This window comes from Botryllus schlosseri, chromosome 4, assembly GCF_051294905.1.
Source record: "Botryllus schlosseri isolate E-star chromosome 4, Bs_hap1, whole genome shotgun sequence".
Classification (NCBI taxonomy): Eukaryota; Metazoa; Chordata; class Ascidiacea; order Stolidobranchia; family Styelidae; genus Botryllus; species Botryllus schlosseri.
Window position 1 is genome coordinate 22659337 of NC_137239.1, and position 65210 is coordinate 22724546.

The following is a 65210-nucleotide window of genomic DNA, read 5'->3' on the forward strand; positions in this document are numbered from 1 at the left end:
GTAACCAGGGCCGAAGCCACATTTTCAGCCCCCTCCCGCCCAAATAAACACTGCACATCGCAGGGTAATCGAAGCAACTTTTGGGGCTTACTATATGCATCTGGTTTCTATATGAATCTGGTCGTTAAATGATTTGAATGAATGATGTCAAAAATGTTGGTTCTTCCATATATTACTGTATAATTTGATCCTCTCCCCGCCCACATGATCACAGTTAGCGGTAGAGCTGGGGGAGGATATTGACTTCGAAAATGCAATGAGCGTGGTTGTGCATCGTTAACTCATGTTCACACTACACCGATTAGAATATTTATAAGCCTAAAGCCGGTGCGCACTGCACCAGTCAGCTATATAAACACCGCATATCCGGCGGTTTCCAACCTTTTATGGCCGCGACTCCGTTTCCAATTTGAAAATGTTCCGTGGCCCAGCTCAAAATTTGATAAGCTTAAGTGACTAATTAAAGGTCGGCACATTTGCCTGGACTTACTCATGACCTATTTTGGAAGCTGATTATGTTCAACATCTTCGCGAACACCAGAATAAAGGCAAACTACTCAAGGTTTAGAACCACTATCTTTGAATATAGCATCCAAACGGCTGAACCGAGTCTACAAATATACCGTTATCTTGCGACTGGGATCAGAATTTGACTTATTTCTGTAAATTAATGTTTTTTTATCGCAGTTTTTGCGATGGTGGTCGTTCCCATATTAAAACCAACATATGGGATACTATATCGCGCGCTGCGCGAAGATAAATTTCATGTGGCATGAATCTGCCCAAAAATAATATTGTTTATGTTGATTTTGGAAAAAATTATGATCTTACTTCAAAATTCCGGACATTTCGGCATATTTTGGAAATTCCCCCCGGACGAAGTTTTAACATCGAAATTCCGGACATGTCCGGGAAATTCCGAACGTATGGCAACCCTACCCTAGTTACATTTGTCCCCGGTCTCCCCTACACTGATTTCCACATTTATTCGATTGAAAAATGCGCGTAAACCAAAGAGGGGGCCCCGCGCGACCGCCCACCTCGCCCACCCAAAAATCCATCACTGATATGGAGATATCCCTGGATCACCTAGGCCGCTTACACATCAAAACTCCATGAAGATATGCACATTGCTCATAGAACGCAGATATCGTACACATCAGCACGTGTACACATTGCACTTGACGTTATCCAGTTTGCATCACCTCACCATGCTTGTGGCTGTCACACGATAGCGTCCTATCCCCTAGTTCTAAATATTTTGCAGGGATCCTGTTTTCGTTGACGATTATTTGAATCGTGTTAACGCTTTGGATGTTGGTCAATTGGACTTTAGCTACTCAGCTAACGAACTCATTGAGCTGCGATAAAAGTCCGCGCCTGTGGCGGTGTTCTAACGTGGCATATTACCATGAATATGCGGTATTATATTTGTGCCCGCGGCACATTCTTACGTAGTCCCTTCGTATGATCCATATTCTAAAATGTAATCCTATTCTCGATATCAAGAGTAAATAGTCCGTATCACGAACACTGCAAGACTCGAATCCTCCTATCTAGCTATAGCCGCGCGCTTCACTGTGAAAGCAGCGCTCTTCCGTGTTTTATTGGGCAAATGCTTTCATCATTTCATAAAACGTACATTATACAATATACATGATTGCACTACTGTCGAATAAATAGAAAAAAGTCGAAACGACTTCAACAGTATCATTATACCGTTTTTCAGTTCAAGATATAATAATTGCAATACATCGACAAGGAAGGTGTTGAAAATGTCAAGTGAATCAAGCAAACTACCACCCCGACCATTACTATATACACGGTATACACAGTATACATACCATACTACTACTATTCAACACCACAAAAATGGAATGGAGAATTGAAGAACGCGTCATGCACACGCAGTTAGAAATGGCCCATGGAATTTACAAAAAAAAATTTATCAAGTCAATCAAGCAAACTTCTTATGCCATGATTGTGTAGATACTTTCCAAAAAACATACATGAACCTACGGACCATTACCAGTCGATTTAGCCGACGTATATCGATATGGGATGGTTGGAACCCCCAAAATAGTCGGTTCAACATTTATAGTACAGATATTTCGTCAAAGGAGTTAGATTTACCTATATTTTCAATTTTCAATTCATTATGAGCTAGATTTACCTATATTTTCAATTTTCAATTCATTATGACGTCACAATTGAATATTGGTGACGCTATGGCTTGGAAATAAAACAATATAAAACATGTTTTAAATTAGGGCCTTGTTTTAAACATGTTTGTTTTAAATGCAACCATAGTGCAGGTCAAGTATGAGTATCGTTAAACGATTCCGGAATCGCGATAAGCTCGCTAGTATTCATTCAGTGGAAACTGTTTGCATTTAGAATCGAAGGTGGACAATATTGGACGCTCTGATATCCTGAGAAATATCTGCAAACTCCGCGGCGTTGACGAGGATACGATGAAGCATATTATACAGATGAAATGCAATGCTTACAAAAGATTTGCTTATATCATCAGGGCCGACGTCGAAGACCTAGAAGGAATGGGCATCAACACTACCGTGGAACTAGAAGAAACCCACAACACCGAGGACGACCGTAGAAAATTACGACCCTAAAAGTGTGACAGTCAAAAATTGGACACGAAAATATGCGACGCGCGAACAAATCACTGATTAGTGATCACATTAAGCTGATCCTCAGAGATGTTGTTGCGAAAAGGCCGCAAGCAATGATGGGCTGACCGCGAAATGCCTAATAACCAAAACCTATTCCGATATGAATCAATTATATGAAAGTGTAAAATACCTGGCAAGGACCCATTTATCATCAGCACACGTCCTTTCACGCTTAAAAATCAGAGCCGGAAAGATTTACGTGCCAACCCTCGAAATTCACATAACTTCTTCACTAGACCCCCTCACACACAGCACCAAGATATGCTCCTAACTTAAGTAGATATTGTGTGCATGAACATGGTTTTCGTGCATTTGATCAGTGCACATATTTTGAAATAAAATCATCAAAGAAAATAAAATATCTTGGCTGATTGATTTGTGATTCTTCGCGCCTATTAGCGGTAATTGGACGGGGATGCACGTCAAGTGTAAGTAAAGCGGGGCAGAGACCACAATTGAGATGATCATGAACATGGTAATTGACAGCTTTCTCATGTCTGGACTGCTCAAGGCAACAAACTTTCGAGAATCGATTCGTCGGTCGCACCGGGGTCTTTGTAAGGCCTTAGCAATAGTACGAACACTCCAATGTTGCAGGATTTTTGCAGTGTTGATAGCAGAGGAGGTCATCTTTGGTACTCGAGTAGAAGGTAAACCAACGCCGTCAATTTCTACTCAAGCACAAGTAGCGACTTCCAAGTAAGTAAAAACTATGTATTCCAGGCCTCGTTTTGCCTAAAAACTGAAAATTGCACAGCAGTCGAAAATCATAACTGCTTGAGTAGGTAATGCAAGTAAGAGTAGAGTAGAGAGTAGCCTACTCTAAAACAGTAGGAGTATATCATTACTGACTACTAGGGTTGCGAACAATAATTTGAGTAATGGGAATACTGGAATTATATGTTCCTTGACAATGAGAGTTCACTCAAGTTGCTATACCATTTTACGCTGTGGAATGCTGTAAACTTAGATTGGTCGTATCTCAACACACAAAACGTGTAGAACAAGGCTAGACACGTTAGTGTAAATGACATATCTACGAAGTTGTGCCCAACCCACAGCCTTGTCACAAAGTGTTATGAAACAGATATGGTCTAAAAATACCAAATATTCTTCATTATGAAGAACTGGCATTATATACCTTGTGGTCGCATAAAAGGTACATATCTGAAGATTCCGTACCGTTACTGCATCATATTGGGCTATACTTAACTGGAAGCCTAATGCTCCATTCAAAATGTAACGACTTTGAGGTACTCGATTTTGTCAGTAGTAGTACAGTGTGACTAGTGGCTACCCAGCATGGGATAACATGTTGCAGCTAAACTTGGATAACTGAGATGCAAAGCATCATCAGAACAAATTCCGACAGTATAGTAATGCAGCATTAACATTACTAAGACATCACAAGATCACCAAAAGAACGGCTTGGAGACATCTCTGAGTTCGACCTCGTCCTCGAAAGCGATGTAGCCCAAACTCTGCATGATGTCGCCGCAGTCTCTCTGCACCCGCATTGCCATGTCGAGTGGAATGTCTCTGCGCCACTTGCGGAGTACTTCCTTCGAGTCCTTGGTGGTGCCATAATACTCGGATTGGTCGCGTTGAAGTTGGGCCTGCTGAGCGAAAAACATAATCAAGGATCGCACTTGATGATGCATTCGTGAACTCGGATTTAGTTTTAAACTTTGCTGAAGTACCATACGTACATTTGGGCAGTGTTGGGATCAGGTCGCTACCTTCGAGTAACAAGTCTTCTCGAGTCATTGCACATTTTGAATTCATTCAAGTCAAATCACTTTATTCTTGGAGGTGACTCGAGTCAAGTCAACTCAAGTCATAACTTTGTAAAATGTAAAATTTCGTAGTACGGGGTATGATTCAAGCCATTGCAAGTTGATTGAATTATAGATTGAGTCGCTATTAATTCACAATAGAGTAACAAATCTCGAGGTAATTATACCTAAAACGAGGCGTTATACGGTTCAAATTTACCTAGAACTGCTAAAGTACATCGGTAACTCTCAGTCAAATATGCAATAGAACATGAAACCTCAGAAAGTTCAAACGAATTGATATGACGCAATACAATGCACCTGCATACGATACCATTTTAGCCTGCACCAATTGTTGACGAGTAATATAAATGCATAAACTATATCAGTCCAATTAAAATCATACAAGAGGTTTGTCAAGTTGTACATGGAGCATAATATATAGTAAGAAACACGCTGCCATAGATTGATAGATACATGCTAGTCTACGACAACGTAACCTATAGTTACTTCGCTTGCGGTCAATGCATTTGGGACATGGTGTCGGAGGCTTTGCTTTGCTTGACTTTGCTCCGAGTCACGAGTCAATCCACATTTCTGTCACGCCAAGTCAAGTCAACTCATTTTGCAAAGTGACTCGAGCCAAGTCAAGTCAAGAAAATTAATATATGATAAATGCGAACTATTCGATATCACCAAACAGAGTTATAAAAAGCGAGTTTAGCAAGACTTCAACTGGAAACAGAGCATTCAACGCAATGACTTGGACTCGAGTCATAATACCGTGACTCGGACTCGACCCTCTGTTCGATGACTTGGACTCGGTGGTAAATTGAAGATGACTCGACTTGACTAGAGTCAAAACTATAAAAGTGAGATTGACTTATGACTTGGTTAATGGTTACAACTCTGGTCATACCAACACCGCATCTGGGGCTCTTGAACCTATTTACCGCGGACCACTAACTTGTTTTGCGTGGCTTCAAGTTTAAGGACCCCTATGGTATATTCAGGTTAATGGTGTATTTCTTCAGTAATATTCATTTGTGAAGTCAGCAAAGCATGCCACTCCTGGTATGCTCAATTACGACATATTTTATAAAAGCTCTCTTTCGAAGCAGAGTGTTTTAAGGCCCGAGCCAGTACTCAATTGAATGACTCTGTTACGGAACACCATTTGAAAGCAACTTTTTGTGCTCGGAAATTTTCGAACCTAGGACCAAAATCGAATATGTCAAACACATATCCTTATCCTGCCAAAGATGTGCATCATTGGCTAGAGCAAACGCTTGCAACCTGCAGAGAAAAATCGTGGAATGACGAGGCAATGCAAAATGGGTTACTAATTTAGCTAGTGATCTGGTACGTTGCAGCTTAGCTGACAAAACACTAAAATATTCATGTTGACTTTGAGCGGGAATATTTCCGACGTAATATTCAACAACCTTAATATATTTTTGCTCTTGTCGTTATTTACCTCCAGGCATTAATAATTATCATGTAGTACGATATAGAATTTCATTGCTTGAAATCTCTAAAATGTTACAGTAAGCAAGCAACCACACATGCACTTGAAATGACCTCGAGGGCACAAAGTGAATGCATACACAAGAACAGTTCTGGAACCGAATACATTGACATCTTCAGACCCGATTTTCAAACTATCCCTCACTGATTTGTGATTTGGATAGATCTATATGCCGATATGTCTTTTTGTGTTGGGGGATAATCCGATCCAAGCCCAAGCAATGAACAATTACCTTGAAGGCACAAAGTGCCACATGATCTATTCTGGGAACCAATACATTGACATTGATAAACCGCCTATCAAAGATTGATTTGTGATTTAGATAAATCAATGGATCTCTGTTTGAGTTTGGGGCTTATCAAAGCTCTGTCCTCTAAGCCAGTGGCTCTCAATCTGTTTGAGCTTGCGGACGAGCAAAATTTCAAAACCAGTTTTTGCGGACCGGCGAACCTTCCGAAATCGAAACTTAATCTAATGTTGACTGTTTGATATTAAAAGCGTTGTAGGAGATTCTAATTTTCCATTTCTCTTATTAATGGACATTTAAGGCTGTTCAAAATTTTTCTTTTTTTTTTTCGGATTCCATGATTAAATTGTGAGGTTGCCGAAAACACTCTGCACACCAAATTTTGCCCGATTCCAACTGGCAGATGTGAACGCACAGGAGTTTGAAAATTTTGAATTTATTATAGTAAATTTTTTTTAATTTGAAAACTCCATCATCAACCCAATGGAACTGTCCAGTTTTCTACAAATACGATGCAAAACAAATTTGACGCAATTCCAACCCATAGATATGATAATTTATTATTTTTGAACTACCCTAATGGACATGAATTTTGGAATTGGGATATAGAATTGTAATGTATTTGGGTTGTCGATTAGAAACTTTCACACAGACCAACACCGGAACGGCAGTTCAGAACTACTGTTCTATACAGCGATAGGAGTCGGTACAACAGAGTTCAGTAACCGATGTACGGTGTCATTTAATCTGTAACTAACGATGTACTGGACTAGCTTCATGTTATTGGCGGTATGTGAATGCAGACGAGGCAGACGGCGGCAGGCGGCATCTCACCTTTGATTTCTCGCCCTGTTTCAATTCCTCAATAATATCCTTGTCACGTTGCAGGGTCCCCCGAATTTTCTTCTCAACTTCTGTTGGCAAGTCGATGCCGATGAACCTGTTCAATTTTAATTGGTGAGAGAATTTTTTTTTCGATAGAGCAAATATTCTTCTGGAAGTATTATTATTGTTTTGGTCATCTGGGATTTTGTAATTCTCGCCTTTTCAAACCATTTAGTTTCCAGTACATGAGTTTAACATGTACCCCAGTCAGAGTTGTTAATGACTCGAGTCACGACTCTACTTGCGATTTTTGTTGACTCGAACGAAGTCATATGACTCGAGTCAAAACACCATGACTCGGACTCGACCCGCTACTAGCTGACTTGGACTCGGCGGTGAATTGAAAATGACTTGCCTTGACTCGAGTCAAAACTATAAAAGTGCAAAGTGCTTGCGACTTGGTCACACCCTGACCCCGGTAGGTGTTGACAAGGTGCCTGAAAACTTTGGTATCTTTCAAGAAATCTCATAACTGTTGATTGGCAAATTGTCAATTATGCGAGTGTGATCAGACTATAGTGGACCTCCGAGGCCGCATCGATCATTCCTATCACATACCGAGTGCATGCGTATTTTCTGTACCACCATTATTGCGGTTTATTAGGTATTTCGGTAGGATGAAAAATAAAGACTCTCTCTCCCATAACGTCTGTTTAGAAATGTTCATATTGCTCATCCTTTACTCAATTGGTGCTTACAAAGATGGGACATATATGAGAAAATCTGGAAGATGTAGTGTAGCCTACCTCCAGTCAGTGATGGGATGACAAATGTGGATTGACACATTTCGACAAAAAAGGCTGATCTTGCATTGCATATATTCGGATTGTTCGCGATACGCTGGTGTGACCTGTGAGAGTGACCAGTACATCACTCAATGATTTTGCGTCTGACTGGTAGCCTGCATGACAGTCATGACTGAACTCGAGTCAGACTCGAGTCACCTTTTTCGTATGAGAGAGAGAGAGAGAATTCTTTTATTCGTCAACCATGAAATATAGTAAAGGCAATGTCCACAAACAATTCACGTCCAATAGTATACATACTTGACTCGAGTCACTTTGCTAAAATGACTTGACTTGACTCAGCATATCAGTGATGTGGATTGACTCGTGACTCGAAATTAAATTCTTTGCTCGCGAAACGCTGGTATAACTAGTGAGAGCGACCAATCATTCAATGATCGTGTGCTTTACTGAGCCTCTATTGTTCTCTCACAAATAAATTGACCGCTAACGAAGTGATTGAAGCTTACAGCTTACGCTGTCGTGAACTGGTATAGTAAAGTAAAAGTAAAGTAAAAATGTCTATTACTGTTCTCTGTTATTACCTGAAGCAAACCTCTTGTTTTATTGAAATTGAATTCGGAGATGGTTTATATAGTCCTCAACCATTGGCGCAGGCTCGAAATGTATCCTATCAATTCGTTTCTCTATTCTCTATTTTGGCTGGTAACTATAAACTGAGGCTATGCAATTACTTACGTAATTTAGCATTTCTACGTATATGTAAGCAATACAGCGCCTTCTGGTGTGAATATTTAACTTCATATTCGTTCATCGGTTCAGAATCAATGACCACTCAATCTGTATTTCAGACAGCTAGCAAATTGCAATGACGTAGGCATGCCTCGTACTTCGAAAAGGCAACTTGACTTGAAATGTGACTTGACTCGTGGCTTGACTTTACTTGACTCGACTTGACTCGAGTCACCTCCAAAAATCGAGTGACTTGACTTGACTCGAGTCACCTTCGAAAATCGTTTCACTTGACTTGACTCGAGTCAAAATGTGCAATGACTCAAAATGACTCGCGACTCGAAGGTAGTGACTTCATCCCGACACTGCTGCATACATGTAGCATGTCATGAGTCTACGTGAAAAATCTGCATAGATACGCACCGAAAAAGCTTTTGTGCCCAACCTATTGCATCCATGGATAAATCTTCAAATCGAACTCGCATGTACTTTCCTTCCGATACCAGTTTGGGGGCTTTATCTGAGATACATGTTTACAATAGTTAATAATTTACAATAATAATAATTTCCATATAACACACTCCGAAGTATTGTAATTCATCGCCAATGCATTTATCAATGCTCCGTAGATCAACTACATTGTCACCTTATGTGAGGTGGGAGTCGAAAGAATGGGACCCCATATAATCAAACCGAAACCTCCAATATCAGTAAGCACCAAGATTACATTGCATGCTCTGGGAAAAAGCCCAGTAACCAATGTTCTAGATATTACTGTTCCATTACGCAAAAAAATTATCTCTCCCTACTCAACTCAAATCATTGCAAATAATATCAGTTTCGATTAAGACTCAGTGCCGCATTCGAATTCCCTTCAATTGCAATCCTTCTTCAATATGGTTTTTTCAATTTCGCCTACAAGCATTGCCATCCCCGTTACCATTCCCTAATGAAATGATTTGCTTTGCAATTAGGCTACATGAATACCTATGCGCAAGCAGAAGTTTCATCACAATATTTAGACATGTCAATCCGCAAGGGTGAGTCACCCCTAACTTAGCGAAACAACATTCAGATACATTTCATAATGAATGAAGAGAATCTTAGTATTGAAAAAATTATTTATAGGTCTATTCTCATTCCAACCTTCGATTTAACGTCTTTGAATCATTATCGTGATATTAGTCCAGAGGATGGTTTATTCCCCGAATTGAATCTTTAAGGAGCTTTACCATCTCATCCTTAATCATGCTATTTCTGCTCAGTTAAAGATACAGGCCTACCACTGTTTCGAACCCAAAATACGTGTGGAATAAATTAAATCTAATATCAGAACTACACTGCCACGGCCTAACCCTACAGGGTTGGTGTAATTGCATGCACAATAAGGTCAGTCACATGCTAAATAAGGTAAGTCGTGACATGCAAAAGAGGTCCGTCACTATGTTAGGGTTGGGGGTTAACGTATTTAGGGTAGGGTGTCAGGGTCCTTGGGATTGAGGTTAGGGTTATTAGGATTGAGGCTGGCGTATTTCGGGTGGAAGGGTTAGTCCGCGCCTGAAGCCAAATTTCAAATCAAACTTTTTTCTTATGGAATCAAATCAACGAAATCAAAATTAAAATATGTTTCCTATAGTAACTTTATGCCAAATTTTAGTTTTTCGTATGGAAATTTTAATTTCATATCCAACAAAAGATCTGGATCCTAAATCTGACGATGTTTTAACATAAGTAGTTCCAACGTGATATGTAATTCAAATCCAATTTTAAATCCAACCGTTTCTATTTTTTTCCTACAGTAGCCCACTTCAAAGTTTTCACTCTTCATATCAACATTGAAATTCCTTATCCAGATCCTAAATCTGAAGATGATTCAATATGAACACTGCAGAATAAGGACAGTCACTACATGCATAATAAGGAGAGTAGGTCTACATGAAAAATAAGGTTAATCGCTACATGCAGAATAAGGACAGTCACAACAATAATAGTGTTGGGGATGACGGTTCTTAGGGTTGGGGGTTTAGGGTAATTTGGGTTTGGTTTAGGGCAGGGGCGGGCAACATATGACCCGCAGCCGGATCCGGCCCGCGAAGGGATTTTGTCCGGCCCGCGGAAAGTTTTCCGTCTTACATGATAATGTGGCCCGTGGCCCCTGTCTGCCGATATTCCCCACTAATTGCTAACTAGGTCAAATTTTAATGACTGTATGTTATTAATTATTATATACGCATGTGCGCAGCGTGCAAGAGTAGAGCTTACGAGTAAGTTCGTCGAAGCGAGAAGACTTGCATTATCGGCATTTACGATGTACTCAACCTTAATGTCGTTTGTGGTAATCATGCTGTATGCAGACTACAATGGTCATTTACACCAAGCTGATATTTCTTATTTTTGATTCCGTAACCGCCGACTTGTAGCAGACTTGGACAACTAGATAATTCTAGTTGTATGATTTCACTAAATTAGAGAGAAATGCCAGTAACCTAATTCTAATTTAATTTGGAAAAGCTGAAATTTTTCTAGTTGTCCAAGTATATGCTTGTATAACTAGATAGTTCTAGTTGTCTAATTTCACTAAATTAGAGCGAAATGCCGGTAATCTAATTCTAATCTAATTTAGAAAAGCCTAAAATTTACTAGTTTTCCAAGTCTGACTTGTAGCACGGCACACTTCTAGGGTTTTGCAAGACACCGCTTCTGCCAGGGGTCGCCAACTTAAAACGGGTCGCGGGCCACTTTTCAAAATTCGTAGAGGACGCGGGTCGCATGAATTCAATATCGAATTTAATCAGGCCACACATTTGAACAACGATGCTATCTATCGTCACCTACTCAACCCTAATGAATTGATATCATGGTAAATTTAGGGCAACGGGCTTATCGAACGCCTTGAAATCTTAATTAGGGATTGCGCCGCGAGTTGATTGATCAGAGAGCAGACATGGCGGTGCCTGCATGGCAGTGGCCGGGAACCTTTTTGTCCGAAGAGCCATATTGGCCTTTTTTTCATTTTACCTCCCCAACACCCATACATGTCAATCAGATATCACGTCACAATTGAAATTTTCTGACGTCATGGTAGTATTAATTCGAACTCGTCTACTTATATCATGCTGGTTGCCTTACTTGAGCATGCGAAACTTGAGTTACGAGAACGTAGGTTCGCCGTGATGCTCCTTTTAAGTGCGAGAACCCATGATCAAATGCGTATGAGTTGGTGGAGTCAAACATGGTCACTACAGCAATCTATAAATAGGCCTACCCAATCTAAGCTGTTAACGAAGATTTTGAAACCTTCAATTAGTATTGGTATTTTCTATTGATGTTCATTAATGACTAGATTTGGAACCTTTTTCTCCCAAATTCCCACAATTTGCATTTTATTGATCGAAAATAAAGCGCGAAACGAGAGGTAAAGGCATAGACGGGCCAAGCCTCACCATTGATAACGCACGCAATTCATCGTAAATAGCTTAGAATTTATCATAACTGATATTAATCCAATGTAACTGTGGCACTGATTCCGAATATTTAAACACTGATCGACTTCTCAATTCTCAAAGTATTCAGCCGTAACATATAACGTTGCGCTACACGCCTATTTCATTGCCAACCAAGAACGTGGATAGCTATGGCGTTGTTTGTATATCGAGTTTGTAATTGTGAATGTCACGTCCACGGCAGTTCATTTCGCGCCGTAGATCAGGAAGACAAAGTGTATTTTAAAACTGTGTTGTCATATTCGTGTCGCCATGTCTGCTGTTCTCTTTGATCAATCACTGTAACGAGCAATCCAAGATTTTGAGTCGGGTAGGCTACATCGAATTCGCGGGTGATATTGGTCGCCAGCACGACAGTAGCTTAAATTTGAGGATTTTGAAATGAGTTCGAGCCCCTTAACCTGAGGACGACGTTGCCTTTACCTCTCAAAGATATGCTTATACTGCCACGGGAATAATTATTTTGATCGTGATGAAAATTTACTAACAAGTCGCTGCAACATTGACCAATTCAGTACAAAAATATTTGGCAAAGAGCCATATCTTATCCCCAAAAGAGCCATATTTGGCTCGCGAGCCATAGGTTCCCGACCACTGCTGTATGGCAATGCTATATTCTCGAATCCACATTGTCTTCCTCATTATCGGCGAGTAATAACTTTGACGTGACATTGCTGTCGTTAAAATACATTCATTGAATACGATTTATTCCTTGTATATGTGATTGGCGAATAATGTATCGATACAGCAATCCGGCCCGCCAAGTACTGTATTTTCCTATATCCGGCCCGCTGACTGGAAAAGTTGCCCGCCCCTGGTTTAGGGCAATTAGGGTGGGGCTCCTTAGGGTTGGGGCTTAGGGTTATTAGGGTTTGGGGTGGGGGTCCTTAGCGTTAAGGGTTACAGTTATGGTAATGTGGGTGGGGTGAGGGCATTAAGGTTGGGTGTTACGGTCATTATACCCCCTAAAATATGCTAATCCTCAACCCTAAGCACCCTCACACCCAACGCTAACGTTATGGTGACTGACCTCATTTTGCATGTCGGGAGTGACCTTATTTTGCGTGTGTTATGTTCGTGCATTTTACGTTGGTATCGTTTGTCTCTTATTTGTTTAGGATTAGTAATTACCGCCAATCATTATTTCCTCGTATGTCGTGCTTCGCATTTATACCCTGTGTTCTGTTGTGTACGGGTCTTTCGTTTAACTGCACTCTAGATCGTGTCGCCTGTCTTAAAGTTATTCTGCTTTATAATAAACTGATTTCATAGTTTAACCTCGTCGTATGAGTTATTGTTCAAGCAAGATCAAGAACATAACAATTGGTGTCAGAAGTCGGATTCATAGTTATTTCCGCAACGAAGATTAAGCATGGATTAAGGTATATTGAAGCTTTTAGAGAAGCAGCAGGAAATGATGGCGAAGCAACAAAGGCAGCTTGAAGAAACCATGGCGAAGCAAAATGCACAGCGCAAAGAAGATTTGGAGCAGCAAAATGCTCGCCACGGAGAATATTCCGAGCAACAACGCACACAGCATGACGAAGCAATGGCAAAAGTCGTGACAGAGATGGCGCAATTAGCGCAGAGGTCGAGTCCAGGTGCGTCAACATCCGAAGCTACCGCTCCCAAGTTTGATTCGTTTGTAAAATCAAAGGAGAGATGGGACCAGTATCTGCAACGATTGTACCGTCACTTAGCAATTTACGGCATTTCCAACATGGAGAAAAAAGAGCGTGTCTACTCTCGTGGGTCGGGCCTGAAACGTACTCGCTCCTACGTAATTTGTTTGGTGTTGCTGATGTCAGTGCGCAATCATTCGACGTGTTAACTGAGAAGTTGTCTACACACTTCAAGGACTCAATTCATGTGCAAGCAGCCAGGCACGAATTTTACAATTGCAAAATGCAGCCGGAACAGTCGTACGCCGATTGGATCGCTACTCTACGCGGAATCTCCAAGGATTGCAACTTCACATGCCCAAGAGAAGGCTGTGATCAGAGCTACGTTGATGAGCTAATGCGCGATCTCATCATTAAAAAAACGCCGCACGCGGATGTGAGACGACATTGTCCAACACAGAGGTCTCAAACTCAAATGTGCTTGCGGGCCAATTTCCTAGCTTTTGATGACGCTGCGGGCCGCAGCATCAATAATAGGGATATTCAATGTATAATTTCCAAGTATAGGCCTTCTTTGACGGGACGTTGCAGACAAATATTCCACAAACATCGTGGAATGTAATTTACTATTGTACTATTCACACTTGACACGGAAAAATCACATTCAAATATTTCAATAGAATTGTTTTCGTGCCGGGCATAACTTCTTTAATTAATGAGTTATAGACATCATGCGAGAGGATGCATCATGACATCGTAAAGCTTGTCGGGCTATAATATCGCAGCTAGTGGACCTTTGACGTGCAACAATTTTGTGTATAATAGTTTAAAATCCACTGAAGATTTATCCGATATCAGAGCATTTGAGCGGAAGATTGATCTGATATCAGAGCATTTGAGCGGTGTAGCATAATCCTGGATTCGATATAATCGTGATAAGTAGGCCTATCGGCTATTGTTATCGTCATTGCCAAAGTCAAATTAAATCAAGGTTAGATTTTGCCTTCGATTAATATTGGAACATATCAATAACAGCTTAAATATAATCAATAATGAGCCATAGTAATAGCATTGCTTCTTAACCTTTTTATCGATCGTACCAATAAGATTTCCAATACGATCGTCCTTTTTCAGCACAATTTCAGGTGGTAGGCTACCTATATTAAAATCAGAAAGCCCATTCATATAAAATGGCGCGTAGCAAGTCGCAAGTCCTTCCCTGATTTTAACGGTTGACCCGCTCAACTCGAGTAATTTATATTTAATCACCCAGTCAATCCGAAATAGTCATTTTACGAGAAGGTCGCACCAAACCAAATCACAATTTTCAGTCACGAATCTTGAACGCGTCATGTTTTATTATCGTGAACTAGAAATGGGACGTAATAGCTTATCTTCTACCGCATGGTAGCTTTTAAAAGTGATGTGATAATGTAGTTTGTTGAGATTTCAGTAATTTTTATAGTAGTTTTAGCGCAACCGTCAAGTTCTTATATCTAAAAAAGACATTTGGCACTTGAATATATTGTTGAATACTTGAAATTCCGAAATGCTGTCGCGGGCCGCATGCGGGCCGCGGGCCGCGTGTTTGAGACCTCTGGTCTAACACAAACCAATCCATCCCTCGACGACGTTCCCAAAGTAGCTGCAACACACGTGAGAACGCTGGGAACTGATAGGGTTATTCAGGGCGAGAGTAGCGGTAAAGACACTTCCATCGTCAACAAAATGACGGGAAGTTATCAGAAGGGGAAAAAACCGTCCATCCAGGGCAACTTCCCGGAAAGACTGAAATTCTGCAGTCGCTGTTTCATCGATCACCAGAGAAAAGACTTTCAATATCGACATGCAGTATGTCAGAAATGTGGTCGTAAAGGTCATATCAAACCTGTGTGCAATGTGCATGTCTACCAAACCTAGTATCACGCAACAGGTCACATCCGTCAATTTCTGCTCAGTGCCGCCCCTCTCCTTCGACATCGATCAACTAGCCTATATCGACGCGTAGGAGACCAGCTCTGGATCAACTCCAGCATCAACGGTATTCCGTTGCCGACTCGGTGGGACACTGGTGCACCCTCAGCCATGGTGGGATTGACTGGGTACAAAACTTTGGGCTCCCCGAAGCTCTCAGCATACCATTGCTCTTTCGTAGAGTACGGCGACAAGCCACCGAACGTTAAAGGTATTTGCACTGTAACCGTGCAGGTGGGTTCCGAAGTTCGAGTTGGCTTAAAATTGGTGGGCAACGGTGGGCAAAACATTTTTGGTCTCGATTGGAGCGATGCTTTCTCCATGACCGCTAAGGGAACGTCTGCTTTGGATGCAATTTCCTCGCAGATGGGCAAATCGCAATCATGTGATACTATTGACATTTCTGATTCGAACGACAAATTGGTATCTTTTCAGTCCAAATTTCCCTCTGTTTTCTCTAATGTATTAGGACGATGCACCAAGGCAAAGGTGACAATTCACTTGAAACCTAATGCCAAGCCTATATTTAACAAGCCACGTCCTTTGCCTTTCGCAAGGCAAATCGCTGTTCAAACCGAATTGAATAGATTAGTCAATCAAGGTATCCTCGAACCAATCAATTACAGTGATTGGGCAGCACCAATTGTTGCCGTCACTAAGTCTAATGGATCAGTACGCATTTGTGGTGACTTCAAAGCATTGAATCAACAGATTCAGATAGATCAACATCCCCTGCCCTCCTTAGATGAAATTCTTCACAAGTTACAGGGTGGTTGTATTTTCACGAAAATTGATCTTGCCGATGCTTATTTTCAGCTAGAATTAGATGATGATGCGAAGAATTTGTGTTTCATCAACACGCAATTCGGTCTTTTCCGTTATATAGACGCATGTGTTTCGGAGTCGCATCTAGTCCCGCAAATTTTCAACGCTGTATTGATGCCATGATCGCCGGCTTACGCGGTGTTGCTGGCTTTATCTATGACATAATCGTTACTGGCACTGATGAACGTGACCATTTTCGCAACTTATCGCTACTTTTTCAGCGTCTCACCGAATATGGTTTCACCGTCAACTTCGCTAAATGTGAATTTTTCAAAAGTAGTATCGACTATCTTGGTCACATCATTGACAAGGACGGCAAACGCCCGTCTAACAAATCCGTTGAAGCAATTAAACAGTTGCCTAAACCTCAGGATGTTCGCCAGCTACAGGCATTCCTGGGCAAAGTCAATTATTATCGCGCGTTTATTCCTAATTTCACGAATAAAACCGCTCCGTTATATCGCCTTCAAAAAGAAACGAAATTCATTTGGAATATGGACTGTGACGCAGCTTATCGCATTCTCAAAAACGACGTAATCGACGCTACGTAGCTAGCTCATTATGATGTAAACAAGCAGCTCATCATGTCAACGGATGCTTCTCAATTCGGAATCGGCGCTGTCCTCTCGATCGAGCACAATGGCGAAGAGACCGATCGCACACGCATCGAAAACGCTTTACGATTCGCAAAAATCCTACTCTCAAATAGAGAAGGAAGCTCTGTCAATCATTTACGGAGTCACTAAATTTCGTCAATTCTTGTATGGTAGAAAATTTACGCTCGTAACGGACCACAAACCGCTTTTAGCTATCTTCTCACCGGACAAGAAAATTCCCGTGATTACAGCGCAACGCTTACAGCGATGGGCACGAACGCTCATGGCTTACCAATATGACATTCGCTATAAACCGACTAATCAGCACAGCACGGAAACGCCGACAGTTTATCTCGCTTACCAAAGGGTCCAGACCCCGAGTTCGACGAACTGGAAATTCGTGAACACACGGAGATCGTTCACGCTATTAATATGGCATTCGATGGCTTTCAGTTAACTCGGAATGAAATTCGCGACGTGACGCTGAAGGACAAAACCATGAAACTCGTGAAATTATCTGTGACTCATGGTAACCGGAATCCAAAGACGCACATTGATGATTTTTCTTGGTTTTCGACTCGCAAACATTCGCTTTCTCTGCACGAAAACATTGTCATGCTCAATATTGATGGTTTTCAGCGCGTAGTAATTCCGCAGTCACTTCGCTCGCGAGCCTTATCATTGTTGCTCGAAGGACATTGGGGTATCGCGAAAACGAAGCAGATGGCTCAACGTTACGTCGCATGACCTCCCATTAATCGCGACATTGAAAATCTCGTAAAGAGTTGCGACGCTTGCCGCAAAGTAATGAAAGCGCCTGATCGTCAATATCGCGAATGGCCCAAAACTTCCGAAAGCTTGGAGGGAAGCGAAGCGTTTCGTCCAGACTTGAGCTGGATTGATAAAACATGGCGACGGGGGAAAAGATTTCAACTTCGCGCTCCAAACACTTCTCGCTACGTACCGATTTGCACCTTACCCGGGCATCGACTGGAAAACGCCTGCTGAGATTTTACATGGTCGGCAGCCGCGCAATTTGTCGAGTTTGTGCTCGCCCTTCGTTAAATCGAAACCCGTTGCGACTGGACAATCAGTCACTCATTTCGAGATTGGTTCCTCGGTTTACGCTCGCAGTTACCGACGCGGACCGAAGTGGGTTGCTGGTGTGGTGACGGAAATACTGGGACGTGTTGTGTACATTGTTAAAACAGATCATGGGTATTGGAGAAGGCACAAAAACCAACTCCAACCACGCTTGATTTCAGTTGGCAATAATACCGCCACACGGGAAGTTGCTCAGCCTATGAAACCACAAGTTGAGCAACCATTGGTCAGGAATAGGGCACAACGTCCTGCAGCTAGTCCTGCTCGAACGTCGGTCAGACGTTTTCCGCTTGGAATGAGAAAACAAACTGAATTCTATCGGCCAACGTAAACTACCTTGTACTCTCAACTTACAGGGGAGGACTGTTATGTTCGTGCATTTTACGTTGGTATCGTTTGTCTCTTATTTGTATAGGATTAGTAATTACCGCCAATCATTATTTCATCGTGCGTCGTGCTCCGTATTTATACCCTGTGTTGTGTTGTGTACGTGTACGGGTCTTTCGTTTAACTGCACTCTAGATCGTGTCGCCTGTCTTAAAGTTATTCTGCTGTATAATATACTGATTTCATAGTGCAACCTCGTCGTATGAGTTATTGTTCCAGCAAGATCAAGAACATAACAGCGTGCAATCACGACAACCCTCCTCGCCTAATCAGGTCGCCAATGTGATTATCAGGCGTCACAGCCAGAACCTAGTTCAGTAGGCCTGCTACAAATTCGCATTTCAAGTCGGACACATTTTGATCGAAATTATCACCAAGTTTCCAACCGATGCATAGATTGAAAAAACCAACGGCGCATATGATATAGACATAGAAATGCTATGAATTGAGAAATTCACTCATCACCACGAAAAGTTTCGCTGCCGTTACAGGTTTGTATATTACCGAGCACCAGAATTGCACACCGACAAACGTGCTCTCACAGTTGGGCTTTAACTTCTAAAATGTATTCACTTAACCGAAATTTAACGGAGAGACAATTTAAGAAGTCCAAATCCGCATATACAAACGGCCACGCAGAACATGAGCAACAATAAGTGCTGCGATTTCGGATTTGTCGCGTAGGTGCGCATTGCGCAACCCTGTGGCAAACGGTCAATTGCGACTATAGCGACTTGTCTCAAACGTGAGTGATTCGAATCCGAGTCGAGTATTTAAGTTTCGGGTCTGGTCCAGTATTCGAGTACCACCTGGTATGACGTCATAAAAGTAATCATGACTCGCTGTTCCAATCTGCAATTCGTCTTTTTTGCGGCCGTGAGGAAAATGATGCAAGTTACAAGTTCTATTTCTCAACCATGACTACTCCGTGGCCCTTTGTGACCACTGACAAATGTGTGGGTTGATCGACTGTACTCGGTCCGTGAATATTCGTAGCCGTGCGCAACATGTTTTTCGGTGCTTAACTATAGCACGCCGAGGATTCAGCGCTCTAATGTTGAAAATATAGTATTGAAACTAGAGCCCGACCGATTATTATCGGTTTGCCGAAAATATCGAGTCGATATCACACTTTGAAATAATTACCGATATCGGCCATTGGAGGTGATAAAATATCGGCAATTTTCGTGACATCGCAAAATGGTGGTAGGATGTCAGAAAACTATACAATCCTTGACTGCTGCTAGACTGGGAATATTGCTGTATTTCATATAACTTACTCTTTCAAGGTGTCCCGATGCAGCCTTTCTAGTTTATATCATGTTCGAGATCGAGTATGACAAAGACTGTAAAAGCTGTTGATATAAATGCTCGACAATTTTTGAAAATGCGCCTTTTGAGGTATATTCCACCTTATTTGGTTATCGGCTGAATATATAGGTGTTTTCGGTACATGAAGGTGTTAGATATCGGTCGGGCTCTAATTGAAACTATATTTTTCGTTGATAATATAGGCTACTTCTTTGGGCGCGAAGGCGTATATCTATTTCAGTTGGTCGAAAAAAATCGACTTCCACTGCTTGACTTATTAGTCATTACAATTGATAGGCCTACTTGAATCGTTGTAGCCAGTATAATATACCAGTCGCGAGCCCAGTGACGGACTTTTCGCCGCTTGAATTGGAGTCAGTTGAGAGACGCACCACCAGTCAACACCGTTAGAACATATACCTTGAAAGTTCGGATCTAGGATAGCGAGGTTTCTTCGTATTCGGTCGCAAATCTCTTTATGATTCGTCGGAGATTTCTCTTTGAATGCCGTTAATCTTGAATAAGTGGTTGATCTGTGGAATACAAGAATATACTATGTGAATAAGCCTGTAATTGTTGTCTGTTCGAGCACAACCAATCTTGTTCGTTTCAAAGTGATCAGCAAGAAGAATCGAGCCGAATTACGCTTCCTCCATAAACTGGGCCAAATGCGCCAGTGCCCACGCCCAAATAGCTTGAGTGACATATGTTCGCTACGTCATACTGAATTCGTGGCATATTATCAATTTGTAATCACCCCTTCCCTGATATTCAACTGTAGCTCGCTAATTTTCGTCTTTGTACAGGGCCGATTGACTGAATAAAATTATAGAACCGACGATTATTATGATTATGGAGAGTAGCTATTCTATTCAAGTTCCCTGTGACAGAAAGGTAGCCTCTTACGGATTATTTGCCGGCCAATCATAAATTTCTTTGAATGCACAGATTGCACACGACGCCTACACTAGGGTTATGACTAAAAAAAGAATTTGCCTGTAGCAGGGATTGATGAACATTTTGGTATAAATTAATAAAATTATAATCATTTTGTTCAAATCGAAAAAAATGTCCCGCACAAACTAACATCAATTTTCGACACTGGTCCAAATATGGAAAACATTTAAAATTCAAAGATATTCTTTGCTACAAATTTAATCTTCAAATATATGTCCTTTTGCACTTCTCGTAAAGTTCATCCATCAATTTGACTTCCATTTCTGTTATTATGTTAGTGCCAGGGACATCTACGACGGACACATCCGACTTCCAATGGGGTTTTGGGGCACTTTATCGCTGTAGGACATTCGACCGCAAAGATAGAAGCAAATAATCTTTGGTATATTCTAGAGGCCGACCGATATTGGATTTTTGGGTCGATACCGATAAAACCAATATCTCACACCTTAGCAGATAACCCCAATACATTCAGCCGATATTCAAAAGAAGTTGAATGTATACATAAGCACATTTTCTAAGCTTCAGAGGGCATTTATTTGAACATCTTTACAGCCTTTGTTATACTTGAACATGAAATGAACTAGAAAGGCTGCATCTGGTCACCTGTAAAGTGTAAGCTATATGAAATATATTAATATTCTCTGTCTAGCGATCAAAGATTATAGTTTTCTGACTTCCTACCGCCATGTTGTGACGTCACACGCAAATTGCCGTTAGTTTTTCAGTCATAATTGTCGATACCGATAACTCTTTCATAGTGTGATATCGTCTCGATATTATCGACGAACCGATAATCGATCGGGCTCTAGTATATTCCATCTTTAGACATCTGGTTAGAATACCAGTCTTCCTGACACGCATTTGCGATGAATAAGCATGATATCTCCAGAGTTATTCTCCATCTGGGGATTTGGAAGTACGCAATCATGGCCCTTGAGCACCATCTCGCATTACGTAGAGATGGAAGTTTATGCCATTTGATTAGTGGTAATCTATACTATTTTCTTTGGATGAGTGGCATGTTCTGCACATGCCATAGATAAACTTAAAATCATCCCTACATCCTCGGTTTTCTAATAATTTCATCTGAAATTCTTGCTAGGTGGATTACACCTAGTTTTCGTAGTGATTTACCACATCATCTCCAAATTTGTGGCTGAGAGTTGGATTTGTTGAAGACGTTGGATTTAAGAACGCTAATATATGCTTTGAATCGATAATATGACGTTGGCAAACAATATATTGTGGGATATGAAAACCCATGCTCATCATTGCATTTCGCAGTTTCGAAACAGCGCCATTCTGCCGTCCAGTATTAACAGATGCTACGGTGTCACATATGAAATATGAGATTTTCAAATTTTCCTGTACGTCTTATTCTTCTAAACGGTTTTCTAGACCGCTGAAAATACCTAGAGTTGTTCTACTTTCGCGTTATACGATATATACAGTCTACATCTAAAATCGGAATTATTTATTTATTAATTATTTAATATTGACTGTAAACAAGAACACGATTGAATAATTCAATCTGGGCGATCAAAATGTACCAAAATACTATTTTAAATCCTCGCAATTGGAATTGGGTCAGTTAAATTCAAATCAGTCGATATATAAATTATATAGTCTGTATATCTACAAAAGAATGCCTATCCTTCATACAGTGAAAGCTGGAAAATTTTGTGCGGGAGGTTTTTGTTCAAACAGTCTTAACTTTTGTGAGTTTTGAAATCAGGACACAAAAGTTCATCATTTGTGACTACAGGACAAACAAAATTTTGAAATTTTTTTCTAGTCATAACCCTAGCCTACACCTATCATAGTTGGTTCAAACCTGGGATCTCGCACCAAATGAATTACGTATGCATCTTTCCCCGCAGACTCCAAATAGTTGAAGACCTCTTGCAGCTGATCGAGGGTGCACACTCTCGTGATCTTCGCAAAAACGATTTTGGCGTCGAGGCATTGCTGGTGAAGGATATCTTCTTTCAACGGATAACCGCATTTGGTAGACTTGCGATTAAACTCCCCATTTGGCGGTCCGTCATTTAAAACACGCCTACACGTGGCTGCGTACCCGCGCAACAGCTCAGGTTTGTTGAAGCAAAACCCGACGTCGGCGCACCTCGGCCTGTACACATGCGAAGCCCGGAACCCGACATCATAGTTCTTTTGTATATTTGAAAAGTTGCAGTTGAGAAGCTGCGTGAGGAAGTTCATTTTGTATTCGACAAGAGTAGTACAGTCGCGGCCGAAGGTAACCAGTGGTTCGTAAAGGTACATGCTGCCGTTCGTTCCCGCGAATATTCTTCCTGTGAACGAACTGCCGCTTCTCATTTGAGTCATTAAAATCACCACTTTTTGTCTTTTTGTATCGCTGTTGCTGAGCCAATTTGAAGTTGCTGACAAAGAATTCATATCGTAAAGCGATTTCCATATCCCCGCTGGGTGCTGGTGTTTCCATTGTAAATATGCCACCATATTGATGAGTCCCAATGCAATGCCGATTCCCCACCGGCGCAAAATATTCATTACGGTTTTGTCACTGCGTGAAATTTAATGCAGTATTTGCATTTTGCAAGGATAGGCCTACTATGCAACTGGCATACCAACTTGATATCTTTATTCGAAAACAGCTAAAACACTCTTACGGGTTGCGCTTATATATGCACAATCATTCGCAAGCCTTGGTTCAGGTAATGTCCAGCTATCGAAACACATTATGACCACAAAGGGTTAGAAGCATAGTACCATATAGGCTACTCTGGTGCAGCGCCCTCTCTCTCTCTCTCTCTCTGTGTGTGTGTGTGTTATCCCCCAGAACAATGCAAAGACAATTTTTATGTTATGCGTCTTGAAATCATAGCTATCTTACCGATGGTCTAGTTACGCATATAGTTCAATAGCAGGTATTACACTAACTGTAGCCCTTGTAGTACAGGGACGTAGATCGTTCCAGAACATTTTGGTTTACATCGACCTTTCTGAAGCAGTGAGTTACACTCTAATGAACAACACCACTCCACTAACCCTCTTACAACACCTTCGGATTGCCGATATTGCTATCACGAATACTGGTCTCTGCGACTAAAATATTTACTTCACATTTATTTGACCGGACGAGCACGATTCACGGTAAATTATGGGCACTGAGCTGTCTTAACACCGGAGGCCAAACAGCATCCGTTCAAGACTTTGCTGGCCCGGAGGCATTTTCATTTTGTTTCCCAAAGTGAGCAATTAAGAAATTGTATGATATGATTAAAACCATAAGAATAACCGATTTTTTACAGCACCGTAACTGCGAGCAATGATATAGATATACATGACATCTAAGACGATCGGCAACTGCAACGCCCCTTTATGCTGTAAGGTTAGACCATAGTATCCTACAGTGGAGTGGACACAACCAAATCGCACGGCTCACTGGCATTGGTTACGTCATTCTCTGCGTTTTCACCATTTGACCGAATGCAATTTATGGCACTACATCAACTGGTCCCGAGCGCGGAATCGGTAACAATCAAAAGCTACCGCAATACTGAATACGAAAATAAAATTTTTATTCTTCTCGTGGCCATGGCACACCCTAAAATCATCGTCGAATTTATCACTGTGATGAAGTTTGACATGGTGATGACGCAACAATACCATCTGGAATAACGATGGTTCAGCTCAGATGCAAGTGAGCAGCGGTCTGGCGAGCAGTGTTATCAATTGGCGCATTTCTGAGCCAAATTTCGGCCGCTGGAATTTACCTAGCCCTAATAGCTGGGATTAAAAAGGGCTCTGCCCATCATTTCAATTTAAGCATCTGTGATCCCCGTTGTTCACAAGCCTCCAAATAAGTCCCCCTATATGGATGTGAGTTTGGACACCATAACCATCAATTTGTTTTGTGCATGGCTGAGATTTCAGTTCACTTTACCACCGACTTCGACTTCGATTCCAGACATTTTCAATACTCCGATTTGAACTCCGACTACGGTGACGTTAATATATACACCGTCTCCGACTACCACATTCCTGTAAATCTACTCAGAAAAATATACGTTCATTGCATTTATCGGTAATTAGTTATCAAGGGAATTAACTTAGCTTCTGAATGTAGAATATATTCTGCTCGCAGAAGTAAGTTAAGTTTGTGAAGATCTGGTTGCCCTATAAAAGCATCAAGCCGACCATCAATTAAAGAAAGAAAGGTATTGTCGTGTTTCTAAGTTTCCTTTCGTCATCAAATAGTATGTAGCCCAAGTCCTCCATCACATTTTTGCAATTCTTTTGAACTTGCATAACCATCTCCATTGAAATCCCCTTCCTCCACTTTTGCAACACTTCCTTCGTATCCTTAACCGGTGAAAAGGGGTCATCCAACATTTTGAGCAGCTTTTCGGCCTGTAGAATGCAGGCATTATATTCCTGACTCCAGATACGATTTGCAATATCTTCGTTCAAGTCACCTTGGCTTCATCGAATTCTTTCATCTTCTCCAGCTCTGCTCTGTCTTGCTGCAAAGTTTCGAGAAGATTGGACTTGACTTCCGGCGGTATTTCACTTCCCATAAACCTGCAGCATTCAAAGGGAATATAGGTCTCTATTTCGGTAATGGTTATATTTGGAAATCTAATGGATTATACTTGCGCGAGAGCGAGCGTATGGACTGTCATGCTATTGCTATAGGTATAGAGCGGTGGGACTCCACCTTTTTGTCTTCGTGGACTCCTTTTGGGCCGTTTGGACCCCGCGGATCCCCAAAGTTTTAGATCAAAATTATCTAGGGTTACCATACCATACAACCTCCTTTAGGAGGATTTGTCCTCCTTTTTAGGTTTTTCAAAATGGCCTCAGAGGACACCTAAATGTCCTCTTTTTTGGCAGTTCGTCATCCTTTACAGTTCTACAGCTAGGATAATGGACAGGTTCAACTGAAAATCGGCATAAATGAGGGGAAATATATAATATGGAAGCTCGGGCGGGTCATTCGGGAGTCGAACGAAAGTGACGACCTTTTTTTATTTAGTCAACACCACTAAATTTAAGAAAAATGTGGGTATTCTGGGAGTCGATAGTCAACTCGACAAAATTTACAGTAAATATTGCGAAATCGGCTGCTTTCTGTTTCGATCAAGTAACTTTTAAGATTTGGCAAAAGTGAACTCCTTTCCCGATTCCAAAATATGGTAGCCTAAAATTTGTCTCTATTATCATGCATCCGTCATCTGGCAAGTGCAAATATCAACTGCAGGATAGTGATAAAGAGCAACTAAGTCACCATATTCTCGAAACTATAACATAATAGCCTACTATTTATGTAGAAATTTAGGAAGGCTTTTATTATTTCAAGGCGAAATCTGTAACAGAATACGTGAAATTCGCCGTGGTGTCTTCAAAATACGCGCTGTCTATTTGATATGAACGAGTGCCAAAAATCCATTTCCACAAAGATAGGCTGTGGCGGAACGCGCAACGCTTCCAACGACACCTTTGGTATGATCGCAACATATATGACAGTAATGACAGCAAAATTGAGCAACAGATTTTTAGTGATGATGTAACGTCCAGCATCGTCATTTCTATCTAACAGCTCGTTTTGAAGTTATTCTGGAATAGCAGATATGCATATCACTGGAGAAAATAAATGCTTATAAGTAAATTTATTCCAGAACCACAACAAAACATGCCTAAACAAACGTTTGTATCAGTAGGCTATTGGCAATTTGGCAACTAAAATGGATTATTATATTTCATCTTAGACGACCATCCTAATTATGTGGATTATGAAGTTTTAGCAGTTATCAATCGAAACTAGCTTGTGATTTCGCCAATCAAAACAATAAAATTAGGTTTATAAATTTGGAGGTTTCGCGCACCCCCTGAAAATGCTTCGCGGACCCTCGGTTGAGAATCATTGTTTAACAGCGATCGGCCTGCGGTAAGTCACTATATAGCCACTATTAACAGTGACACGTTGTGAAAGAATCGCAAGGTGCATGCAATTCGTGCGTGTCATTTCATATTGTAACGCTACCGTTATTCGAAACATATTTCAAAGCATCTGAGGGGCCACATACTGAAAAAGTTTCTCCGTCCAGCTGACAGTATCCGATGCTAGGTCTTCGAAACGTATTCTCATATATCGGCCGTCCTTCACCAAATCGAGAATATTATCTGTCGGGTAATAATCATAAGATACATAACATTGGCAAGTATGCAGCTTGCCGATTCATATGATATTGCAGATGCCGGGAATATACAGGGATAGCATATATTAGGGGCGGGCCAGCGGGCCGCGGGCCGTATGTTGCCCGCCCCTGGCCTATATGGTGAAAGTAATGTCAAAACAATTCTCCTCATATGATTCATAGGCACCACCATACAGCGCTTTTCAAGTTTTGACTTCAGTATCTTTCGAGCACACCGTTACTATAGAACGAGGAATTAAAATGCTGATCAGTAGGCCAATAAGGTCAAAATTTTAGCGTTAAGTCAAAAAATGTCAAAATTGTTTACAAAGACAATATTTTTTTGCAACCTGCATTTCATTTGTATAGTAGATTTTGCACAGTCGGTGAACTTATCGTTTGACATTTTACACCTTGAAGCCTACTTTATAGGCCAACCGTTGTAGACGGCCCATTGTCTGCTCATTGTGAATCATAAACAGTCAAATAAAATAAAAAGGTTGACATTGTGTTATGCTCAAGGTACCGCAATATCTCAAGTGAACCAAGGCTGCGTGGGCATTGCATGGTTCTTACATCTTTATGAAAAATTGAGATGTAAACCATTGTCAGAATGAAGCAACACGGCGTGTCACCAGCAGTGAACGCACGCACAACTTCAGTGTTGTCAGCCAACTGCTGCTACAGTTGAACGTTCTTTCTCCATCCTTCTTGTTTTTGTTTATATATTCATGGTGTTTGTCGACTACGATTGTCATTTGCACCAGGCCAACATTCCTATTCTCGATTCCGTATCTGCTGTGTATCTGCCGACTTGTAGCAAGGCCTACTTCTAGGCTTTTTCTAAGACACCGCTTTCGCGGATGAGATGGCGAGGAGGAACCTAGATAAACTTCCAACTCTTAGGAAGGAATTCTGGAGTCGACCTCGCTCGGACCAGAACCCACAAACCATTGGTGTTGCCGTGTTGTAGCTGTGGATTACACCACTACGCTATCTCGCCACATCTCCATTCTTGGCAAGCTGCTTAGTAAGGACAGACACTTTCTACCCAACAATGTAGGAAAGTATCTTTCGATGTACTACAACAAATTTTAATTATTTTCACCATAATACCTCATGTAACTATTGGCATTCATCATAGGGCCAGATTTTGTTAAAATATTATTTTGTCATGTCAAAATTTGATTGTTATATTGAGTCGAAAAAGTTTTTTCATGGCAAGCTACTTCGTAAGGACAGACAATTTGAACCAGAAATGAGGATACGTAGCCTAGCAGAGATGAGCGGATTTGGAATTTCTATGTCCTAATCCAATCCAAATCCGAACCTTGAAATCCAAATCCTAATTCATAACTTTTTCATATTCAAGTCCATGTCCAATTCTAATCCTATTCTAAATGGAAATTCAGAAAAAATGCTAATTTATGCAAGGGAGGAATCGGAAAATTTTCTTTCACAACCAACGGTTCCCTTGATTCAGAATAACTTAGTAACCAAGTACATTAATAACTGATCTGAATGAAGTTTGTCGCCATTCGCCACAAGACATATCGATCTCCCAGAAAATAGATAAATCCAATCCAAATCATAATCCGTTCAGAAAAAAATCTCTCATCCTAATCCAATCCAAATCCGACAAAATTTCAAAAATCCTGTTTTTTCAAATCCTAATCCTAATTCATGCTCATCTCTGTAGCTTAGTACAATTCTAACATTATTTGGTAAAACACCTAATTTGCATACGTTAGGCCAAAATTTGGTCAAAATTTAGTTTTTTAAGGTCCAAAAATGTCAAAATTCAGATTTTTTAGGTCAAAATCTTTCATTTTTTTGGTAAAAAAAATCGCCCTACCGATCAGTAAGAAGAATTTGAGGCATTCAGCACTTCACCTGACGATTTTGCTGCGAAGATATCGAGGTTTTTTTTTATTCGACGACAAATCACGTCTGCGTCGAGTTCAGTTTTTCCAAATGATGTGTATCGGGAGTAACTGGTTGCTCTGGAAGAATAAGCGGAAGAATTTATGGCGGAGTTTCCTATAGCCCGAATATTCCATTTACGGTCCGTGAAGGCAATGGTATAACTGTACGAATTGAAAACCAATATTAAATTTTCAGTTTCACGTGGATGTAAGCCAAAATCGTGTCGGTACGGAATTGGTTTAGTGTGAAGACAATGACGGGCTTCTCGTTATATTCACTGCATTTTTATCATGGGTATTTTATACTATGTAGCTGTTTTCAACAGATTTCGAGTACGTGTATTCAGCGTTTGCTGGCATCCCAAAGTAGCAGCCACATTTTGGCAAATTCGAAGATTTGGGTTTCCGCAGTCTCGCGCTCTCTAGATATTTTCCTCGAGGTCAGATCGACCGTCTATAATGGTCAGTGATTGAATGTTTCACCCTCAGTTACTTTGTAAGTTCAATTTGCAACATTTTACGACAGTTCTGTGCTGCTTTTCTCGCCAACTTCGCCTTATTTTCAGAAATTTGGGTCTCTTGCTGTTTCGCAGTTTTCTAGTTACTTTTTGCTAGGTCGAGCTGGGCGTCTATAATGGTCATTTATCGAACTTTTCACCTTTAGTTACTTAATCAGTTTAATTTTTTGACCATAATTAGCTATTCCCGATACGGGGGTTCGTCCTCTATCGCATTGAACTCATAAGTTGAGGTGTTCCTCTATTTCCTCGTTTTTATACTTGGATCTATAGAGTGTTCCGCTTTCCGCATTTTCCGCTGTTTCAGCGCTTTAGGAAACGAGATTTTTCGCCTTTTCCACAGCTTCCTCGCTTTAGGGTCACCTGTCAAGCTGCAGGTATTCTTAATTATGGGTGTGTTTCATCAAGTTCTGGCTCACATCCATTTCGTATGATTTTCAGTGTACCTGCGGTAGCCTATCTGTCACATATTCATGTCAGGAATCATTGCACTCAAAGTGATCTCATGATTCTGTTCGTCAATGACGTAGCGATGTTTTATCACATGAAGCAGTTGCCGCAGGGGCCTGCAACTTTTCGTATGCAGTGTGCCACACTGCCAAAAAACCTGCCAAAATATTACCAACTTGGCTGCCAAACATTTTCAAATTTGTCATATTTTGCGTTACAAGCAAGGAGCCCCATCAACCACTTATCTGTAGCTGGCATCGGTTATACCATGATTCTTAAAGTATTGTTCGCTACAGGCATAAATTTTGGTCGCTACCGCACCAGACCTATCGCCTAATGTACGTAGTATATGCATCGTTTATTTTTAGTCGCGTTATGATCGCTCATCTGTGACAGTCTCACCAATGTTGTTGCGATGATATGGCCTCGCACCCCTGTATCATACAAGTCGGATTGATATCACATTATAAGATTGGTCTGACACTAGAATTGTCTGCAAAGCTCCAAAGTTCGTGGTAAAGCGGTAAAGGTTGTCGTTTCTCTAGATAGCCTATATTGGAATCGCTTACACGTACCAGACGAAACTAGAAGAATATCTACTTTCGTGAGACGAACACGATTCCAAATTCGCATTTCGACACGGGTCTCATTATTTTCATCGGCGGGTCTCATTTGACACTTGCGGCTCAAGATACGTGTGCTGGCCCATTCGGCGCTGGTCATTTCGGCGCCTGGAAAGTAGACATATCACTGTCGAACGTTTTGACCAACATGAGGCTTTTTTTTATTTCACGGCTTTATCGCCGCCAATCATTATGGCAGCGCACACACCGCACCAAGTATAGCATGGTCGCATGTTGCCCGAAATGATATGTCTAGGTCGTGTCTCCTAGCGTGAAAATGCCCAGCGCCGAAATACCAGTTCATATAATAGTCGCGCTCCGCAGGCTGCACAGTACACATCCCCAGGCTAAAGCATCCAAACGGTTTCATTTCATGCGATATTAGGTTACAGTTCCTTCGTAATTGCTAATACCGTTGAATTCATTTCTGCACATTAATGCATATATTTAAAAACATTTTCTCTCTTATATAAATATATATATGCATATATTTTTGGGGTGGGGTTCCCACATTATTTCCAAGAACACAAATTCCAGTAAAAAATCTTTTTCAGATAATTAAAATCTACCCCAAAAGACTCTATTTGTTGTCCATTTACGAAAAGATTTTGGGTCGCCTAGGAGTTTTGTCCATTTTAAAAACTTATGTTTCACGTTTTCCCGAAACATGGTTATAATATGTCGTGTGCGTCAAATCATCTCGCGTGCCACGGGTTGCCGACCCCATATTTACCGTATAGGCCTACCTGTTGATTTCTATAGCCTATAGTCGGTGATCGCATTCGTCGGGGTTTCTAAAATTGTTCATTGGTTGATTAGCAATTAAAACATCTCACGAATTGTGTTTTGAGATCAACGAACCGGTTAGCATTACTGCAGCTTACCATCAATGACTCTTTGTATTACATCCGGCTGAAAAATATGACATTTGTGATAGAACCAGCTGACAAAAAAAAATGAATCTGACCACTGCCAACAGTTACAGATTTATACAACACACAATAAATATTTTAGTATACATCAATTAGTTATGGTTGAGCTTGCTCTTGCTCTGATTAATCGCTGGTTTTGGGAGTTGAGGGAAGAAGAATGGAAACTCAACAAGTCAACATCATTATGTCCTTTCTGTTTTTTTGCGGCATATAGCCTACAAATACTCATGATAGACATACACGCGATCTGTGAATATGTATACCATGAGTGCATGATGTGCAGTAGGGTTGTTCAGAATTGGTCGGCTTTCAAAAAGTCGTGGTTTTCAGTCTGTTTCCCATGCCTTATGCGTTGAAAACACATTCTAGCAACTTTTTTATGTAACTCATCCCTTGTATCTGTGTGCTGTGCGTATGTTGAGCTGGAAGAATATCGGCTGAAAATGGGCGATTCCCTTAAAATATGAGTGACGCGATTTTACTTAGCCTACTACAATGCCATATATGTCAGGGTTTAAGCAGCTGTTGTGGTTTGAGGTGATGCAAACCTCATTGTAGATATTTTTCCGAGATCAGGACACCATTTTCCCATTGTACACTGCCTGGAAAATCCTCAAACTTACCTAAAACTGACCATCATTTTGCACGACTAGCCAGGAAAAATGACTGTAAAAGTACAGAATGTAAACATTGAACGGCAACGACCGATTTTGCAGCTTCGTTCCGCTTTGCTGAGGCTGGATTGGAGAATTGTTTTGCGCAAGCGACTGTAGGATTTCTAGCAATCCAAAAGCTATCTTCCAGAGCGCAGAATTTACTGAATCTATGGTCTTAATCGGAAGCTACTGTCGCCCCGATTCCGAAAATATGTTTACATTCTATAGTAAAAGTGTGAATGCAACAACCGATTGCACAGCGACATTGTAAATATTTTATTATTTAATGAAGCATAAGAACATACCGGGGAAATGGATTACGGAACGAAATAGGACACTTCACCTTTACGTTATCTTGTCAAGACGTGTTGTATATTGTATAGGCAAGGGAATTTCTGAACTAGTAATTTATTCAAATTTGAATTCATTTCTTTTGTTATAGTCAAGTCCCTGGAAAAATCTCATGGCCCCCAGGTTGAGAACTCCTTACCTACAAACTTTATGTATTATGTATACCGTACCTCGGGTCTCTAATAAGGTGAATGACGTAAACTTCTTTTCCTTTGCCTTTCAAGATGTCGTATATACTTTGCAGCTTCTCAAGCGAGCATACCCTTGTGACTTTTGTAAAAATGATATCGCTTTCCGCGCATTGCTGATTGAGAATTTTTTTCCTTCAGCGGGTAACCGCACAAGAGCGAACTGGAATGAAACATGTCATCAGGAGGCTTAATATTCAGCATGCGGTAGCAGGTTCTAGAATAGTCTAGTCGTAGCTCTTTTCCTGCGAAACAGAGCCCGTGTTTCACGCACTTTCCGGTATTGGTGTACTTTACGCCCTTGAAGCCGACGGCGTACTGGTCTAGCAGACCAGTAAAGTTACAGCTTAACAGCCTGCCGAGGAAGGGCAGTTTGAAGTGCTCGAATCTCGTGCAATCCATCCCGAACGGCAGCAGAGGCTCGTATAAGTACATACTGCCTTTCGTCGCCGAGAATATTCTTCCAGTGAACGAGCTGCCACTCCTGCATTGCGTCATCAAAATCACCACTTTTTGCGGCTTTCTATTTCGCGGTGGAGTACTACCCATTGCGCTGTCTATTCTGGCCACCTCCCTTGCTGGCCATGCCGCTGCCTGTAGCATGACTGGAGTATCCAATGTTGTCAATTTCGTCTCGTGTTCGACTGAGCCCATATTCCATTTTCGCAGAGACCAATATATGTACAAAAGTCCAATGACAGATCCCTGAAGGATAATCAACCGTCGCGACGCCATAACGTGTCTGATCATTCTGTAGTTTCATGAAGCGATTGACGAGGCTTTCACGCACAGATGAATGGTATAATCGTGATTAAAAATTATTGCTCGCAGTCAGTTAATAATACTGTCCTACTAAAATAACACTGAAGCACTCAACTAAATTCTATGGAAATTTTGTTTTTGTTTATTGTGATTGCGAATCCAGTTTCTTTTTTAAACAAAGTAAGCTACTCCGGTATACCACCTGAAAAACATTCACGTAGCACTAGTGTTAGGCCTACCGATACTATCTCGTAATCATTCGAAACCCTCTTGCAACATATACCAACAGTTCGTTCTGGAGCGCTAATACTGCAACTATGAAGGAACAGAAAATAGATGGAGATCAAGATCCACACTCCTGATCTTTCTTGTCGAAACAAAAACCCAATCAAGAGTTTGCGATCAACGATCCAAGACTATTTATTTAACAGCTAAGGAAAGAACCAAAATACAGTCGAACCGGACACGCCGAGACAGATTCTCTAATGACACCGATGAAACAACAGGAAACAGCGTGAAACAAGGTCAACGTTGTTAACAGAATGAATTGAAAACAAGCCGCAAAACGAAACATAACAACAAATTTATTCACACAAAACGTCCAGAACATCGCATTAGGAAAGCATCTAGAACTGTCAAGTAATCATTACGAGTCAAGCGAATTTGACGAACGAGAATGACGAAACAATCTATTTGCAATTGACATTCACGAGGGGAAAAAGAGGCAGTAGCCTATATAGCGACGTTTAATGAAAAACAGTCATCCTCTCACGCACGTATGTAGGCTACAGCTACAGACGCTAGTAGTATTTTCGGTTCCAGTGTCTCATCGGTACCACATATCTCCCAAAATTTAATTCAAAATGCACGTGAAAACGGCTTATTCTTCATATGACGCGAAAATTGACTGAGAAAGGTCATCTGAGCGGAAAGTGGACGCGAAAACCAGTTTTCCGAGCTCCTATTATAATAAATGACCTTTTTTAGTCACTTCTTCAGCGATCAGAGTTAATTGAATATATTTCCCGCATATAGATGTCCTCTTTTTCGAATTCGTAAATATTGGAGGGCGAAAATTTGTGTCCAGCTTGATAAGGGGGCCATGAGTCGAAAAAGGTTGGGAACCACTGTCCTAAAGCAAAGGCTCAGTACACAGTACCCCTACGATAACGAACCGCAACGTCACCGGGTTATGCATCCGCACGTAACGCGGTCAAGCTAACCAAAGTAAAAGGTCGTGTGCTTGCAATACCTCGTTATCTTGCGACATCCGTTGGCATTCCAAAGGCACCCTGTCTGAGACTCACTGATTCAATGCGTCAATTAGACTCTGCTAACTGATAGCAGTCGCGGTGAAAGCAATTTGACAAGCCATTACACAAAGAAAGGTATAGTCGTGTTTCTCAATTTCCTTTCGTCTTCGAATGGTATGTAGCCCAACTGCTGCATCACATCTTTGCAGTCTCTTTGAACCTTCACAACCATATCCATAGATATTCCTTTCCGCCACTTTTGCAATACTTCCTTCGTGTCCTTGACCGGGGAAAAGGGCTCATCCAACATTTTGAGCAGCTTCTCAGCCTGAAAATATCACCGCTACGTCAGAGACTGACTCAATATTGAATTCGGGGCAAACAATTCAATTCATGCAACTATACGATTAAACATAATATGTAGCCTACCTTTCGTATATCAGATCCCGATAGAATAATAACGGGGGTGGCTTGACCAGTCTTGCGAGCAAGTAGAATAAATTTTAAATGCAGTTTGAACTAGGCGCCGAAACCTTATTTTGTGTTGGTGCGCGGAGTCATTGTGGCATTACATTACAATCACACCAGATTACCAGCAGCGCATTAATGGCATGCAGTCGGATTCAGTCGTGGAGTGGTGCGACGGCGAAGTGACGTAACGGCGCCAAGAGTGCATGCCGCGACCTTATCAGTCACAATCCACTTTCTACCAAATTTACAATCAGATTTTACTGCGCTTTTTACCAGTCCCTCCAACTACATTAAAGTTTACTGAAATATGGCAGGTTTCCTTTCAAACGAATCGAATAAATTCATAATTTGTGACTCTGAGAAATTGATGTTGCATCAAAATCTCAGAAATGATGCTGCATTTCTGCAATCTAACAATATGCACTTCGATAAGCGCTTTGCGAGTACACACTGACAAGTAGCGCAATACCACGCGGCAATTTGAGAGTATAGCCTATAAGCACTACGTGAGGCCCTATACGAAAATTGCGTACATCAAACGAACGCATTTATAATCTGTATTTCTTTCTGCCCGTTAGCCAAGTCATCAATGCAGTATGGGTTCTGACGTTGCGTTGCGTTGCTCGCATCGCGCCAATTGTCTGCTGATTATGAAGTAATAATTCTTCTGCGCTGGCAATAAATTCAATTCACAGGCATACACAATAATTGACTGTCCAATTTCGCGCTTGTCGTGACTATCTCTAAAATCCCTCTTAAAGTAATAATATTGTGAACGCAAGAATGCAGTTTGCGGCGCTTATGGGAGCAAAAACAATATCATTTAGAGCAGTGGTTCTTAACCTTTCTTCCTCCAGCGCCCCCTTTCAAAAATTATCGTGCTCCAGCGCCCCCCCCCCAATCTCATATTGTAAGGAATGTAATAAAGACAATGAGTAAGAGGGAGGGCTGTACCAGCACTCCGTCAACCCCCTAAAAACGATTGCCTTGCGCACCCATAGCGTCATAAACAAACTTCTGAGGGCTTCGCCCCCAAGAACCCCGTAGCGTCATTTCGATGGTCAGCAAAGTTTGTGTGGCCTGGTCGCCCACCAAAATTTTCTATAATGCATGAATGAATAGGTGGTAGTTACATATATAAGCCGCTATAAATTTTTTATCCTCTCAGCCCATCAAATCAGATTTACCAGTAACGCTGAGTGAGCTGTTGTATGGGAAAATAAAGGGCACGTAATTAATAGTTAGACATATTCGGACGTGCCCGTAGGTACAATTATTTCGTTACCAGGGACGTAAGAGCACTTCGTCAGCCCCCCAAAAAACGTTGGTCTTAGGCCCCCATCGGGTGATACACCAAACTCTCGGGGGACTTCGCCCCTAGACCCCCTTCTGCTATCCGCTATTTGCTGATACTAGTCATCTACATTGGGTGTCCACTGTCCATTTACTGAGCCAGCTATTCTCACCTAGACGCGCGAAGCGCGAAAAGTTTCAATAATTAATGATTGAATTGGTCAATATAATCGGGAATTGCATGTATATTGATATCAATTTTTATGCTCTCCCTTCTAACGTAAACAGATTTACCGGTAGAGCTGAGTGATGTGTGATTGAAAAGGTATAGGACCCCTCAATAATAATTATACATCTTCGGACGTATACCCGTTGGCAGGAACGAAACGGCACTTCGTCAGGCCCGCCGAAAAAAACTTGGGTCTTGGGCTCCCATAGGGTGATAAACCGACCGCCCCCATCACGTTGTTCGCTTTTGCCACGAAATCAGCTGTACTGTTTAGCGAGCCAGTGCGAAGCGCGAAAACTTTCGATAATTCATGATAAAATCGGTCCGTAAGATCGGGAATTGCATATATACTGCTACCAATTCCTTGTCCTCTCTGTTCACGTTACCAGATTTACCGGTAGAGCTGAGTGAGGTGCAATGTTCCCTCTACGCTGCGCACGTGCGCAGTGCTGACACGGTCTCTGTGCACAGAAAATCTACGTTGCGCACAACAAATCCGAAGTTATGACCTTTTTTGTCGTTACGCACTGTCATCCAAGGGTCTGCGCAGTGAGTTGTTGAGTGTGCGCAGACTCATCAAAACGTAGAGCGAACATTGTGAGGTGTCTTGGAAACTGTAGGGCCCGTAACTAATAATTAAACATATTCGGCCGGGCGAACTCGTTGGCATGACTTCGTTGCATGATGTTATTTCGTGACCTCCTGTCTGCTATATCAAAAAATATAGAATCGCCCAACAGGGATATCGCCCAACAGGAATATCTAGTTTTAGATATCCCTGTCGCCCAATCGTACTAAACTAAAAGACGCACACGATTTCAAATTGGTATATCTTTCGGCGCCAGTCATTTAGGCGCCCATGGCCAATTAAACCTATATGTCCTTTGTAGGCTATATATAACGAAGTTTTTGGTGTTAATTTGCTCTGAATACTTATTAGGGATATGTCCTGCCACCACATCATCTGCTGCGAAGCCATTTTTCTCCAGCGCCCCCCACACCGCCCCCCTGAGCCCAGCGCCCCCCATTTTGACCCCTGAGCATTTCCGCCCCCTTCAAAATCGCCAGCGCCCCTTGGGGGGGCGCTGGAGGCAAGGTTAAGAACCACTGATTTAGAGAAACATAATGTGTATTTGATCGTTTCATCGAGAAACGATTAGGCGTTTCTCGGAGGGCGCATGTTAAAATTGATGTTTCTTCGAGGTACAGTATTTAGAGGGACCCGCTGATATCCTTCTATTTAGAATGATGAAACAGACGTCTTCGAGGTTGTTTTTTGTTTGTGGTATTGGTATGGCGTCGGTCGACTACTGTGGTCATTGACATCAGGCCAACTTACTTCACTTTTATTCCGTAGCTGCCGACTTGTAGCCAGGCCCACTTCTAGGCTTTTACAAGACACCCCGGATGAGATCGCGAGGAGTAGATAGGAATTTTGAAGTCGACCTCGGTCGGTCGAACTCGAACCTGCAGCTGTGCACTGCAACCTGTGCATTATACCACTACGCTCTAATATCACCACGTTTTCGATCTTGATTTGATTACTGCGCTAATCTTCGAAATGTATTCGCTTGAATGACGACTCCGTCCTAATTAGACAAGACCGCATTTGCTACAGGCATTTGGACGACGACATTATCAAGCGTATCATATATACGGGGAAAAGGTGAAGTAGAATGGTAAGATCGAGGCACCTTATTTTCTTTATCATATTCTTTCATTTTTTCAAGCTCTGTTCTGTCTTGCTGCAATGTTCCGAGGATGTTAGACTCGACTTCTGGTGGTATATCTCTCCCTATAAACCTTTTACATTGAAAAAGACAGAGCATGAGTTTCCGAATTAATAACGAACTTGGTATGGGATCTAATATGAAACGCATAGCATAGCATGCGCGTGGCCGATTTAGAATATCGGTAATGCTGCCACAAACGATTGATATCGATAACTCAAACTCACACACACTCGGAATTTGTATCTTTAGGATATTTAGCCTACTCTGTGCCAATGAACGTACGTGGCCGTAATATAGACTATTGACGGCAGATTCCTATTTCATTGCCACAGAGAAAAGCTAGTGTAAAGTAACACTCGTGAAAATCTGTTACCTGTTAGTTGCTCCCAAATTAAATTCGCACTTCAGACTTTAATATGAGGATATATCATATATAGAGAGCACATTAGTGCCCCTTTGCATTTAAGCGGCACCATTACAGCTCAATTTTAAACTTCTGCTAACGGCGTATCGACACGCGTATGCAATTGAGACATGAGTGCCCTTTACATTTAGGAGGCATTACAACTTAATTTTGAATTTAAACTACTGGTTACGGCGTATAGACACGAGTATGAAATTGGAACATACTGGAAAATCTTCTTGGTCCAGGTCAGAGTATCCGAGGACAAGTCTTCGAAACGTATTTTCAGGTATCGGCCGTCCTTCACTAAACCGAGGGTGTTCTCTATCGGAAAAATAACAAATATAAGACGATTGATATGGGAAGAAGATTTGCTTAATCGTCTGATAAAATATATAATTTATAACATCATAGAATATAATCATAACCAGCGGCTTTATTATTTTCATTCGCTCATATCACACAATTTACAATGCGCTGTTGCAATGAGCAGACTGGAGGATGTCGAAACGACCATGCATGGCCCACCACTTTGACATCCACGTCTGCCTACCGCAATTTCCGGCATTAATATTCGATTAAACTTCGTGGCATTCTCTGTATGGTATTTTCCATAAAGATACCGCAAGAACAGCGGTGCCCTCCGAAACGTGCTCCAGCCGAGACTAGAACAAACTCTCTTTGCGGATAACGGAGCATTAAACCTGAATTTTCAACTCTCTTTGTGCCCCGGTACACTTTGCGCATTGAGATATTCTCGCTGAAAATCGGAACGGATTTTGTGTTCGATACAACAAAAAAACGGAAATGATTTATACAAGGACCTGCAAAGTGCAGTTTCGGTCAATGTGTTACTCGCGCCTGTTTGGACTTTGGATACGCGCAAAGTTTGAGCAGGAATCACAGAAGTGCAAGCCTGAAATTCATTCTCGCCAAGAACCAATTTTTCACGATTTCAATCTTTATATCAGTCACAGTTGCGAAACTCATCTCATAAGGATAAGTCGTTGGGAATCGTAGATAATATGCTAAGACATAATGACACTGTTTGCAGCAACAGCAAATTACTTCAAATTCATCAAGCATAATTTAAATTCTAGTCGACCGGAAGAATATGAGGATTGTTGTATACTTCACCTGACGACTTTGCTTCTGTGATATCGACAGTTTTCTTTATTCGCTTGCAAATCACGTCTGCGTCGAGCTTAGTTTGCCCGAATGACGTGTATCGGGAGTAACTGGTAGACCTGGAAGAATATGAATAACCATTAAAACGATGATTTTATATCACCCCCATTTGGAGTTAGTTTGGGGTCCTTGAGGGCACAAGACATTGATTGAAATGAATAAAAATGTTCAATTAATTCTACGTGGAGGTAAGGCGTCAACTTGACAGTAGGACAATAGCGCTGTCAATTCCTCCTATATTTTAGTCTTAAGTGCAGTTAGTCAGACCTGCAGATATATTGTTTATTGGATTATTGTTACATATGACAATCCACACACCTGGGGTCTCTAACAAGGTGAATGACATAAACCTCTTTTCCTTTCCTTTTCAAAATATCATATACGCTTTGCAGCTTATCCAGCGAGCACACCCTCGTCACTTTCGTAAAGATGATATCGCTGTCCGCACATTGTTGGTTGAGAATTTTTTCCTTTAGTGGGAAGCCGCACAAGAGCGAATTGGGATGGAACTTGTCGTCCGGAGGTTCAATATTCAGCATGCGATAGCACGTTCTGATGTAGGCTAACCGTAGCTCTAGACCGGCGAAACACAGCCCGTGTTTCACGCATTTTCCAATTTCATTGTACTTTCCGCCCTTGAAGCCGACTGCAGGTTGCTGAAGTTGCAGCTTAACAGCCTGCTGAGGAAAGGCAATTTGAAGTCCTCGAATCTCGTGCAGTCCATTCCGAACGGCAGCATAGGCTCGTATAAGTACATACTGCCTTTCGTTGCTGAGAATATTCTTCCAGTGAAGGAGCTACCACTTCGGAATTGCGTCATCAAAATAACTACTTTTTGAGCATCTCGATGTCGTGGTGGGATGTTACCGCTTTTGCTAACAGATTTGGTATCACGCGTTTTTGACGTGGCCGTCACCGGAGGCATAACTGATTCATGCGATAGTTTCAAATTTGATTCTCGTTCGAACGAAACTATGTTCCAATTTCGAGTAGACCAGTACATATACCCGAGTCCCAGAATAGTTCCTACAATGATCCCCCACTGTCTCCTCGCCTTAACTGTTCGAGGCATTCTTCGATTGATGCAGCGACTGAAGTTGAAAATGCTATGGCTTATGAATAAATACCATAAACATCATTATAAATCGCCGCTGCATGCACAGATTGCACACTGTTCAATGTGCAGACGTACATACAGCTTGTACGGTAAATATACCGCTGCTTTCGAGAGCCGTCAAGCTCTGTTTATTTTGAATAGTTTTTTCGAACGACGGCCGCTCCAAGCCTAACTACCGCTGGCTTTGCTGTTCAAGTTCATTCATCCATGAAGAATAAACTATGACTATTGTTATGAGTAGGGGGACTTTTTTGACATGTCATATTAAGTCAACATTTTGTCAAAATCGTAGCGTTAGGTCAAATAATTGTCAAAATTGTTTACATAGTCCAAATTTTTTTGCATTTCGTTTGTATCGTAGATGTTTGGACTGTCGGTAAACCTATCATATGACATTTTACAGCTCGTAGCCTACTTTGTAGGCCTACCGTTGTAGACGGCCGATTGTCTGCTCATTGTAAATCATAAAAGGTCGAATGAAATAGAAAGGTTGACATGGTGTTATGGAGTTATTCTCATTGGACCGCACCGCAATATCCTAACTGAAGCAAGACGGCGCGGCATTGGTTCTTATATCAAGAAGCGCATGATGAAAAATTGTGATGTAGACAGGTAACGAAGTACTTCTACTTTTTCGAAGTACTCAAGTAGTTTTCTTCGCTACTTCTACTTCTACTTCGTAATATTTCTTTATCTACTTACTTACGTTTCGCTATTTTCAGTTTGTAAAGTATAAGTAGTTTAATCCTCTGATTAGGAAGATAGCCTGATGAATTTCGGGGCTGTTTTCACGAAGTATTAACATTTAATGTTCATAAAAGTTGAGTAAAGCCCCGAATTTTCGTCGCGCTTCGCGCGCAGTGGATACGGTGTTACCAGTATTATTTCACAAAAGTATCGGTGAATATAATTTAGGTAGCGGGTTGGCGTGGTTCCGTTCACTGTCGCTCTTCGCCCATATGAAATATTTCATCACAGTATATATGGCTCATCACAACGTTCGAAACTGATGTTTCGCAATCTAGCATTTACTTAGCATATCGTAATCTAGCATGTCCATGGCGTGTCATAATCTGGAAAAGGGAATTCTGACTTTTTTTACTATTAGAGCTGTTTCAGCATACCACCTTTGAAACTTTCTGGACTAAAGACATGAAATACATGTTCTGCTTTTAGTAGTATTTATATTTCACTTTCAATTCCCAGTATCATATACTTTTAGTTCTAATTATTATCAGTTCTTTTGTCTCGATAACATACACGTTGAAGTAGAATAGTAAGTGTAGTAATGCCTTTAATTTCTGGAAATAAAACTACACAATTTGGCATTTTTACGGCTCACCATAATTTTTATTAACGTTTACTAATCACGCAAAGTGTTTACACCATATCCTATACAAATTCTCCGTATTGCTCTTCGACTAAAATACGGGCCCTATAATATGGGGGAGGGCGCCATACCATGATATTTTCTAAAACCCGCTGTTCGAGAAAACAGAGGATTAGTATCGCATTTTCATATCAATACTATCATTTCCATCCCATGATGCGGACGAATGCTTATGCTGTCGAAAATTAGATACCTCCTGGTTTGCATCGATAAGAATCGAGCTCGGCACCATTCGCATAGTTCAATTTGCACTTTTTGACAATCCATGTGAAGAAATTAGGATCGTTTTTACAGCTATATACTTACTTACTTGAGTAGATTCTACTTCAAGTAGTTTATGTTGCTTATGGAAGAACTACTTCTACTCTTAATTGAGTAGATTTCTTCGTCACTACTTCTACTTCTAGTTGAGTAGCTTCCCTGACTACTTTGACCACCTCTGGTATTGACGAGTTTTACTGTGCATAGAGAATGATAATAATACACGTGCTGACTTTAGGCACCCGTGGAACGTGATCGCACACCGAATGTGAAATATTCCACGATCATTTCATTGGGAAAGTAATGAAAGAGAATGTGGTTGCTCAAGAATCATGGCGGATTAGGCTTAACAACATAAAATGCCATAACAGTAACCACATCGAAGAAGCAAGTGCCATAATAGTAGGGTTACCATACGTCCTCATTTTTCGGGTTTTTGAAAATGTCCTCCGAGGACGCCTAAATGTCCTCTTTTTTGGCAATTCGTCCTCATTTACAGCTTTTAGAGCTAATATAGTGAACAGATTGTAGTGTGAATAGGCATAAATGACGCTAAATAGGGAATTGGAAATATCATCGTTCGAACGAAAGTGACGACATTTTTTTTCAGTCAACCACCAACCGCAAAGTCGGGAACAATTTATCATTTTTTCTGAATTTTTCCCCACAATCCAAAAGCTTCGTAACTAGTGAGCAACTGAGCATCGCGAACAAGATTTCAGCTTTCACTCGATTGAGACAAGTGTCACAATTATTTACAGTGTCATCTGTCAGGTATAAACGTGATGGGAAGCTCAAGTTATTGAACACAGGACACAATCCATACAACAAAAAGAGCGGAATATTTACTGGAGTTTTGTTATATTCTTGTGCAGCTCGATATATTGGCTGCCAGATGGTTAATTGGAATCGCATGTTGTTTTTCAAAACGCACCTTGTGTACCTTTGCGTTGCACTATAACTTTAAAGTTAGGATTGCAACTTGTCACAGATTGACCGAGGCGAAACAATAAGACTCAAAGAAGTGCCCAAGTTGTGAAATACTGATTGTCTGGGTCGATGCCAGAGTATAAATAGGCCTCCATCCCTGCACTGCATTCCACTTGCCTGAACTGTCTTTCGAATCCAACATCAGCGATCATTCTGCATGCACCCTATTGGGACGAGCTTATATCAGTTATGCTATATATAGTATAGGCCTATATGATAAAACCGCTTCACAAATCTCTTACTATTGGAAAGCTGCTCGCTACAATTCGTTGCGACTCAAGTCATTGAATAATATAAATTTGTCGTCTCGCCTTCTGCAACGTTCGCAATAGACTTAATTGAGAGAGCCAGTTTACTCTGTCTGTTTGCTTTTTGAGATGGTGTCTCTGGCAAATATACAATGGTTGGATGATCGAATACAGTTATAGACCAATGAAACAGTGGCTCTAACTTGAAAAAGCGCCGATATAAGGTTTTGGATAAGGATGGTGTGAACGTGAGGTTCACGTTCGCGTTCTGTGTGTGAACCTCGGAAATTTAGAAGTTCACGTTCACAAACGAACCTTAGTTGGTTCTGGACTGTGAACCTTTTGCATATATTACAATTTCCGCCTCATTATAACATCTTTGGTTGAAATGTATTGCATTTCAACTATGGGCCACTCTATGTACGGCGCTGGCAGCATAACGAGAATCAACACTAAACGAGCATGCACTTTGACAATTTCTTTCAAAAATTTTACTTGTTTGTAACTAAAGTTTACTCGAAATATCCAACTTTCCGTTTGTGAATATTTAGTGACTCTGCTGTGAGCTTGACCCGCAATCACGAAACATCAAGAGCGAAGTACACTATACATGTATGTAGTCAGCGAATGATGCTTTAACCAATCAATGAAATTGATAGCGTTTTCTGATGTAAAAAATCTATCAAGCATACGGGGTCAATTTTGATTTCATATATTTATTGTATCATAAAAAACAAATCCGTGCGATTGGGGTGTTTGCCACTGCTGAATAACTTGTTTAGGGGGTAATATCTGTAGCAAGTACAGAAACCCGTTTTGCACTCTGCTCAATATCAACGTAGCAATCCTCAGACGCCGAATGCATTGTCCATTCTGGCATAGACCGTAAGCTTATATTCCCTTGCAAGTCCTCGGCAAATTTGTTGGCAAAGCGACGGAAGATATTGATTTTATGGGATTATTATATCATTTGATGGCCCCATTTGGCGACGTTTAAAACGTCAGTACCCCTGCATTGCGTCATTATTGGCCCGAATCGTCGCTAGGAATCGTGTACATTAATCTAAGCTGTCATTTCACTGAAATGTAGGGTTGGAATTAGCAGTATGACGTCATGTGACGTCATGAGGTTCACGTTCGTGTTCACACAGAACCTTTCAAAAAGGTTCGCGTTCACACGAACCTGAACCTTTCAGAGGTTCACGCCATCCCTAGTTTTGGAGCAGTGGTTCTCAACCAGGGGTCCGCGAAGACTCTAAAATTACAAAATGGTTGATAACCTAAATTGTATTTTTTTAATTAGGAAAATCACGAGGCAGCTACGCTTCCTTACCAGTAAAATGAGCCAGGCGCTTATTGTCACCACTATGCTGGTATGCGATTTTAAAGGTTTTTTTGGGGTAGAGGCTCGCTCTGAAGAGGTGGACGGGCACTTTGTCACAATTTAGCTGAGGTCGAATGATATCCAAAAGCATAATTTACAAAATAGAGGAGCCCTCTCCATCTTTTTGAGAGGCTGGTTGACAGATCCTCTCCTGAAAATTAATTAGGACCAACGTTTCGGGGTGCGTTGATCATCACACTGTACCAATCAAATTATATTTGACTTAGCGGTTAATGATTCAAATTAAGTTGAAACTGTACCATCTGCAACAGTATAATAAATAAGCTAAAAGATGTATAATGAAAAATGAGAACTTTGCAGACACAAAGATAATTCGGCTCGCAAAAAAAAACTTGACTTTTGAAACCATTTTATCATGTCAATAATCTCATCTTTTTTTTCATGAAATCGAAAATGTCCTCCGTGGACGCCCAAATCTCCTCCTCGTTAGAAATTCGTACTCCCCTATAGCCTTGATAGCCAGGCTATTGGACAGGCTGAACTAAAGCTTTACAGATTTTACAGCTAGGATAATGGACAGGTTCAACCGAAAATCGGCATAAAGGAGGGGAAATACATAATATGGAAGCTCGAGCGAGTCATTCGGGAGTCGAACGAAAGTGACGACCTTTTTTTATTTAGTCAACACCACCAAATTTAGGAAAAATGTGGGTATTCTGGGACTCGATAGTCAACTCAACAAAATTTACAGTAAATATTGCGAAATCGGCTGCTTTCTGTTTCGATCAAGTAGCCTAACTTTTAAAATTTGGCAAAAGGGTCCTCCTTTCCCGATTCCAAAATATGGTAACCTAAAAATTATCTATATTATCATGCATCCATTATCTGGCAAGTGCAAATATCAACTGCAGGATAGTGATAAAGAGCAACTCGAAACTATAACATAATAGCCTGCTATTTATGTAGAAATTTAGGAAGGCTTTTATTATTTCAAGGCGAAATCTGTAACAGAATACGTGAAATTAGCCGTGGTGTCTTCAAAATACGCGCTGTCTGTTTGATATGAACGAGTGCCAAAAATCCATTTCCACAAAGATAGGCTGTGGCGGAACGCGTAACGCTTCCAACGACACCTTTGGTATGATCGCAACATATATGACAGTAATGACAGCAAAATTGAGCAACAGATTTTTAGTGATGATGTAACCAGTTTAACCTCTTATGCAGTAACTGGAATAGGTATATTGATAAAATGACATAAATACAACACACAATAAATATTATAGTATACATCAAGAGAGAGAGAAAGAGAGAGAGAGTCTTTATTTTCATCCAACCGAAATACATAACAAACGGCAGTGATGGCGGTACAGAAAATATGCGTGCACAGTATTCGGTATTAGATAGGAATGATCGATAAGACCGTGAAGGTCATCTAGTCTGATCACACCAGCATCAAACAGGTACACTTGACTCTGAACAGTCTGGCTGTAAAACATGTTTAGTTAAGAAAGGAAAATAGAAGAAAAGTTAAACGATGGTAGCAAATGATCAATGAAGCAATGTCTGGGCGAGGTAGGGCAACAGTGTTAGTGTAACGACAAGAGGTGATCAAGTAGGCCTTTTTTAAATCTATTATAAGGCAATTCACGGATATGTGGTGGTAATGCATTCCAAATGATAGGTCCCGAGTAGTCAATAGATCTCTTAGTTAGGTTGCTATTGGGTGGGGGTAAGTAGATATTTCCCTTTGACGAGGATCTAGTGTAATGGGAATGGACATTTTTAGCAGGTATGAAAAAGTCATCAAACACAGGTGGCAGACTATTGGAAAAATATATGTGAACAACTTTTGATACTTCGAAGCGATATAGTTCATCAATTAGTTATGGTTGAGCTTGCTCTTGCTCTGATTAATCGCTGGTTTTGGAAGTTGAGGGAAGAAGAATGGAAACTCAACAAGTCAACATCATTATGTCCTTTCTGTTTTTTTCTGCGGCATATAGCCTACAAATACTCATGATAGACATACACGCGATCTGTGAATATGTATACCATGAGTGCACGATGTGCAGTAGGGTTGTTCAGAATTGGTAGGCTTTCAAAAAGTCGTGGTTTTCAGTCTGTTTCCCATGCCTCATGCGTTGAAAACACATTCTAGCAACTTTTTTATTTAACTCATCCCTTGTATCTGTGTGCTGTGCATATGTTGAGCTGGAAGAATATCGGCTGAAAATGGGGGATTCCCCTAAAATATGAGTGACGCGATTTTACTTAGCCTACTAAAATGCTATATATGTCAGGGTTTAAGCAGCTGTTGTGGTTTGAGGTGATGCAAAACTTCACTGTAGATATTTTTCCGAGACCAGGACACCATTTTCTTATTGTACACTGCCTGGAAAATCCTCAAACTTACCTAAAACTGACCGTCATTTTGCACGACTAGCCAGGAAAAATAATATGACTGGAAAAGTATAGAATGTAAACATGGAACGGCAACGACCGATTTTGCAGCTTCGTTCCGCTTCGCTGAGGCTGGAGTGGGGAATTGTTTTGCGCAATCGACTGTAGGATTTCTAGCAATCCAAAAGCTATCTTCCAGAGCGCAGAATTTACTGAATCTGGTCTTGATCGGAAGCTACTGTCGCACCGATTCCGAAAATATGTTTACATTCTATAGTAAAAGTGTGAATGCACCAACCGATTGCACAGCGACATTGTAAATATTTTATTATTCAATGAAACATAAGAACATAACGGGGGAATGGATTACGAAACGAAACCGAATGCTTCACCTTTACGCTATCTTGTCAAGACGCGTTGTATAATGTATGGGCCAGGGAATTGCTGAGCTAGTAATTTTTTCAAATTTGAATTCATTTCTTTTGTTATAGTTAAGTCCCTGGAAAAAGCTCATGGCCCCCAGGTTGAGAACTCCTTACCTACAAACTTTATGTATTATGTATACCGTACCTTGGGTCTCTAATAAGGTGAATGACGTAAACTTCTTTTCCTTTGCCTTTCAAAATGCCGTATATACTTTGCAGCTTATCAAGCGAGCATACCCTTGTGACTTTTGTAAAAATGATATCGCTTTCCGCGCATTGTTGATTGAGAATTTTTTCCTTCAGCGGGTAACCGCACAAGAGCGAACTGGAATGAAACATGTCATCAGGAGGCTTAATATTCAGCATGCGGTAGCAGGTTCTAGAATAGTCTAGTCGTAGCTCTTTTCCTGCGAAACAGAGCCCGTGTTTCACGCACTTTCCGGTATTAGTGTACTTTACGCCCCTGAAGCCGACGGCGTACTGGTCTAACAGACCAGTAAAGTTACAGCTTAACAGCCTGCCGAGGAAGGGCAGTTTGAAGTGCTCGAATCTCGTGCAATCCATCACGAACGGCAGCAGAGGCTCGTCGCCGAGAATATTCTTCCAGTGAACGAGCTGCCACTCCTGCATTGCGTCATCAAAATCACCACTTTTTGCGGCTTTTTATTTCGCGGCGCTGGCCATGACGCTGCCTGTAGCATGACTGGAGTATCCAATGTTGTCAATTTCGTCTCGTGTTCAACTGAGCCCATATTCCATTTTCGCAGAGACCAATATATGTACAAAAGTCCAATGACAGATCCCTGAAGGATTACCAACCGTCGCGACGCCAAAACGAGTCTGATCATTCTGTCGTTTCATGAAGCGATTGACGAGGCTGTCACGTAGCCTACAGATGAATAGTATAATCGTGATTAAAAATTATTGCTCGCAGTCATATAATAATACAGTCTAAAATACTAAAATAGCACTGAAGCACTCAACTAAATTCAATAGAAATTTTGTTTTTGTTTATTGTTGTGATTGCGAATCCAGTTTTACAACAGGAAACAGCGTGAAACAAGGTCAACGTTGTTAACAGAATGAATTGCAAATAAGCCGGAACACGAAACATAACAACAAATTTATCGATACAAAACGTCCAGAACATCGCATTAGGAAAGCATCTAGAACTGTCAAGTAATCACCACAACGAGTCAAGCGAATTTGACGAACGAGAATGACGAAACAATTTATATGCAATTGACATCCACGAGGGGGAAAAGAGGCAGTAACCTATATAGCGACGTATCATGAAAAACGGTCATCCTCTCACTCAAAAGCACGTATGTAGGCTACAATTACAGATGCTAGAAGTATTTTCGGTCCCAGTGTCTCGTCGGTACCACATATCTCTCTCTATTTAATTAAATATGCACGTGAAGACGGCTTATTCTTCACATGACGCGAAAGTTGACCAAGAAAGGTCAACTCAACGGAAAGAAGACGCGAAAACCGATTTTCCGAGCACCTACTCGGATAAATGACTTCTTTTAGTCACTGCACCCGCGATCAGAGTTAATTGAATAAATATCCCGTATATATACGTTCTCTTTTTCGAATCGGTAAATACTGGGGGCGAAAATTTGTGTCGAGCTTGATAAGGGGGCCATGAGTCGAAAAAGGTTGGGAACCACTGTCCTAAAGTAAAGGCTCAGTATACAGTACCCTTACTGACGCGAACCGCAGCGTCACCGGGTTATATATCCGCACATAACGGGGTCAAGCTAACCAAAGTAAAAAGGCCGTATGCTTGCAATATCTCATTATCTTGCGACACCCTTTGGCATTCCAAAGGCACCCCGTTTGAGACTCACTGATCCAATGCGTCAATTAGACTCTGCTAACGGATAGCAGCCGCGATGAAAGCAATTTGACAAGCCATTACAATTACACAAAGAAAGGTATAGTCGCGTTTCTCAATTTCCTTTCGTCTTCGAATGGTATGTAGCCGAACTGCTGTATCACATCTTTGCAGTCTCTTTGCACCTTCACAACCATATCCATAGATATTCCTTTCCGCCACTTTTGCAATACTTCCTTCGTGTCCTTGACCGCGGAAAAGGGCTCATCCAACATTTTGAGCAGCTTCTCAGCCTGGAAATATCAGCGGTCGGAGAATGACTCGATATTTCATGGTATTTCATGGTTAAAACGACTTAATTCATGCGACCATACGATACAACATAAAATGTATACTTTTTGAATCCCGACAGAATAATAACATGCGTGGCTTGGCCAGTCTTACCTGCAATTGTAATACGTTTAAAATATAGTTTGAAGCTGCTACACCGAACCTCATTTTGTGTGGGTATGAGGAGTCACTGTGGCATCATATACTCACTCCGCGGACCACCGGTAGCGCAATACTATCCAGGCCCGTAACTGACGCACCCCAAACCCGCCAATTTGGGGGGGGGCGAGCTCGAAGGGCGCCCAAAATTATTTCGTGAATTAGCATAAATTATAGAGTATTTTTTGAAAATTTATGCAACTTTTTCAAACATTTTTCGCGTCCCGCGCGATTTCAAGTTGCCAATTATCTAGATTTTTGGGTACTCTTCCCCCAAGAAAAAATAAGCAAGATTTATAGAAATGGGCATATCGGCGTTGGCCATTACCGCGCCACGACGCACCAAGACATATATAGTAGGCCATGTAACATGCGACTCCGAGAAGTGTGCCAGAACGATCGGCAGCGAGAAAACCTTGGCCGAAAAAGACTGCCCTAATGCTGACAGAAAACTTTGTTATATATACAAAATACTGTCTTGGCAATCCGAACCAGAGGTGGTCAAAGTAGTCAAGAAAGCTACTCAAGTTTAGTCGAAGAGCAATACGGAGAAGCTGTATGGTATACGGTGTAAACACTTTGCGCGATTACTAAACGTTAATAAAAAATATGGTGGACCGTAAAATGCCATATTTTGTAGCTTTATTTCGTAAATTAAAGGCATTACTACACGTGCTTTTATACTTCAACATGTATGCTATCCATACAGAAGAACTGATATTAAATATAACACAAAGTATATGATACTGGGAATTGAAAATGAAACATAAATACTAGTTCTAAAAGTGGAACACGTTTTTCATGACTTTAGTCCAGAAAGTTTCCAAGGTGGTATGCTGAAACAGCTCTAAAACTTACAAAAAATGTCAGAGTCCACTTTTCCAGGCTAGGAAGCGCCATGGACATGCTAGATTTCGATATGACAAGTAAATGCTAGATTGCGAAACATCAGTTTTAAACGCTATGATGAGCCATATATACTGCGATGAATTATTTCATATGGGCGAATGGCGACAATGTGGTGTGAACTCAGGGATATCTAGATATCTAGTTCTAGATATCCCTGTGTGAACGGAATCACGCCAAATCGCTACTCAAATTATACTCATCGATACTTTCGTGAAATCATACTGGTAACGCCGTATCCACTGCGTGCGAAGCGCGACGAAAATTCTGGGCTTTACTTAACTTTCATGGAAATTAAATGTTGGTACTCCGTGAAAACAGCCCCGAAATTCCTCAGGCTATCTTCCCGATTGGAAGATTGAACTACTTCTCATTGACAAACTGAAAGTAGCGAAAAGTAAGTAAGTAGATCACAAATATTATGAAGTAGAAGTAGTAAAAATCAGATCTACTTGAGTAAGTACCAGAAGTAGAGGAAAACTACTTGAGTACTTCGAAAAAGTAGAAGTACTTCGTTACTGACCACCTCTGGTCTGAACCTCACAAGACAAATACGATCCCGCCGGGAAAATTATATGCCAATGAAGAAATACCAATTTGAAATCGTGTGCGTCTTTTAGTTTCCTAGCCTACGTTATGGCGATTCTATATTTTTTATATAGCAGACAGGAGGTCACGAAATAACATCCTGTTAAGGATTTATACCAACGGGCCCTACAGTTTCCAAGACACTTCACTCAGCTCTACCGATAAATCTGATTACCTGAGCAAAGAGAACAAGAAGTTGATAGCAATATATTTGCAATTCCCGATATTATTCACCGATTTTATCATGAATTTTCGAAAATTTTCGCGCTTTGCGCCTGCTCACTCGGCAGTACCACTCATTTCATGTCAAAAGCGAACAAGATGATGTGGGGTAGGTTTATCACCCTATGGGAGTCCAAGACTCAAGTTTTTTTTCTTGGACCTGACGAAGTGCTGTTTGGTTCCTGCCAACGGGTATACGCCCGAAGATGTTAAATTATAATATTGAGGGTCCTACCTTTTCCAACACACCTCACTCAGCTCTACCTGTGAATCTGATTACGTGAGCAGAGAGAGGATAAAAATTGATAGCAACATATATGCAATTCCCAATCATATTGACCGATTGAATCATGAATTATAGAAAATTTTCGCTTGGCTTGGTTCGGTTCATCAACATATGGGGGACCCAAGACCAACGTTTTGTGGGGGGCCTGGCGAAGTGCTGTTACGGCCCTGATACTTTCGAGGCATGCAGTCTAATGCGATTATTTAGTCGTAACTCGTAACGTTATCGATAAAATTCATTTTCTACCATATATACAATGGTTTGAAATTGGATGTCGGTGTGGTCGTAACCATTCCGTTCGGCGGCGACCAAGTTTACTGGAATATGACAGGTTAGGAGAGATGGTTCAGGTTCATGAGAACGCCCACCCTACATTTTAGACAGACAGACATATTAATGTACGCACTAGTGACGAGTCAGGCTACAATATGCCACAATGCTGAAGTAGTAGTAGAAGTAAAGGCCGTGTCAGACTATAGATTACTAACCTACGGATAGATTATAGATAACTAACCTAGTTATCTATTAATAGATACGCAACTCCCGCAAAAGCCGTCGCTACGCTCGGGCAAGCAGTTACACTTATTGCTGAGCAATCTAAAAGCAGCATAATTGGTAGTGCTATAACTGGCGGCCAGAGCGCTGAAAATTAATAAAACTGGTCACAATCGACAGCTAGAGTCGCACTGATTCCGACAATATAAATTAAAATTTGACGAAATATCTGCGTACTATAACTGTTGAACCGACTTTTTTGAGGGTTGCACTTCCAACCATCCCATATCGTATACGTCGGCTATATCGGATGGTTATCGTCCGTAGGCTCATACAACATGTTTTGGAAAGTATTGACACAATTATGGCATAAATATACAACTGAAAAAAAACACCAATTTTTCAAGGCCTTTGTTTAAAACACTGAATAAAATTTGTTTTAAACAAAGTGTTTCAAACAACCATTTGTTTTAAATGCAACCCTAATAATAAATAGGCTGCTAAAAGGTGTAAAATGTGAATTGAGAACTTCGCAGACACAAAGATAATTCGGCTCCGAAAAAATCTGGACTTTTGAAAACATTTTACCATATGACAATGTCATACTTTTTCAGGAAATCGAAAATGTCCTCCGAGGACGCCTGAATGTCCTCCGTCATTGAAATTCGTTCTCTGGCAGCCAGGCCAATGGACAGGCTGAACTAAAGACGCCCTAACTGACGCGGAATCTGTAATGCGGACGTTCGAGCGGGTCATTCGGGATTAGGACTAAAAAAATGACCTTTTTTAGTCAACCCGACATTAGTATCGTTAAAGAGATGGGCAATTCAGGAGTAGAGTCGGAAAGATGACATTGTTTTTAGTCAACACAACAAGATTTCCAGTACAAATATGATAATAAGTAGTTTCCTAGTCCAGTGAACTGACTTTTAGGGTTTGTAAAAATGATTCCAAAATATGGTAACTCAGCAACCCTGGTAAACCCTAAACGCAGACAAATCGCCAGGCATTTATCTAAAGATATTAACCTATTCTCAAGAAATACCCGATAGCATTTCATGCTACACATGAGAAGATTGATGGGGATAACGCCAGAATACTCTGGTCTCGTGTTGGTATAAATGTATATCTGGCCCAATAAAGGTTACATATGCCAGACTTGTACAAACTATACTCGATTTTTAAAAACGCTATTAGAATTAGAACTTGAACTAGACCTACTCAATTTTTAAAACTAGCAACTATAACTATGACTAGAATTACCCGATTTTCAAAATCCGCAGCTAGAACTAGAACTGGTCAATTTTGAAAATCCGCAACTAGAACTAGAACTACAACTACGCAATTTTCAAAATCAGCAACTAGAACTAGAACTACTCGAAAAACCGTAAGGTAGTTGACCACCGGGTGGTTTGTACAAGTCTGCCTGAGTAGCTTTCACTGTCCTACAGATTACAACACACATGATATGTACATTGCACAATGCACTCATGTGGTAGCTAGACTTTTGTTTTGTAACTCACAGAAAATTAGGTATTACCCGAAGACTTGTAGATTAGCGTAGGCCAGCGGTTCTCAACCGGGGGTGGGGAATCCCCCCCACCCTTAGACGGAACTTTGTAATTTTTATGGGGGAATTTGGCTTTAGAATTGTAACGGATTTATCAAATATTTTTACTGAACAGCTACCCGAGCGATGAAAGCATGCTAAACCTGGTGCAATGTTGCCAAAACGTAAAGTGATTATCTATAATTTTTTGTGCTATATTCATTAGCCAGAGGGCGAGAGGGACCATACCTCCAATTCTTTAGTAATTTTGTTTAACGAGCAATAAATAGACTATTTTGGGCAAATTCATTCAACCTGAAAGATTTCTTTCCGCGCTTCGTGCGATTTAGTGTCACTCAAAAACTACTAATGAATGAAATAACGCATTAGATACGCTTGATTTACAGAATTAAGTAAAACTGTATTTGCAATTATGAATAGCGGTATTTTTTTAGTCTCTCTTGGCGCCGTAGGGAATAGGGATGCATTAGTCTAGTCTAGAGTTGCGCAGTCGGCTAATGCGGGACCATTAGGCACGTGTATAACCGCGCTAGGACACATCACGACGTATAAACGTTTCGCTAAATCTGCGAATCCGCAAAGTGCGCTCCCAGAAAGATCGACGGTGATAAAGGATAACTCTCCAAAATCCAAAATGACCGACAAATATTTACCGAAACCGTCGATATCGATGTGACTGAGCGACTCCGAAATAACGGCTACGAATATAGTCCTGCCCTTGAAATCTGAGCATAGCGGTGCAAATGCGACCCGAAGAGGAAAACACATCACCTAGTCTAGAAGTACGAATTTGGAATCCTTCGAGTAGCCTAGCGACAATCTTTACCTGAGGTCACGAAATAACAACATGCTTCAACAAAGTAATGTGGACCCAACCGAAATTTCGATAATAGTCTTCACTGTGTGGCATGGGTGTCCTGAATTTTCAAAGACACCATTTCGATCAGCTCCTGCAGGAAAACTGATCACGTTTATGCTACATATGACTGATAGAAGTTCCAATATTATTGACCAAATTCTTACATGAACTTAGGAATAAAAACATTCACGCGACTAGTGAATGTAGGCCTACTGATTTTTCACAGCAGTTATATTAGCGATTGGTGCACGGTGTGACGACAGACATGAATAAGTTTTGCATTCACCGTTACCTGACAAGGCCAGATCTACGAATCGCGTGATACGGGACTTAGTTCGCTGCGGAAAGGGTGTGTGAGCGCGTGTGTTTATGTTAGTGTGAATTGTTAGCGAAGCCTTCCAAAAGTTGTGTTGATTGGCACCAACCATTGATTGGCACCAACCATTGTTTTCTGGAGGTCGGCAGAGTATTGTTGCCGCCCTCCTTGACACAAACACTCTGTAGCGCCCGTCAACAGGTGTGTGGGTGAAAAAAACGACTTTCTTAACCATTGGACTGATTTCTCCTAGAGGGGGGGGGCAATTTAGGCTCAAATTGCGACAAAGGGATCCGCGAAATGAAAACGGTTGGGTATCACTGTGTAGGGCATACCTCGGCATTTTACGGCCCGCGGGCCATATACGGACCATACGTGGGAAGTGAGGAGAACATTTTGAAGAAAATATAATCTTTCCCAAAAGACATGTTGATTTACGAATTAATTTGGATTCATCTTCGCGCTTTTTTCATTTTGAAAACTTTTGTTTCACTTTTTGCAAGAAACGTGATTAAAATAACGCACATCAAATCATTTAGCGAGTCATTAAAAACAATCTTGCGTGCCACATTTGACACGCGTGCCAGGGGTAGCGGATCGCTGGCGTAATCAATCTATATTCATAATAAAGTCAATATAACATGGATTAATTTAGGCCGGGATTATGACATAAGCAATTAACCACGCAATCATTCGAGCGAGATAGTGTAATGGTTATGCGTTCGGCTTCTCGAGCGGTAGGTCGTGGGTTCGTTCCCCGGCCGGCCGAAAATTGGTATCCGCAGCTATCCTGCTAGGCGCTCAGCAATGACGGATAGCATGGAGGAGAAAAAAACGGGGGCGCAGACTAGATGACCTTGTGGGGCCGTATCGCAACTCCGTCGTCAAAGCATCTCGATGTTGCAGGCGAAAAAGAATGCGATATCTTATAGGCTTACCATATTTAATAACCGCCGGAGCGTCACTTCTGTGCTAATTTACGGCATATTGCTCTAAATCTGACCTAAATTTTCAAAAAAGAGGACTAAATCTCAAAAAAGAGGACAAAAGAGCGTCCTCCGAGGACACATTCAAAAAATTCAAAAAAGAGGACAAATCCTTTTAAAAGAGGACGTATGGTAACCCTACCATATCTCTCTCTCATTCGGCCGAGGATGCGAGAAGACGAATTCGGAAAACCAGACAGCGAAATCACCAACACAATAGGACGATTTTACCAAGCTACACACCGCTCGGGATAGGGACCACGCAAGCTGTAACAGACCCAACATTTTGTTGTCTCAATAGAAGGACGTGTCTACGTTATTGTGATTAAAAAGGGTTAGCAATGTTTCTTGTTTAACACTGTTTTGAATAATTATACGTGGGATAAATATTATATTTATATTTTGACTCTAAATTCTTAATTGCCAAAGCTTGTGTTAACCACATAATTCATTACTTACAGTTTATAAATTATAAGAAATTAATACACCGCCGAATATAGTCCAAACTTTTGACCTCGCCAACGTATTTCCCGCCTGTCATTTTCAGAAAATAGTTGGCCATCTGTGACGTAGGGGTTCCCAAGTCATCAAAAGGTTAAGAACCGTTCAGAACTGGTTTTCATTCTCCTAGTCAACACATTAATTTTTATTTTATCGGTAATATCAGACATTGAATCGTCATTTCAAAAGAACGGGGTTTCGTGTTTGAAATTGGAGAGATTCCTACCCTTAAAAGCTACGCCACTGTTAGCAGTGATGGCTCTGAGCGAGTCATGGCTGCACAAACCTCATTCGACAGAACACCGGTATCTCAATTAATCCAAAACCACGACACGCGTTATCTATTTGTTCGACAACTAATATTTTTTTTCAAATGTGCAACTAGAACTAGAACTACTAAATTTTTCAAAATCTGCAACTAGAACTATAGAACTACACGAAAAACTGTTGGTTAGTTGACCATCAACTAACTAAATGCTTAGGTTGTACCAGTCTGCTACATAACGGAACGGTTACAACAATTGGCGTCGTGTCGAGTCTGCGTCTACAACAGGGCTCTTCAACCGGGTGTATCGTACACCCTAGGGCAGGGATCGGGAACCTTTTTTGTCCGAAGAGCCATATTGGCCCTATTTTTTCCATTTCAACTCCAAAAGAGCCCTACATGCCAATCAACTGTTACGTCACATCTGAAAATTCGTGACGTCATGGTAGCACTTATTCGAACTCACTACGTGGGATCCGTCGTGTACGCCACATTTTCTCGTGCTAATCATGCTGGTTGCCTAATTTGAGCAAGCGAAACGTGAGTAACGAGATCGTAGGTTCGTTGCGATGCTCCTTCTAAATGCGACAATCCATGTGTAGGTGGGAAGTTAAATATGTTCACTACAGCAGTATATAGCAGTGTTGGGATCAAGTCACTACCTTCGAGTCACGAGTCATTGCACATTTTATTTTGACTCGAGTCAAGTCAGGTCAATCGATTTTCGAAGGTGATTCGAGTCAAGTCAAGTCACTCGTTTTTGGAGGTGACTCGAGTCAAGTCAAGTCAAGTCACGAGTCACGTCACAGTTCAAGTCAAATTGAATTTTCGAGGTATGAGTGATGACTCAAAGTCATTACATTTTGCTCGCTTCGTGAAAGACAGATTAATAGGCCATTTATCCTGAATTAACTAACAAATATGAAGTAGGCTAAATACATACAGAAGTAGTAGTATAGTAGATCGCTCGTGAGGTGGCAGGGGTTCTTATGAGCGGGGTGGTGAGGTGCCTGAAAACCGGGGGTGGTGAGGTGACCCTTATCTCTTATGGCGGGGGTGGTGAGGTGCCATTGTGTCTTATGGCGGGGGTGGTGAGGTGACCCTTATCTCTTATGGGCGGGGTGGTGAGGTGCCTGAAAACCGGGGGTGGTGAGGTGACCCTTATCTCTTATGGCGGGGGTGGTGAGGTGCCATTGTGTCTTATGGCGGGGGTGGTGAGGTGACCCTTATCTCTTATGGGCGGGGTGGTGAGGTGCCTGAAAACCGGGGGTGGCAAGCGGCTGTTTTGTCTTATGGCGGAGGTGGCATGCGGCTATTGTGTCTTATGACGGGGGTGACAAGCGGCTCTTATGTATTATGGGTGGGGTCGCAAGCGGCTTCGTTGTTGGTATGTCGTACTTCGTGTTGAATATGTATCAAGTAAATAGTCATGTGAATGAACCTTTGTTAATGTGTATATCGTCGTGTATTATTACACGGTCTCTACTGATTCACCATGTGTTCTTATGGGTGCGGTCGTGATTCGTACTTTCAGGCATCTCTCGCATGTCGTACATTCGCGTATAGGCTGTGTTGGTGATTCGCCATGTGTTCTTATGGTTGCGTCGGCATATCGCCCTTTCGGGTATAGGCATCTCTCGCACGTCGTACTTTCGCGTATAGGCTGTGGCGGTGATTCGCCTGTCGTGTATTCTTACGGGATCTGTGGTGATTCGCCATGTGTTCTTATGGATGCGGTCGTGATTCGCACTTTCAGGCATCTCTCGCGCGGTGTTGAATATGTACGAGTCACCAACAATAACCGCACAAACGGAAACGTGGCTTGCAAGAGGATTAAGCAGTGCGTGCGACCTATATTTCGAATGACCTGCGCGCTGAATTGTTTCACGGCCAACCGCGTGCTACTATCGAATATTACACTATTCCAGTCAGTGCGAAATAGTTTACCAAATCTAGGAATCAGTCGCATGGTGTTACTTTAGTAATTAGTTTAACACAGAGCCGGCGTAGCCGGCGATTCAAATACCAACAATAGCCGCGTTCACATACTATCACTTCGAAAAAAGGTGTGAAATATTTGTAAAAATCCTACGACCACTCACAAGATAACACATCAGAATAGTCATCTCTCGTGGTTTGGTGTTACAAAGGTAGGAATTATAAGTAATATTTTGGACGACAATGATATATCGTTATTCTTATGGACGCGGCGACATGATAACGTTACAGGTATAGGTTGTGGTGGTGATTCGCCATGTGTTCTTATGCGTGCGCTCGCACGTCGTACTTTCAAGTATAGGTATCTCTCGCATGTCGTATTGAAAACTCGTGTTGGCTCGCTCACGCGCTGAAATTTTAGTAATCAGTTTGTCACAGAACTTGATTTTGCTGGTAAGATTTAACAAGTAACGAATAACAGACCGCGGTAACTTGAATAGCGACAAATTGTCACTTATTTCCGCTCTAACCCTAATCCTTTGTGAAGTGAACGCTTATTTAATTTTAAAATCCAACGAACACTCACCGGATAATGCTTCAGACATATAGCAATCCCTCATACCCGCTCACAAGGTAATATTTCGGTAATAAGTTTGTCGCAGAGCCGTCGCAGACGGTGATTCGAAAACCAACAATTTGTCACTCGCCCGCGATCGCTATATGTTTCACACCTCCAGAATAGTGGCTGACTTTAGTTGCGTGATAAGATCCATGAAAATATTCAATCAATGTGTTAGTTTATCAACTTGAAATGAAACTCACTACACAAATCAAGTCGATTCGTATCTGAATGTTTTAAATCGGTACAACTCTAATCCTTTGACAAATCCCTTAACGCGTTTTTGTTGAATCGGACGTGACCCGAATATCACTGACGCCGACTTTCAGCCGCATCGTATTATTCGCACATTCCGCGCCACTGTTTTCGCACTTATAGAATCAATACCAACTATAACTCTACAAGAATCAAGAATCACAAGTATGTGCATTACACAGTTATTGTCTTTATTAACTCGAAATCAAACACTTAACAAAAACACGCAACTAATCATTTGACAACTCTAGCATTACCAAAAAATTCCAGTATTGTTGATTGAAAATCCTTGAGTCATTATTATCAAAAATGTTATAGTACCGCATCGGAATCCATTCGCGGGATGTACTAAAGGTAAATCCAGATAATCCAGAATGAAATATTTAGACTTTGACAAACATGACTACCAACTTTGATCCAGTCACATTTCAAGATCATACTTTGAAACAATCCTTGAAACTTACAACTCTATTCACGACTGAGTTTTCCGTTTATCAGTTTCAGTAAATACTATCGCGATATTTTAATGTGTTACTACACACAATAGAATCAATCAATGAAATAGCACCTGTTGTAAATATTTCTAACTTGACAACCACTTGTGCATACCGCGATCGACTTGTGACGCGATGAGTTAAATCGTAAATCGGAATATTTCAATCTATTTGTCGAAACCTTGAACAAACTATCAGGTTATTTTTTGTTGTAATCGAGTGAATGGAAATAGTATTACGTCTCAACATTTTACCATCTCCCCATACACAAAAGAGTAAAATACAAAAAACCTTGGCAAGTCAATCCGTTTCTAACTCACCCAACCAAAACAAAAAGTATCCGCATGAAAAGTAGACAAGACTACGCCAGTAATCACTACAATCCAAAATCCGTAACAAGCTCGGTTGTATTCATATCCCTACGACGCGTCTTTTGTTTTTCAACTGTAAAAGTCGTTACTATTTTGCAAGACAAAGTAATTACTACTTGATATATTTTATAAACCAAAGTAAATACTACTCGGTGTGTGGTTTGAGATTAACATATTACATTTGAGTATACCAGATTTGAATGCCTGACCAACGTAGTTGAGAATTCATTTCTTACAATCAAACGCCGGTTTTACATTGAAAGGTATCATACTGTAAACATAAGGATTGACACATTGATTTGATATATGAGATTTTGTAATGCTCGACCACGACTTGATTATTAAATTATTCACGATAATTAGACCCGATGTTGTGGTAAAGGTTATTAGAAAATATCACTTTTGGCATCGAGTACCAGTCGAAGTGGGTGAACAATAACACCGAAAATGATAAATGCGTTTCGTGCTACTATTGATACAAGTTCATTTCTATCAGGTGAAATAAACGCCATCACAAAACTCAGAGCATACAAAGGTCTTGATTGATATGAATTTCGATTTGTGTCTTATGATACCAGCAAGCATTTTAGAAATATTATGATTCGTTAAACCAAAGTCGTATGTCCGATTATTAATTGATTGGAAACTTGATCACGTACCTCGATCATTACAGAAGATTATAACGCCATTGTCCGACAATCTTTTACAAAAGGATCGAAACCAAGTAACCCAAAGTCGTTGTCGTCGCATAAACAATTTGTACGACGTTTGATAAATGTACCCTATACTTTGGTGTACTAGAAATATTTGTAAAACACACTCTGGTAAAGAAATCGAAAAGATATCCTACACCTAAATCTGATAAAACCATTTTGCACTTTTTGTGTGTTAGTAGTATCCATTTGAATTTTTCCATTTCCTCTCGTCAAAGTAGATGTAATCATAGTCGCTAAAGAACTTACTTGGATGTGTTTGAATTCTAGACATAGTTATGATTTACTCAACGCAAGACCCAAGAACAACCGTAGTTAACAACCGTGCACACATATCCAAAATATCGCACACTCCGCTATTCCTAAAGTACAAACACCCGATACAAAATATTACTTGTTGTGTTGTTGCGGCATCATCTTCACAATATCACCATTTTGTTTGTGTCAATTAGTTACTTTGTATGTTACTCCACAACTCTTACAAAAGTACGAAGGATATTAACATCGCACTAAGTAATTAACTTTACTCGATATTCTCGCATTACAAAACTAAAGAATGGTTGGTTAGACTCTACAAACTGTTTCGATATCACAAGACCTTTATTGTCTGAGCGGGTGTTCATGTATCTTAATAATCAAATAGTTCAACACAGAACTAGTACTAACAGAAACATCATAGAGTTGTTTACACAAAAGTTTGTATATGCGCACAGTATGCGAATACCATGTGTAAGTCCAGCACAATTGCGGTATCCATCCTAGTTTAGTTAACACAAATTTATTACAACGGGGCCACGTAAACTTTCGTGAAAGAAAAGCATACTCACTCCCAGAGGGTTATGTCAATGCCATAGCAGTACCCCAACAACAAAGTACATATGTTTTCTAGTCACGGTCCTTACATCTTTCACATAGATCAATCTACTTTGCTAACGAAAAGTGCTGAGTCATCACATGATTGCCCTCACAACAAAACAGCTAGAAGATATTATCATACAAAAATATTCCTAACCCTTTGCGCACCAGTGACAAATCATACAACAAACATTTTTTTGTGAGTCGAATTGTTGTTCAGTGTCAAGTCTACCTGTTGAAACGTACATTAAAACAACACAGTCACAATTCAATTAAAACCACGAATCTATTTTCATTTCGTCACATATAGAAAAATAAATTTTCTTTCCCCAACACATACTTGTAACCAATCGCTTTCATTAAACACACAACTCCATAAAAGTATTTACTTTCTACAAGATAGACATTTCGATGTAGTCAAGAAATATTTTTATTAATCAAAATCATCGATTTCTGTTTACGGCGTTAGTGTGTGCATGTCATACATGTGGGTCCGTATTAAAATGAACACGACACGACTGACTGTAAGGAGATAGAAGTCTATCGCATAGATTTACGTGTGGTCTTCGCTACGGTTTCAAAAAACGAATCATCTCTTTTGCATTGATCTAGACCGAACAAGTTAGTTAATGGCCATGATTGTGTTTGTCATATGCGAATGATAGGGTTACTGTCAAATCTACATACAACAATCTTCTGACGATCATAATAGCAATTTCATTTTCCACCCCTTCACAATTGTACAACTCGATAACTACGTTTAACAAGACCAATCACACTACCAGCGTTGAACACAAGATACCTACCCAAGTAAAAATATCATTCTGGTTGGACAACTGACGTTTACCTGTGTAAAATTATCATTTTCACTTGGAGGTCCACCGTTACCTAACTAAAATACCATTGTCCTTTGGGGATTTATCGTTTACCCAGTGTAACAATCCCTTTTTCACTTGGAAATCTATTTTTGGTCTGAATAACAAACCCCTTTTCACTTGGAAATCTATTTTTTCTCTTGGTAATAAACCTTTTTCACTTGGAAATATATTTTTTCTCTGGGTAACAAACCTTTTTCACTTGGAAATATATTTTTTCTCTTGGTAAAAACCTTTTTCACTTGGAAATATATTTTTTCTCTGAGTAACAAACCTTTTTCACTTGAGAATATATTTTTTCTCTGGGTAACAAACCTTTTTCTCTGAGTAACAAACCTTTTTCACTTGGGAATATATTTTTTCTCTGGGTAACAAACCTTTTTCCCTGAGCAACAAACCATTTTCACTTGGTGGTCCGTCGTTTACCCGAATAAAAATATCATTTTCCTTTGGAGATCCGGCGTTTACCCAGTGTAACAATACATTTTCACTTGGAAAAATACTTTTACCTAGAGTAACTAATCATTTTCTCCTGGGTAACAAACCCTTTTCGTCTGGAAACTATCATTTAACTGAGTACCAATACCGTTTTCACTTGGAAATACATTTTTTCCCTGGGTAACAATACCATTTTCGTTTTGAAAACTGACAACCACACCGGCCAATTTGATATTTTTGTATATTGTTACAACGGACAGTGACAAAATATACACCAACAACGACTCCGATACATTTGTGTAATCGCATACTCACTTGCTCTGGCGCATCCCATCAAAATCGACGGTTAGCCACACAGACACACAAACACAATAACAATGCGCTATTTCGATATGACTGCGATGTCCGGGTTCGTGCTTTAGATTTTCCAGAACCAATCCGTCTAAAGTTGTAATCCCCCCACCTTTGTTACCTGGTTGATACACGGATAACAATCTTCGGAAAATGTAGAAACGCATACTACCCATCGTGCTAATGACTCCGGATTACTTGTGATTAATTTCCTTGCTCACCCTATACAGATTATACGTACAGCGATATGTAGCGGTAATCGGGTTGGTCAATACATATCGCCCCATTCGGTATGGAATTACAAACCCAATACAGGTCAGTTCATAACCGGATCCGGATATTCAATGCAAAGCGATAAAACAGAACCAATGACCAAATGTAATTAAACATGTAGATTCACAACCCTTGATTTTTTTCGTGAAAATTGACAATACATATCGAATATATTTTACGATGGTTCAACCCTACCAAGTATTCACGTAAATGTGGTTTATGACATTACATACAATGTATCAGTGTATCAATGTTGGGTGTTTATGCACACATCGGTATGACCCATAGACAACATCATCATACCCTCCAGGACTTCGTTATTGCATCGTGAGGTCAATAAAATCAATCGGTGGCATAGACGACAGAAGGCTTGGCGATCCAATGTAAAATTCAGACAAACAAACGGATATATTTGTCCATCTTGGTTATTCACTCAACTACCATTGGTGCTCTCGATACAGCTAACGGTACAGTATGC

The 65210-nt window shown here is 40.8% G+C and overlaps 2 protein-coding genes and 1 pseudogene across 5 annotated transcripts; all 3 read right to left on the minus strand.

Annotated features, from left to right (window-relative positions):
* Nucleotides 1-1557: 1557 nt before the first annotated feature.
* Nucleotides 1558-24292, minus strand: LOC145438271 (carbohydrate sulfotransferase 3-like). 3 transcript variants are annotated; one of them, XR_013914904.1, is made up of 6 exons: nt 22723-24292; nt 20349-20461; nt 9030-9126; nt 7078-7183; nt 2174-4312; nt 1558-2133 (listed from the first exon to the last, which is right to left on the minus strand). XR_013914904.1 is itself a non-coding variant. In XM_080315660.1 (5 exons), the coding sequence occupies exons 1-5, from the start codon at nt 23418-23420 to the stop codon at nt 4106-4108; spliced, it is 1218 nt and encodes a 405-aa protein (XP_080171786.1). In that variant the 5' UTR covers nt 23421-24292; the 3' UTR covers nt 1558-4105. The 3 variants fall into 3 exon arrangements, 2 of the variants coding, with proteins under 2 accessions (XP_080171786.1, XP_080171785.1); XM_080315660.1 differs by having other exon boundaries at nt 1558-4309; XM_080315659.1 differs by having other exon boundaries at nt 1558-4312.
* A 137-nt stretch (nt 24293-24429) lies between these two features.
* LOC145438274 (carbohydrate sulfotransferase 3-like) lies at nt 24430-49249 on the minus strand. Its single transcript, XM_080315664.1, has 5 exons — nt 48370-49249; nt 28964-29073; nt 26960-27056; nt 25349-25454; nt 24430-25283 (listed from the first exon to the last, which is right to left on the minus strand). The coding sequence occupies exons 1-5, from the start codon at nt 48852-48854 to the stop codon at nt 25077-25079; spliced, it is 1005 nt and encodes a 334-aa protein (XP_080171790.1). The 5' UTR covers nt 48855-49249; the 3' UTR covers nt 24430-25076.
* On the minus strand, nt 33827-43621 carry LOC145437961 (carbohydrate sulfotransferase 4-like; annotated as a pseudogene). The gene is made up of 5 exons (XR_013914788.1): nt 40364-43621; nt 39995-40104; nt 39085-39181; nt 38317-38524; nt 33827-35062 (listed from the first exon to the last, which is right to left on the minus strand). The product of XR_013914788.1 is annotated as a carbohydrate sulfotransferase 4-like (transcript).
* Nucleotides 49250-65210: the final 15961 nt, after the last annotated feature.

Excerpts from the sequence above, each read along its gene's own strand:
- LOC145438274 (XM_080315664.1), bottom strand. The coding sequence starts at position 48,854 with ATGCAGGAGTGGCAGCTCGTTCACTGGAAGAATATTCTCGGCGACGAG. Across the intron at positions 29,074-48,369 it reads CACCTTATTAGAGACCCAAG|AGCAACCAGTTACTCCCGAT; the intron begins GTACGGTATACA and ends TTATTCTTCCAG. Across the intron at positions 25,455-26,959 it reads TGGACGGAGAAACTTTTTCA|GTTTATGGGAAGTGAAATAC; the intron begins GTATGTGGCCCC and ends TGAATGCTGCAG.
- LOC145438271 (XM_080315659.1), bottom strand. The coding sequence starts at position 23,420 with ATGAATATTTTGCGCCGGTGGGGAATCGGCATTGCATTGGGACTCATC. Across the intron at positions 20,462-22,722 it reads CATTTGGTGCGAGATCCCAG|ATCAACCACTTATTCAAGAT; the intron begins GTTTGAACCAAC and ends TGTATTCCACAG. Across the intron at positions 4,313-7,077 it reads AACAGGGCGAGAAATCAAAG|CAGGCCCAACTTCAACGCGA; the intron begins GTGAGATGCCGC and ends TTTTTCGCTCAG.